Source organism: Cibotium barometz, chromosome 55, assembly GCF_041138505.1.
Source record: "Cibotium barometz isolate CiBa-2024 chromosome 55, ASM4113850v1, whole genome shotgun sequence".
NCBI classification, from domain to species: Eukaryota; Viridiplantae; Streptophyta; class Polypodiopsida; order Cyatheales; family Cibotiaceae; genus Cibotium; species Cibotium barometz.
Window position 1 is genome coordinate 3,869,264 of NC_141100.1, and position 72,089 is coordinate 3,941,352.

Consider the following 72,089-nt stretch of genomic DNA (forward strand, 5'->3'; position numbering starts at 1 on the left):
ACTTTCTCTTCATAGTATCTACTAGCTTAGACAAAGATCCACAAAGCAGCCCATTAATTTTTTCTACTAAACCATTACATTGGGGATAATAGGGAGTTGACATGGCATGCTTTATTTTTAATTTCTGCACCAAAGCTTCAATCAAGTCATTCCTGAAAGACCTCCCCCCATCCGTTAAAGATTTCTAATGGACACCCAAATCGGGCACATATGTATTCCCTGAGAAAAGATGCCACAGCCACTGCTTTATTATTGACCATTGCCTTTGCTTCTGCCCACCTTGTTACATAATCTGTGGCCACCAATATGTAATACTTCCCATGTGAGGAACGAGGAAGTGGGCCCACAAAATCTAATCCCCACCTTTCAAATGGACCATATGCTGGGATAGGGTTTAAGGGTCCGGGAACCAATTGCTTATGTCCATATGCCTGGCATACTTCACAGCTTCTGCACCACTCATGGACATCTTTGCTAAGTCGAGGCCAATAATACCCTGTGTTAAGGATCCTCCGAGTTGTGCTGGCTGAGGCAAAGTGACCTGAACATTCATGACATAATTCCATAATCCTTTTAGACTCCTCTAGGCTCACTACCCTCCTAAGAATCTTATCCTTACCTTGCTTGTAAAGAACATCCCCTAGAATTGTGTAAGGATGAGCTTTCCTGGTAAGCCTTTGCTTCTGTTGAGGATTCAATCCAGGAGGGAAGTATCCTGTATCTAAATAGTGTTGAACATCTTGGAGCTCAGGCCAACCTGTATCCATTAATGCAAGAGTAGCTACTTTGAAAGAAGCCAAGGTTTTAGTAGCCAATTCATCAGCCTTTTGATTATCCCTCCTGTTAACATGCACAAATTTACAAAACTCAAAAGCTTCTTTCAACTCCATTGCCCTTTTATATAATTCTTGGAGATTAGGACTCCTTGCCTTATACTCTCCTTTCATTTGTCGGATGACCAATTGTGAATCCCCTTTAACCTCTACCTCTTCAATTCCATCTTTTATGCAATCTTCTAATCCCCAAATTAATGCATTATACTCAGCCACATTATTTGATATAGCCTTTGGGAATTCCCTACCCTTGGCCCATACCTCTTTTCCTTCTGGATCGAATAAAACTATCCCCCCAGCCCCACATTCCCTGGAAGGGCTAAAGGCTCCATCAAAATGCATAGTGAAAGCAGTTGGTGGCGTTTCCAAATCTTCATATACCTCTTCCTTTGCTCTTGTTCCTTCTTCCTCTTCCTTCCTGGTAAGCAAATCTGCAAGAGAGGCCCTAGTGGTGTTTTCTGTAATAAAAGTGAAAGAGAATTCTTGAAGCTCACAAATCCACTTTGCAAACTTCCCTCCTGCAGGATTGGGCTTGCGGACCAAGAATTGAAAATAAGGTTGAGATGTGAGGAAGAAAAAAGGGCGAGGTAACAAGTATGACCTGAACTTCTTTACTGCAAAAACAAGAGACAAACCACCTTTCTCCATTTCACCATACCTCTCCTCGGCATCAGTGAGTTGTCGGCTTGCATAATACACTGGTTGCATATGCCCTTGCTCTCCCTTTTGCAAGAGAATAGCACCCACTGAATGTGATGAGACACTTGGGTTCACATAAAAGTCCTCCCCCCACCTAAGAGGCTGAACAATTGGACTTTGACTCATGCATTCCTTGAGCAAACAAAAAGATTGAATTTGATCAAGCCCCCATTGGAAAGAAACATTCTTCTTTGTTAACAGATTTATAGGATACATCTTTTCAGAGAACATGTCAACAAAGCGTTGATAATACTTTGTTTTACCCAAAATCCTCCTTACCTCCCTCACATTGGTAGGCGGTGGGAGGGCCACAATTGCCTGCACCTTCTCAGGATCCATCTCTATGCCTTCTTCTGAGATAACATGTCCCAAGAGAACCACCTTCCTTCGTGCCAAGCGGCATTTTCCAGGATTAAGACACCCTTTTGCATCATCAATACTTTGCAAGGCCAACCTCAACTTTTCCAAGTGATCCATGCGGCTTGAATAAATGCAAAAATCATCCAGAAAGACCCTTATAAACTTCCCCAAGTAAGGTGCAAATACCTGACTCACGAAGCGTTGAAAAGTTGCTGGTGCATTGGTCAAGCCAAATGGCATCACCCTATAGGCATACACTCCCCAAGGGGTGATGAATGAGGTTTTCCTTTGATCTTCTTCACAAATCCGGATTTGGAAGTATCCAGAGTATCCCCATCACACACTGAATACAACTCATGACCTGCAACTTGATCCAAAATCTCATCCTGAAAGGGTAGAGGATAATAATCCCTCTTTGTGCATGCATTCAAAGGGCGAAAGTCCACACACACACGCCATTTTCCACCCTTTTTGGGAGTGACTACAATTGGGGAAATCCACTCTGAATTCTCCACTGGAAAAATAAATCCAGCTTCAAGCAAATTAGTTACCTCCTTCTTAAGCACCTCTGCTTGCACTACTCCCAAACGCCTTAGCCGCTGTACCACTGGCTTACTCTGGGGCTTGAGATCAATCTTGTGCTCTACTAGGGTAACTTGGCGTACTTGTGAGTAGCTATTTGCAAAAAGGTTAGGAAATCCATCCAACATTTTTAAGTAATTCTCCCTTTCAGTACCTGCTATGGACTCATCAAGAAGAAGTTCATTATGTTGGTGAAGACTAGTGAGGTCCACATCTCCTTTCTTGCACATGGTTGACGAAGCTTCCCCTTCCAAGGCTCCATTGTCTTCAGCATCCCCTCGATCCCTTCCCAGGGAAAGACACCTCTCCTTCTGAGATGGAATCCTCAGAGCTACCACTTGTCTCTTCTTCATCGGATGACTCTGACTCTGAACTTTCGGAAGTTGAAGGTTCACCTCTTACCACCTTCTTGACGACTCTTGCTGTTGTAGTGGACCTTCTTATTCTCACCTTGTAGAATAAGATCACCTGTCTCCCACTTTTGAATTGCCTTCACTTGGCGAAGCCATGGCCTACCCAATATCAATGGGTAAGCCCTAGCATCAGGCTTTGTAGAAATGACCTGAAAAGTTGTAGGCACAGAAATACCACATACATCCACTCCCAAATTCCTGAAAATTCCTAAGGTTTTCACCCTAGTATTATCAGCAAGTTTGATGCGATAGAGAGAGTTGGTAGAAGACAACTTTAAATCAGCATCTTTCATTGTTTTTTCACTCATGACATTGATTGACGCACCTCCATCAATGTATGCATTAGAAATTGTTTGCCCCTCAATGATGACATCAATCACAGGCACATCATCTCCTACATCAATGTCCACTTTTTGAACCATAGGAGTCCCATTATCCCTCTTCTTCTTTTTCTTAGATTCCCTTGTGCTAGCCATCTTACCCCATTCCTTTCTAAGCTTTGGAGAGAGTGCCAAAAGCTGTCCAAATGTGATTTGTGCTGTTTTCTCCCTAAGATCCGTTAAGAGGTCATAACTAAGAGATCCTTGTCCAAGAGGAAAGTCAGATTGTCCAATTTTTCTCCTAGATGACTTCTTCTTCTTCTTATTTTTCTCCTCTTCTTCAGATTTATCTTCTTATTCTTCTTCTTCCTGGCTTCTAGTTTTATGACCCCTTTTTGCCATTAATGGCATCAATGTTTCCTCTTCTTCTGAGCATATTTCCTCTAAAAGTGCTAAACTTTTATCCTCACTTTTTCTCAACTTTGGACACTCAGTGCGATAGTGGCCCTTCTCTTGACATTCATAGCATGTGACACTACTTCTATCCCTAGGTTTATCCTCAGCTCGTGGAACCCTAGGTGGCCTTGCATTGACTAAGTGTAACTTCAAATCAGCAAATTCTGCCATAAGTTGTGCAATGTTATGATCCAAGGATGGAGCTTGTACCTGAGATGTTGAGGCTATCTCTACTCGTGGTGGGGTTGGCACACTTGTAGAAGATTGGAATGTGGACTCAATATGAAGAGTGGCCTCCTTCTTCAAAGCAATACGAAGGGCCTCTTTAAAACTAGTGGAATCTTTGCTAAGAACTTTTCCATGCAAGCGGGGATCCAAAGCCCTGATAAACTTACTCATCTTAAGGTGCTCCATTGCTAAAGAACTCTTTGAATCTTCCATAGAAGGTGAAGAAGAAGAAGCAACAACATGTAAAGCAGCTTGTTGATATTTGATGAATAAGGCTTCATACCTCACTGAAAAGGCAGAAACTGACTCTCCTTCCTTTTCGAAAATTTGATCCAATTGCAATAGTAAAGCATTTGGCGACTCCACTGTCCCAAATCTCTCCTTCATTGCTTTGGTCAACCTTTCCCAATCATTCTTGGACTCCTCTGGCAAAGCCTCATGCCAAGTTAAGGCTACACCCTCCAAGAAATCTGGGAGTATTTCTGCCCTCTCCTTCATAGACCAACCCGTCAAGCGGCATGCTCGGTTAAACTCTCGGAGATAACTCCCCGGGTCTTCTCCTTCTGATCCTTGGAACACCGGAATGTTGAACATCTTGCACCAAAAGATGAGTAGCAACAAGGGCAATTTACTTGTTTTTCAAAATAACTTTCCTTTAATCATGCGGGACCTTAAGGTTGAAATAGAATAATTCTAAGTAAAACCTGCCCGTCGTCTCCACCAAAAGATGTGACACGAAGTTGGGGTTTGGACTTCGGTCACTTCTTAGAATCAAAAATACATTTGGATGAAACCTCACAGCCTCCTCACCTCCCTTTCTCTCCCTAGGTTAAGATAAAGATATACACATCAAAGGTGAGATCATAATTCATGGAAGGAAAGATGAAAGGCTCCGAAGAAGTAAGAATTTCTGCCAGTCTTGCAGCTCCAAACAAGAGGGCGATTCTTTGTTGGAAGAAAATCTTCCGACTCAGGATTATGTGAACGGAAACATACGGGGAATATTGGTAAGGTTCATCCGTTCGAATTGGGCGATTTGGACGGAACATATTAAAGAAAATAAATATAGCAATCACTTACAAGAGGATAAGACACATGGGGTTTGCCTTTTGATAAGAGATTAGGAGGAATTAATCATGATTAAGAAGAAAGAATGGCCAAAAAGCTATAAAAACAGAGATACACAGAGAATTGCAGTTTTAAATCCATATAGGCTGTGTAATAGAGGATTATATAGATGCGTAGAGCTTGAAGAGAGCTTCGCGTCTATATAAAAACTTTCAAAAACGGGCAACCGAGCGAAAAGTTATGAGCATTTTACTGCAAGACTATAAAACTGTCAAAATTCTATAAAAACAGAGATACACAGAGAATTACAGTTTTAAATCCATATAGGCTATGCAAAAAAGGATTATATATGTGCGTAGAGCTTGAAGAGAGCTTCGCGCCCATATAAAAACTTTCAAAAACGGACAACCGAGCGAAAAGTTATGAGCATTTTACTACAAGACTATAAAACTGCCAAAATTTGCCTAAAAATTAGCAACTTTGGGAGAAATTCTGATCATCAATGAAGTAAGGGATTAATAAATTAGTTACATGAGTGGAAAGAGCATAGAAAGAGCTTCCTAGCCATATGATCAATTTAAGAAACCAACACCCGAGTGATGAGTAATTACCGGTTGAAATTTGGGTATTGGACCACCAAAACTGCACTTCTCTCTCTTTGCATGAAACCTCAATTTTCACATAGCCTCTTGCCTTTCATCTCCTTCATGATTCAAGCTAGAGGGTAAGGGTTAACATTGCTCAGCGGACAATCGTAAAGATTTACCTATGGTCCCCAAAGTCTTTCCACATGCTCATTACCGCTAAAACCATTGGTACCTCCAAAGGAGGGCGGCAATAAGGCAAGGGCTACCTTGAGAAGTCACAGGCCCGCCAAGATAATAACTCCTTATCCCACTTATCATGAATCATCAAAGAGGTCCAAAATTGGGTTAAGCATGAGGAGCTAATGCTAAATGAGACATTCACACGTAAAGAGAGTGTTTGAATAGGGGTTTGAAAGATAAGAGAATGGCAATGACACAAAATGCTCAATTGAGGAGGCTCATTCCCTGATTTGAAAGGGAGAGGAGGGCTCCTTTTATAGGTGGAGAATCACCCTCTCTTCCATTGTTACATATTACAACATAAAAATCTTCAACCCTTCAGTGACATAAGGGTAGATGTCACCATCAATTGTCCTCTTAGGCTGTCTTCTATTGATTATTAAATTGAAGACTTTTTGACTTTGAGAGTGTGATGAGATAATAGCCAAGCCTAAGTGGCATGTAGGTGGAGATCCCACTTACACATGGCGGAATTCTCCTCTTCCATGTAGGCATTCTAGAAGAATCTTTCCCAATTATGCACCTACACACACTCCTCCACATGCCTTCCACACTCCCCAACTTGTAGCCTTATGGTGAATACCATATTAATAATACAATAAAAATCCATGTGAGCATGAAGGCCCACTTTTATTTTCCACATCACTAGCCTATCTACCATACCAAAGTATTTATCAAGCATACTTGTGGCATTTACAATGTGTGCACCCTAAATCAAGTAAAACCATTATATTTGAAGATAGAATGTTGTTATCAAGGTAGCCGCCAAGCCGCCGCATCACCACGTCGTTATTCCATTGTGGGCGCCGCAATCTTATTGGACAAGCTTCCACCTTATTACCATTGCGAAACCATCAAAATATGCACAAAATTGACAATGAAAAATATCAATTTTTCACGTCAAAGCACCATACATCTTGGGTTGTTTTATCCCAAGGGGAGATCGTTGCCACCAGATTTACATGCTTTTTCGGACTCAGATTGGGCTAGTTGCTATGACACAAGAGTGTCCATAAGTGGTTTTTGTTTCATGCTCGGTAGCTCATGCATATCTTGGTTGAGCAAGAAGCAACCTACTATGGCCACTTCTAGTTGTGAAGCTGAGTACAGGGCAGCTTTCACAGCTACGGTTGAGTGTGTGTGGCTCAGACGGCTTATGGGGCTGACTTGGGTGTTGGACAGGAGTCTGCCACCTCTATCTTCACTGACAGTCAGAGCGCATTGGCAGTTGCGAGAAACCCAGTTTTTCATGCTCACACAAAGCACATTGAGGTTAATTATCACTATGTCAGGAAGAGACGCTCAGCAGGAGAGATCAGCTTAGCCTATGTGCCAACACAAGACAACCTCGCCGATCTTTTCACAAAGGCGCTTCCTCGTGAGAAGTTCGAAGCTTTCCGCAAAGCTTTGGGCTTGCTCCCCTTTGTAGACTGATCTACTTCGGGCATGGCACTCCCCTATACATGAGTGCTAGCTCTCGTTCACACCATCACTCCCAGGGGGGATTTGTTGCCATATATATAGGCAGTGATGTGTGTGAACACACTTAGGACCGCCGGGGCACTTTTTCCCTCTTTAGGAGGTTTTTTCCCCCGACTTGTATATACGCCCATCCTTCTAGGGCTAACTAATCTTCTGTACATTGACACAATCTAATACATTGTGTATTGTGTGCATTCTTGCTTCTTCTCCTCCAAGCTTTGTGTGCTTTCCTGCAACCCTAATTCCAACACAAAGTTTTTACTTGATCCAGATCGAGAGATGGACAAGTAGTTTACTGACCGTCCCTCTCATAGTCGTGGTCTAAACCAAAATCATTCGGTTTAGTTCTAGCTTTGATTCCAAGGATTTTCTTCAGATAAACATCTACTGAACTTCTAACCGTAAGGAAATTCCAACTTTGTGAATTTCATTCCTTCTTAGATTAAGAATTGGTTTCATATAAGAATATCGAATTTTAATGAAAATACTCTTCTTCCATTTAATCTAATTTTGGGTAAATACCAATTTAGTGATTTAACCACATAAAATATCTAAAGATATTCTTTCTACCACTTAATTTATCAACCCTAATTCTCTAGGTGGAATTTTGGTAAAAATTCCTCTTTTGTCACACAAAAAATTAATTCAATTCTTTCTCTACTTAAATACCATAAAAATTATTCTTTTAACTAAATACCAATATCCATTTTTTTGAATAAGCTTAAAATTCTCTTTTTCTCATTTAATGATTGGATTCCAATTGTCATGGGAATTCCTCTTTTATCATAAAATAAATTTATCTAAAAAAATTAAATTAAATAAAACTATCCATTAATTCAAATATGCCAATAATTCCACTTTTACCATTTAAATGATTGAATTCCAAATGTCATGGGAATTCCTCTTTTATCATTTAAATTTTCTCATGCATAAAAATAAATTTATCTAAAATTCTTCTTTAAAATTTAAATAAAAGTATTCATTAATTCAATTATGCCAAGAATTCCACTTTTACCATTTAAATGATTGAATTCCAAATGTCATGGGAATTCCTCTTTTATCATTTAAATTTTCTCATGCATAAAAATAAATTTATCTAAAATTTCTCTTTAAATAAAAATATTTATTATTTTAATATATCAAAATTTCTCTTTTTCTATTTAATTACATGGATCTCCATTATCATGGGAATTCCTTTTTTTGCATAAAACTAGAAATACCAAAAATTTCTCATTTCTCTAGTTAATTATTTATGCATAAATACTAAAAATTAGTTTTCCATGAATGTAATGAAAAATATTCTTTTAGCATAGGATGAGTAATCCTAGAATATGGTAGGAAGTCCTCTTTTCACATTATGCATAAAAACGAGTTATGTATTAATTTCTAAAAATTTTGCCATACCTCCACTGCTATTACTGATAATTTTTAATATTTTTGGAAAGAATAAGACTTCATAATACAATTATGATAGATTAACTATCATTGGACCTAAATCTAATTTATGGAATTAAATCATAAGTTTACTATAATTTTATTAGCATAAAAGCATAAAAAAGCCATTTTCTAACCTCTAGCTTAAAATTTACTATAATTTATTAGCATAAAAAAGTCATTTTCTAACCTCTAGCTTAAAATTAAATCATAAGTTTACTATAATTTTATTAGCATAAAAAAGCCATTTTCTAACCTCTAGCTTAACTAGCATAGAGTTTGATTTTTGAATTGAGAACTTATCAATGAGAAGCATCCATTTGAATAAGAATTAGTCATAGGAATGACCATTCTTTAAGGAGAGAGAGATATACATAAAAAAACATCCTAATTAAGCATAAATATGAACTTTTTGTGATTATTCATTAGAATTCTTATAGAGAGCTTAATTTGCATTGAAAAACAATTCATTTGAAAACTTCTCAAGCTTGAGAGGGGTTGAGAAGTGAAATCATTGAGAATATTAAAGAAAACCACGAAATTACATCTTACCTCTTGATTTTTCTTGCTTCTTTCTCTTAGAAGGAAGCCCCCAACCAATCAATTGGTTTAATGTGTTGAGAGGAAAGCTCCAAGGATTGTTGAAGAGAGAGAGAGAGAGAGAGAGAGAGAGAGAGAGAGAGAGAGAGAGAGAGAGAAGCTCCAATCTCTCCAAAAGTAGAGGATTTTTAAGGGATAATAGAAAATATGCTATGTAATACTGGCATGGTCTATTTCATAGATGAGAATACAAAAGAATGAGGGTCTATTTATAGGTGAGAGGCCACTAATTGAGTCCAACTAAGTTCTAGAATTTTCTAGCTTCAGTTTGGCTGAATTTGGACAAGATTTGGACCGGTTTAGCTCCCATTTTTATCCATGAGAGAGGAGATATAAAAATATCTTAATATTTTTGAATTAAAAACCCCCCCACACATGTGAAGGAGGAACCTACCTCAAAGGTCTCCCCTTCCTTACCAAGGTGTCAAAAATTCATCATTCCTCCAAAATATCTCATTTTTTTAGTAATATTTCATAATTTTTAACTAATAAACCTTGTACTCAGTCAACTCTTCATCTTATGTGAGCATTTACTCATTTTTGGGTATTTTCTTTTATTCATTATCTCATCCCAACACTTGGATTGATCTTATTAGCCCATAGGAACCTTGATCTTATTGGCCCATAGGAACCTTGATTGGACCGTAAATTCAGAAAATCTTGACCCTTAGACTAAGGTCTTTTAAATCATTTTTAATTGATTCCTAATGCACTTTGGAGAATTTATTTTAAACTTTTGTTTTAGGGAAATATATTTTTGATCTTTGGAGAATTTTTTATCTAAAAACATCTCAATATTGAATTACCTCTCTCTAGAATTTTTCTTCTCTAGACAAAAACAAGGAAAAATAATATTTTCTTATATTCAGAAATAGGGAATGATTATAGGGGATTGAAATAAAGCTTATTCATTATTCAGGTTGAGAAGGAATCTTACATCCTCTCCCACTTGAAAAACGCAAGATGTCCTCGTCTCGCCAAAGGGGGGGTAATCTTTCGCCAACTCTTCTTCTTTCTCCCAAGTGGCATCTTCTAGAGGGAAGAACTTCCACTTTACTAAAAATTCTCTCAGGACTCGGCTCCTGAGAATCTTCTCCGGAACGTCAAGGATTTTCTCAGGTTGGAGTACCATCTGGCCTTGAGTCGGAGATCATTTATTCATCATCAAAAGCACGTGACTTGGGATGGGTACATATTTTTAAGCAAACTGACATGGAATACATTATGTACCTTGAGATGGGGAGGCAGAAGAAGTTTATAAGCTAGATCGCCCACTTTCTTTATAATAGCATATGGTCCACAGTATCTGGGAGAGAGCTTCTTGTACTTCCCTAAGGATAAGGAACTTCTTTTTGGTCGTACTCGAATGAAGACCATATCTGATTCTTCAAACCCTCTCTCTGATCTGTTTTTATTTGCTTACTGGTTTTGCCTATCTTGGGTTGCATTTATATCTTGGGTTGCATTTATATCTTGGGCTGCATTTATATCTTTACGGATTGATTGCATTTGTTGGTCCCCATATCATCAAGCATTTGTTTGGACATCTCAACTCTGATCAATGGGTCCGACCAAGTCAACGGTGTAAGGCAATCTTGTCCATACAAAGCTTTGAAAGGACTCATCCCAATGCTTCGATTATAAGAAGCATTATAAGCAAATTCAACCAGATGCAAATGGCTTAACCACTTCTTGGGTTCCCTGTCGGGAAGCATGACCGAAGGATATCTTCTATTACCTGGTTCACTCTTTCAGTCTGGCCATTTGTTTCGGGGTGATAGGTTGTACTGAGATCAAAGAAAGTTCCTACTGCTTCGAAGAATGCAGTCCAAAATTTCGATGTGATTGTCACTTACTATCCTCCTGGGTAAGCCATGCAATCTGAAGGTCTCTTTAAGGAAAACTCGGGCAACATCCACTGCACTGTATGTTTCTTTCACTGGAATCAGATGGGCAACTTTGGTTAGCTTGTCAACTACCACAAAAATGGAGTTGTAACCTGATTGCACCGAAGGTAATCTAGTGACAAAGTCCATACTGATACACTCCCACTTCATCTGTGGAATGTCTAGAGGCTACAGTTTCCCTGGCATCTTGATTCTCTCTGCCTTGATTCTTTGACACATTAAGCATTTCCGCACATGATTAGACTGCAAGGCCTTGGTAGGGCATTTGTTCAGCACATAGTTTGCGCACATAGTTACCTCTAACCAAAAACCATGAGGTAAATCTTGGGCTTTCACCATACATCGTGCCATCTCGATGAGAGATGTTCTTTCTCTCAGCCACACCATTTTGTTGAGGTGTGTGTGGCACTCTACATTGATGCGTTATGCCCATATATGCATGAAATTCCTTGGACATATACTCCCCCCCTCGATTTGAATGAAGGGTGCCAACTTTACATTCACATGCATTTTCAGCTGTGGATACAAAGTGCCCAAAGCACATAAAAACCTCTGACTTCTGCTTTAATGGATATGCACAACTATATCTGGAGTAATCATCAATAAAAGTGACGAAGTCGAGATATCCCCCAATAGATGGTGTCCTCATAGGACCACATAAATCACTATGTATAAGCTGTAGTTTCTTAACAGCTCTCATTGATCCATCCTTTGGAAATGATGCCCAATGCATTTTACCAAGAATACACCCCTCATATACATGTCTAGCAGAGGTCTCAAGAGTTGGCAACTCAGACACCATATCATACCTTTGAAGGCATAACAAACTGCCATAATTCAGATGACCAAATCATGCATGCCATAATTATGCATCACTCATAGCACGAGTTGTAAGCAAGTATCATGCTGCGACTTCTCAAATACATCCATCTTGTATAGGCCAGAAGAAACAAGGTACTTGAGACAATGATAGAATAACCATCATTTCTATCCTGAACTGTACATCTATCATCCACAAATTTCACCCTTCAAACCTAACAAGGCTAAGGCTGAAGCTAACAGCAAGTTCTTCTTAATTCCTGGCACATATAAAACTTTAGAAAGAGTAAATGCACCCCCATTTGCAACAGCAGTGAGCACAACACCACCAACTCCTTTGATAGGATATGAGGAACCATTTACACATGTGACGGTTCTTGCACTTGGGATAGATTCCAGAGATGAGAACAAATTTTTTTATGAAGTAATGTGCTTACTAGCACCACTGTCAAAGTACCAAGCATCCGATTCTACGATTGACATGCATACATCATGAACAGAAGGGTTATAACTGTAATGTACAATCCATGCCCAATCATCTTGAGCAAAACTTGCAGATTCATTCTTCTCTGCACTTGGTGTGTAGATGCATCATCCACAACCATGCCTGATTCTTTCTTTTTCTCCTTCTCTAGCTTTTTTTTGCACTCATTTATGTAGTGCCCTGGTTTCCTGCAATAGTGACACTTGCTCTTCTTTTTAGGCTTATCACCTTCTTTCTCTGCATCCTTACCTAAGGATTCCGATTTGGATTATAGCCACCATGCAAAGAAGCTTTACCTTTGCCTTTCTGACTGGCAATAAAAGCTTGGTTCACCAACTCACATAATAGATCTGTTTTGCCTAGACTGCTCTTCTTACAAGAGTACTGAAACCAACTCATCAAATGTAAGGGCATTTGGATTTCCCTTAATCATGAGTCTAAGGGTAGAGACAAAACTCTGATAAGTATCCGACAATACATTGAGAACTGTGGGCACCGGTGTACTATCAGGATATATCTCATCCACACTAGCGAGAGCTACTTCTTAAAATCTTTGATCTTGGTCAAGAAACTATCCACTGAGTCTCCCTCATTCATGTGCTTAGACTCCAACTTTTTGCACAGATACGCAACACGTGCTTTATTGCGCACCTGGTATAATACAGCAAGTGCATCCCATGCTTGTTTTGAAGTCTTACATGACCAAATATGAGGAATAATGCTTCGCTTCACAAAGAGTGCAAGCAATGCATGTGCCTATGCATCTCTTCCATCCCATCTCGTTTGAGCAGTAGTGGGAGGTACTGGTGGTGCATGTGGAGGAGCCACATCTGTATCAGATTCTACTTCAGATGTACCTATAGCACCTAGTTGCACTGGTAGTTGTGAAACAGGATGAGTTTCACTACCATTGACCACATTCCAAAGGCCTTTAGCAACCAATACATGCCTCATCACATAGGACCACAATGGGTAGTTAGTCCCATCAACTTTGTCCTCAGTAGACAACATGTTAAATACATCACTACTACCAACCATGACTCTCTACCAAATGCAAAATCTTTCAACACACTGCAAGTACTCAATATTCACTGAATGCAACCCTGGATGGCTGCCAACTAACTAAATCACCTGCAAAGTGTATGAAAAATAAAATATAGTAGAGAATAGAGTGTTACTGGCAAAAGTATGATGGTCGATGTTGTTAAAGATATTGTAGATGCTACTGCACACCAAATCTTTGCCGTTGCATAGCCCAAACACCCAAAATCGAGTAGAACCAATCTAAAATGATGCCTCTCCAGAACGTTTGCAGAAACCTCGAGGTGCCAAATCGCGCTGCGGACCCCGAAAACTTTGTATACTTCGTATATATCACACTAAAGTATATACCTTCTTCTCCTAAGAGGGTATCTTAATCAGAGACAGAAAAACAGGCTCGTGAGGAGGGGGCAGACTATTAGATCAAATGTCAAGGAAGCTAGCTCTGATACCAATTGTTGGAATTAGGGTTAGGGTTGCAACAATGCACACACAAAATAGTAGGATCCTCCAAAATCTCTCCTGAATTTGCACTCAACTTGCCATTCTGACCCAATGGCACTGAGATAGGCTTACAGCCTGTCATACCATACTTGGACAACATGTCCAAGCCATACTGTCTCTGCAGTAATCCAATACCATGTGGTGACCTAATCACCTCAATGCCCAAGAAATATCTGAGCTCCCCCAGATCCTTCATCTCAAACTTCTGTCTAAGCAAGATCTTTACATCAAAGATCTCTGCATCATGGTCCCCCGTAATAATCAGGTCATCTACATAGATGACAACAAGCACAACCCCTCTATCACTGTGTCTCACATACAGTGAGAAATCTGCATTGGCTACATGAAAGCCAATAGTGACAAGATATTCAGAAATCTTGTCAGACCATGCTCTTGGTGCTTGTTTTAAGCCATACAAGGCTTTCTTCAACCTGCAAACATGCTCGGGGTGACTCACATCCTCATAACTGTTGAAACTATAGCAATGTGATAAGCTATGGTGGATCAAATACTAGAATCAACATCATTAACAAAGTGATTTAGCAACAAATAATTAAGATGTAATTAGTGAGTAATTAACAAATAGCTTAATGTAGGCATGGATAATCAATAACCAACAAATTCATTAGGCCAATGCCTCAATTTATAGAGTTTACATCCAAGCATCTAATCCCTTTGTTTGCTTTCCAAATTGGCATGCTTCACATATTTTCTACATACCTTCAACTTTAAACTTTGGCAGCCCTGTCACAATTCCTTTAGTCTGCATAGACTTCATTCTTTGCACATTCACATGTCCAATTCTTTTATGCCAAATATCTGTGTCTGCAACAATTCTTGAACTATTTGCAAACATCGCAGCACTCACTGCAGGCATGTTTACATTCAATGTAAACATTCTGCCCACTCTGTTGCCTTTTGCAACCAACCTGCACTTGTCTTTAAAGTCTTCAACATAACAACCATCAGGATTAAACCGAACCTGCAAACCCTACTCAATCATCTGGCCAACTGAAACCAGATTCTTTGTTATGTTCGGAACATGAAGTACATTTGCAAGAAGGTACTTCACTTTGCCATCCTGCATAGACAATGGCACATCTCCAACATGGGTAATTGGATGAGCAGTGTCATCCCCTGTTTCCACAAAACCTGGTCTTTCAAGGTTTTTCATCTCCTTGAACCACTCCCCATGACTTGTCATGTGGTTCGAAGCACCTGAATCAACATACCATACATCATCTTTATGTGTTGCGTCAACATTTTCAGACATGGCATTAACGACATGCTGCATAATAAACAACCTTTCAATATCCTCATTGTTTCTGCTCGAGGATACATAGTTGTTTTGCTGTAATTTTCCATTTTGCATGTCAGCCTGCTTCTTATAACAATCTGCCTGCACATGTCCAGGCTTACCGCAAAAATAAAAGTATCCACGTGTATCATTATGCTACCTTTGCCAATTTCCACGACCTCTACTCCCCCTGCCTCTGAATTGGCCTCTTCCACCTGCGTGTTGTTGTTGTTGTTGTGAATTCTAGGACTGTTGTTGCTGCTGCTACTAGCCATAATTCTGATTACCTATTCGGCCACCTCCTTGGCTTCGTCCACAGCCTCCTCTACCTCGTCCTCTTCCTGAACTTGTGTAGAAGGCCTGTTGGTCTGAACTGTTTTTGTTTTGTGAAGATTGTTGGTCTTCACCCAAGCTCTTCTCTTCTATAATCAACATAGACACCAAATCTGTGAAATTGGGAATGTTTTCCCGAGTCTCAATAGACGTCTTGAACGCCTTGTATTGTGGCCCGAGACCACGTAGACAGACTTTCACCTTATCATCACCATCTACTGAAACGCCAATAGATGCAAGGGATTCCACCACACCCTTGATCTTCAAAATGCATAGTCATTTGCAGACATACTCTTTTTCTCCACAGTATGAAGTTCATTCTTCAACTGTATCTTTCGTACCTTCGTATTCGTTTCATAGAGTTTTACCAAAGTGTCCCATGCCTCCTTGGGGGACTTGGCATCCTGTATGTGCCTAATCATGGTGTCCTGTATACTGATAGAGAGCCAATACATAACATTTCTGGCTCCTTGGTTCCAATCCTTGAACTCTTTCACATCTGCAACAGCAGACGGATTGATCTCCGATATCTCTGGTGCCTCTTCATGCTCACCTTCTATATAGTCCCAGTAACCCTTTCCCATCAGAAAATTTGTCAGCTTGAACCTCCAAGCATGGAAGTTGTTCTTATCAAGCTTCTCAACAACAATCTGGTTTATGCCATCATTTGACATCTTGCCAGACACACAAATTTACCAGAAACAACACTCTGGTTTGTCCTGCACAAATTGCTCCAAGCATGGAAGTTGTTCTTATCAAGCTTCTCAACAACAATCTGGTTTATGCCATCATTTGACATCTTGCCCGACACACAAATTTACCAGAAACAACACTCTGGTTTGTCCTGCACAAATTGCTGTATTTTCTGCAGTGGTACTGTACTACACTCAAATGTCACAACCAGTGACCTCAATGTGCATACATACACCCAATGGCAACTGTTGACCTCCTTGTAGCACACACAATGTTTGCAGAACCAATATGTCTTCCTGCAATTCTAAAAACAAAGTTCTGCAGAGAATCGATGACTTACCCGCAGTCCTCGAAATCGCCTGCTTTTTGAAAAACGGAGGTTGTAACATGCCTGAAACGCGTTTTTGGCCCAAAAATTTGTCCAATAGGACAATATAGTTGCCCTATAGCTTTACTCCCGCGAAGAAAGCTCCTCAATCAGAGATCGTTTGGCCGGTGCCTCCCGTAGAGCTCCCGACAAAGGTGTAGTCGTCAACACAAATAGGGAAGAGTAGATGAAGCTCTTACCCTCGTAGCGCTTCCTGTGCTTCTCTTGCTTGCAGCTCAGCCCTTAGCATGAACCAGGCTCTGATACCATGAATAGATGTAGGGGAGAAGAGAGCTTGAGCTCTTGCAAGCACACACACACTCACAAAACCCTAAAAGAGAACACACAAGGTGAGAGGCTAAAAATCTTCTTCTTCTTCACACAACACTCAACACACCATATACAAAGATAAGAGTACACACCATATGAAAAGGTGCTCAACCAAATATATACTAGGGTTCTCTATAGTGTGAACCCAACTAAATGAGCTGGCGCTATAACTATGCCAGTCTCTAGAATGATTGTCACACAGCCTGTCATCCCACTGGCCGCATATCACACATGATCTCACCAACCATGCCAGTGGTGTAAGTGTGGGGCCTATCCCCCAGGTAGTTCATCAGTGTCCACCACCTCACTAGATGAGCTCGATATCTCAACACAGAGATCCCCATGCTTTTCCTATGGCATTCACTAAGACGGTGAATTGAGTAGTAGTGGGCGACCTATGGACAGGAAGCCAGCTCCTCCATACACCACCAAGAGTATCTCCTCCCACTATCACCTTCGACCGCCGTCTCACCGTCGGTGCCCTCCGACATCTCCAACCCATCGGCTCCTCTGACTACCAGTGGCACTTACGACGTGCATAGCCAACTCCGAAGGTACTCATGGAAGCAACACCCCTCTCCCTTTCCCAAGGTAGGGCGAGATCCTCTTTGAGCACCATCTCCCTTTTCCCGACGAAAGATCTTCCCTCTACACAACATGATGAGGGGTTGGGACTTCGAGGAAGGACACCCAAGGAGGAGTTAAGGGGAGCACTCTCTCCGCAGTGTAGCACATTCAACAATACATCAACTCAACATCATCTAATCCCTATCTTAAACCCTTGTCAAATACCAAATAGTTCCTATAAATCCAAATTTCCCACAGATAAGTATATCTAACCAGGCTAAAACCCACATCAACTTCCCCCTCTGATCCAGTCAATTTCCCCATTAACTAGTCCCCCCAAGAGCCCCTTAGACTTATGTTAGCACACACCCAATTGTCTATCTTCCTCCACAGACCCCCTATGGGCAGGACATTCCCAAAAAGCATGTTTACCATCCTCTACTTCTGATCCACACCTAGGACAAACCCTCCAAGTAAAGTTTTTGTATACCAACTTGTAGCCAAGAGGGTGAGCCCACATACATACTTTTGACAAAAAGGTTTGAGCTTTCAAATGTATTCTCAGATCCCATAGCAATTATCTTGATTTAGATTATCAAGGGAAGATTCAAATTGCCAATGCAATAAATAGCATTACGATGCCAATGTTGAGTGCATAGTGCCCTCTCACTATATTTCAAAATCCTTAGGCATCTCAAAAAGTAAGAAGAAACTACATAGGGAGAAGCAAAAAAAAAAAACGACGATTTCAAAGCTAAAATAACGCAAGAACAATGTTATGTGCCGTGTAGTGCTTTGAAAAAGAATCCATTCTCTACACTTTCACTGAAACCATTGAAACTGATTTTCTAAATGAGGGAAGGACATGTTCCCGTATGCTTATAAATTTAAGGAGAGAATTGTATCATCTCTCCACCATACTTTGTGTGCGGTCTTTTTCTTCTTCTTTTTTCTCATAACACAAACATGCACTAAAGAAACTTTGTTGTGGTTAAATGATTAATTTAATCAACTACTGATGTTGATTAACATGTGTAAGGATTGTGCGAGAGGCTTCTTCTATATTCAATAATCGGAGCATTTGCCTTGTTCCTCACGATCATTCTTGAAATTCTAACATATGTATTTCTAATAGGATTCTTATTTTCATGTTGAACATATAGCATTCATTGTTTTTATCTTGAGTAATTGAAATTGATTTCCTCAATACCATTCTCATCTGCCTCGTTCCTCACGATCATTCTTAAAATTCTAACATATATTTCTAATAGGATTTTTATTTTCGTGTTGAACATATAGCATTCATTGTTTTTGTCTTGAGTGATCGAAATCAATTTCCTTAATACCATTCTATAAAATTATCTATGTTCCTTCATAGTAACACTAAGAATGAAGAATGAATTAACAACCTATTGGTTGCCCTATGAATATAGATTGATTAACAAAAGACTCTTGCCATTTTCAAACATAATACAAGTGATTTTATTAACAAGTCTAGCTAGGTCATGTGATTGCATCTCTCTAGTAGATACCATAAGGCTACTACCCAAGCATTCTAGTTTGTCTTGTAGTCATGCCCTTTGGATATACAATCATTTACTTTGTATTCACAACAAGTGTGAGAAGACTGATGTAAAATTGAGCTATTTATTATAGTTATTTGCCAATCAAACTTCTCAATCACGGATTTGCTTAATTAATTTTCTCCATCGAATCTTTTATTTTTTAATTTCAACTATAATTATTGTAATGTTTGAATGCATTTCATACTTAGAAGCATAAAGTTCTTAAGATCCACAAGACTTTGTTAAAAGCATAAAGTTCTTGAGATGGATGCACACGATTTTGTGGTAGTGACAAACAATTCTGTTTTTTTTAATGCCGATTCAATAGGGGATTCTCCCATGATGGGTAGGCAGGTTGTCATATCTATAAAGGCCCTAATTGTTTGAAATAAAAGTTCAATGTGGTGCATGCGGCGTCAAGACTCCGACTAGAGAGGACGAGCTAGCGTATTTCGAAAAACTCCATTTTTTTAAAAAGAAAATGAGAAGGGAATTACATGCCAACCATGAGTGGGCAGATCCGAACCATGTACCTCCCTTTTGTGAAACAAGGGTCTACCCTGTTGGGATAAACCCCAAGACGAAAAAGAAAAATTATATAAATAGTAAAAAAAGTTTAACCCTTCCTATGCTAGGAAAAAGGTATAAATAATGGCAATTCGAGTCCATAAAGCCAACCAAAGATTTCTGCGGCCCTCATTTGAAGGGCAAATTATTCTCACCAAAGAACTGTCTCCATTTTCTGAGTGTCTTGACTGCGTCTCGATAAGCTTCTCGCAGGAACTGTGTATTTCCTTCTGCATGCCGCTCATTGTCCACGCTGAGCGCGTCCAGACACAGTTTCGACTCTACTATCAGCTCCCTGCACCCAATCAATCAGGATCTCAAGGTTAGTTTTCATCCTCGTCCAATGTTTGTGTGCGTGTGTGTGAAGAGAGAGAGAGAGAGAGAGAGAGAGAGAGAGATCGATCATGTCGGGATGATGATGATGATGATGCATCAAAGTATATCACCATATCATGGTGATACATAGGGAAGCTCGTGTGTGAGAGAGAGAGAGAGAGAGAGAGAGAGAGAGAGAGAGAGATTCCCTCTGTATCATGGTGATACATAGGGAAGCTCGTGTGTGTGTGTGTGTGTGTGAGAGAGAGAGAGAGAGAGAGAGAGAGAGAGAGAAAGAGAGAGAGAGAGAGATTTTATTAATGATCATGTCCGGATGATGATGATGATGATGATGCATCAAAGTATATCACCATATCATGGTGATACATAGGGAAGCTCGTGTGTGTGTGTGTGTGTGTGTGTGAGAGAGAGAGAGAGAGAGAGAGAGAGAGATTTTATTAACGTCCACGAAAGACCCCCCCAAGGGTCTATGAGAGTATGAGACCAAAAGTTTGTTACGTGTTCTATGATTCAAATCAAAATGTGGAAAAGAGAACCTAAGTTGAAGGAATGTGTACTACGCTGACCCATATGGAGTCAGGTGTATCCAAAACAAGAAAGGGAATCATAAGTCATCCTCCTCATAGATAGAGTACATAGCTAGCCTCCACACTGCCTGTGTTGGTGCAGCTCTATGTTACTAGAGTATGTCCCTAATATGGATCTCATTGGAGGAGGGTCAGGGTCTCAGCAGGCGGGAGATAGATAGATAGGTAGATTTTATTAAAGACAATGGAGGCCAATAATTCAATACACGCAGAGTAATATCAAAAACAAAACAAAGCTACAAGTCGGCTTTTGACGCTTCACAATCTGTAGATACATCAATTAAGGGCCAAGAGGATTTTAATCTTTTGGGGTACGAAGTTCTTGGATGATGGGTCTGCCACCGCAAAAACTGTCCAAAGAGAGAGAGAGAGAGAGAGAGAGAGAGAGAGAGAGAGAGAGAGAGGAAAAGGATGAATGAATGAACCTCATTGTATCCTCTTGATCTAGCAACGTTTCTAGGCTAGATTCTTCCACTTCTGCCATCATTCTCCTGACTTTTACTGTGTTTGTTTCAATTGATTGACGTAACTTGTAAATATCATACAGCCTTGGCATTACCAGACCCAGGTACAACATCCTGTATCTGAAGGAGTTCAAATTGAGTGTGATACATATATATATATATATGTATGTATTTTTTCATTAAGAAAAACCATGTCTCTAAGTGAATCAATCAGGCTCTCTTACCGTCTTGATGACCATGTCTTTGATACAAGACAAGCCTGTTCAAACTTACTGTCCCAAACATCATCTCTTGACAGAAGTCTCTGCTTGGCAGCCTGCACTTTTCGCACACATGACTGTAGTAGGCACGCTGCTGCTACTTCTTTCGTTAATGTTGCTTCTTGCTCATTACCTTCATTTATATCCTCCTCCTGAAACAGCAGAAGAAAATGTCAAAATAATGCTCCATTGTGCCACCTTAAAATCACATTATTAGAGAGGAGAACCACCTCTGACATCTCAGGTGCAGTCTTTTCATCAATTCCTTCAGGAGGCTTGCCCTGTGCCTCTAACTTTTCCATTAGATTATTCTCAACTTGCTTCATAGACCCACATCTATCTATCTCAAAGATGAAACTGGCATTGTGTTCAGACCAAGGAACGTTTTTCTTTCCCTTCACATGAATAGCAACCAAAGGCTCCTGTGTGCTATTCAATATACTGACTAGATTCTTACGAGCATCATCAAGGGTGTCAGCATTGACAACTGGTAAAACACTTGCATGCATGGGTGCCTGAGACATCCCTTTGTTAACTTCTTGCATCCATGACCATACCCTGCCTAGTTGTGGGTTGTCCATGTGATAGCTGCATACCATAAGAAGGGATTGTATTCGCAAACTTCCCGCAAACCACTGGTCACCCGTTTCCAAAGGCCAGATCTTTTGGTGCCAGATATTCATGGCCAGTTCACAAAGATTGTGTAATGACCCACCGATTCGATTATCATTGTGTATAATACTTTTGCAAAGGTTTTTCTGCTTAGTAAAGAATGTATGAATCACAGCTGCAGGTAATGTTATGCCATGGAACCTTTTTCTCACTGCAATTGATACAGCTGCTATGACCTCTAGTAGCCATAGAATTATCCATGGCTGTTCACATGTCATTTCACAACCCCCTGTCACCAAAAATCCAATGTACCTTAAACCTACCTGTACCAACTTTTCTGCATCTCCTTCTCTTGCGTGCTTGATAATGTTAAAGAGATTAGAGTGCATTGACCAAGCAACGGGCCCTTTGTTGCTGGGTATCAACCATACAGGGAGATGACATCTGCTAGCATATATTGGTTGTGTGAATCTTTTACAGTAGCAAGGGATATAATTCAATTCCAGCTGCACAATAATATAAAAGGTTTGAAGCAGTCGTGTAATATTGTTAGGGTTATATTCCTTGCTTAACCATACACATGATGCCAAATCTGTCAATCCTGCCTTTGGCATGTCTGAGGATTTGTAAATCTGTGACACTGTTGATGAGTTTGTGGAAAATGGTGAGATGATGTGCAAATTCTTTTGAAGCGTTTCCAACCAGTATCTGGAGAGACGCATTGCTGATTTAACAGGTGACACATCCTTGTTCTTGTTGTCAAGAGAGTTGCTCATCTCTCTGGCCAACTTGACCTGATCAAGTTCAACGCATCAAATCCAATTTAAGTGTTATGGTTAGATTTCCAAGAGGACACGAAGGTGCAATCAAAATACAAACCTGTAAGTGGGCAAAGCTGCTTTGCTTCACTAGCCGAAGTAGATAATCCCTGAGACTTGCAGGTGTTGTAGAATGGACTAAATGGCAGGCTTCTCCTCTCCTACAAACTCCTAGATTGGCATATGCTGGGCAAGGCTTTTTAAGCATGTTTCCCTGTTGTGTAAGCTGAGCCCCAAAGTGTAGAATTTCTTGAACCCACTTTCCTAGGACAATTCGCATAGCTTTTTTTGAGAATGATTTCAAGGAGCGCCACACCCGTGTGGCAGATTCTAAAGGTGTCTCCTCAGCTATCACTTCTGTTTTTGTCTCGGCGTGCCATAGCTGTAGGAGCTGGACTATTTGCATGTTGATGGTATCCTCTTCTATCAGATAAAAGCTTTCATCTAGATGCTGCTTGATCCTGAAAAACCTTTCACAGCACTTCAGATATTGCTGGTTCTCTGTTTGATTTAACAAACCACTGTTGAGAATTCTGTAAATGTGCACGAGCTTGCTCTGTAAGTCTGCCCAGAAGTCCCATGTAGTGGCAAATTTGTTCTCTATAAAAGCATAACAAAGAATGAATAAAACACGCAACTGTGCATCAAGCCAGGCTTCACCACCAGCAATGCTGTAAGTCTCAAGATAATTTTGAAGCTCTATCATATTTCCTGTTAGCTGGGCATATTGTTCTTGAACTTCCATTATTGGACGGTTTATTTGTTCAGAATATTCAAAAGCCAAACCCTTGGGCTCATTGTAAGCTGAGTTGCAGAGACCTTCGAGTTTGCAATATGTCTGTATGGCTTCTATGATAAAACCTTGGGCGGCTTGGAACATGGCCTCCATTGCCTGATCATCTTCAGCTATTTGGCTCTTGTTCAGTTTGTTTTCATCATTTTTCTTTGGTTCAGCGATTCTAAATGTCAATATTTCTGGTTTTATGCTGGCAATTTGCATTCGGAGAGCTCCCAACAAACACTCCAAAGACCTCTCAATGAGGACCTTGGGCTCTGGTTGCACTGCCACTTGTGTCTTCTCCATGCCCAATGTTTGAGCAGCTTTAAGGTAAAGGTCTGCAGCCTTCTGTTTTTGCCCGTGTTGTGAATACATTGCTGCATCGGTAACATATGACTCACTTCTAGATTCTTCCTTTTTTTCACAGAAAAGCTGGATAAGACTTACGTGTCCATAGTCTATCAGGAGCTTCTCTTTCTGTTGCAAATAAGAAACATCACATCCTTACCAACTTCCTTAATTAGAGTGAGAACCAATTCCCAACTTTGGCTTAAAAGAACTATCAGGTATTGCGTACCTGACTGGAGGGGAGAAGTGATAGAGCCCTTTCTATGCGCTGATTCATGTCTGGATCCCCATTTGGACAATGATGAGCTTGCTTAAGTAAAGGGATGCAGTACATTTTCACGACTTTGCTGGATAGAGTTGGGTCAACTTTGTGCAGGTATTCAGTATCTTGCATCTTGTTGATTGCAGCCTCAAGATGGTGACCTTCCTTATAGATTCTAATGGCTTCTGTGAACTTCTGGATTTCCTCCATACATTCTGCAGCTCGGTAGTACTCCTTACCCCTGGACATAAAAGGCAAAGAGAATTTATAAGGGGCAGTTGAGCCTCAAGCCCTATGCATGTTAGTCTGAAACAGTGTTCATCCCTTTTCCAAAAGGTCTAGCTCACTTGAGGAATGCTTTTGCTGCACCATCATAATCGTTCATGCCACGTAAGATTTCACCTGCCTCGGTGTAGTATTCTCCAGACATAAGTGTTTGTGCAGCTGCTTTGAGTTTGCCCAGTGCTTTGAACAGTCCTGCATGGTGTTGCAGCCAGAAGTTAGCATTCAAAGTTTTAGTATCAGACATGATGAACTTGAATGATGAATGCGGCAAATCAAACCTGCAGATTGATAATACAATCTTTTGGCTCTTTGCAGATCACCTCTGTCGACACTGGCTTGTGCCTCTTGCCTCTGAATGTTTGCTTCACATAAACTGACACTCTCATCATCATTGGCCTTCTTAAAGCAAAGTTGGGCCTCCTTGTAAAGTCTATATTCAAAAAATGTTGAGCCTTTTTGTCTCCATTCCTCTGGAGTGCTTCTCTGGGCAAGTCTCATAGGTTTGTTTTTGACCTGCATGTTGATCCAGAGTCCAGTCAGATACGCACATGAAAACATGAACAAAAATGCTCTTTTACACATGAGGGAGTCTAGGTTGGCACAATTCAGGTGCACGGTGAAATGAAGTTTACGGTATAATGCCATTATGAAGTGATTGTTAAAGAACAATGAGAGATGCTTGCACTAGAGTACGAAGACAGGCCCAGGTTGTTGAGGTCAAGGGGCTGCTACAAATGACAATTCATCAATGTGATGAATTGCTCCTCTCTCAAATACCCTTTTGTTGTTGTGTGCGCTGTGTGCTCTTTTACAAAACAAGGTTTTGTGTGGCATGGATTAGTAAACCTTCCTCTTCCAACTCTTGGCATGTATTTATCACCAAGTAAAACATTAGTGTGATGGGTCAGCTCTTGCCATCTTTCTCACTAGTTTTTTCAATGACGATAATTTATACTCATCAAGGAGAGTGGGAAAAAACAGGGTAGCTGAAACTGGTTACTGAGCTCAATACTGACCCCATATGTGGGGCATTAAGGTATTTTTTTCAAAAGAATACCACAGCAGATTACCTGTATCAAATTATGGAACCTCCAGTATTCCAGCATTGGCAACCGCATGTCAATATTTGAGTCGAATATCCATAGTTGTTTCCGAGCTCTTGTAATTGCAGTGTACAGGTGTTTCAATTCACTGCACAAGATAGCATGTTTTCCCTCATGGAATGATGGTGCCAACTTTTTACACTCTTGCGTGGAGGGTAAAAAGACACGCCACTTCAATTGTGCTGGAGAATCATTGAAGAAATTGAAAAGGAGCACATCGTTAAACTCCATGCCCTTTGCCTCGTATATGGTCAAAACCACTCCTGTCTTGAATGTTTTCTGCACAGCCTGCAAGAAGTTTTATCCTACTCAGTTTCAGGAGGATAGCATGCCCTACAAAACCTTAAACGGCATAAACGTAGAAAGATAACATGATTAGTAAAGGCAATAAACTGCATGATTCTCTACCTGTTTTGCTTCTTGGCTGCGAACAAGGATGACTTGATCTGCCCCAAATTCAATAGAATTGTCTTGTAAACTATCGGCACCAAAGAGATCACAGTTTAAAGATGCATGTGTGCTACCCTGCAAGGAAAAAAACAATCATGAAACTTTTCAAGGCTTGTGTCAGAAATTCTTAGAAACTGTGCTTGAAAAATATGCCAAGACTTGAGTATTCAAAAAAGATTGAAAACCAGAAAAAAAATACCTTCAGAAATAAAGGTGGCGGGCCATCAAGCAGTGCACTGTCAGGTTTTAGTGAGTCGATGGATCCCTGCATACAAAGGACGATTGTTGTACATAAATGTTGTCATCCATGGCATGGTGCTAATCATAGATAAGGTAAGGTATGATTAGTGCATTTTGCTAAGGTATTTTAAGATAATCGATTGGTCATGCTACTTTTTGTTACCTTACTTTCTTTTTTTTTGGTCTACTAGACCCTTATACTCTCTAAAATTATACGTCTCAATCTCTTAGGGGATCTATGGCATGGTGCTAATCATAGCTAAGGTAAGGTATGAGAGCTTGGAGGTGAGATTGTAGAGACACTAATATCCTGTATATGGTTCACATCGGCTATGGTAATATGTCCCATACCTGACTATCATTTCTAGTTCTATAAAGTAAGCATTGGTTTCAACTGTGACAGGATGTTTGCAAGAAGTTTTACATGAGATTATCCTGTATATGGTTCACATTGGCTATGGTAATATGTCGCATACCTGATTATGTTGGACTTTTAGTTTAGCAAGATATTTCAGAAGTGGTTTAGATCGTGTTAGGATGATAGCAACAAGGTTGCTTGTGAAAGATTATAATTTCCCTTCAGGTCTCAAATTTGCCAAACTACCATTCTACCTCCTGCCGGGTCCCAACCTAATTATTTCAAAATCATCAAGTTCACCTTATAACCTTGTCTCCAATTATTTTAGGATCCTTGGTTTTTAAACCTTATCTTGAAATTATTGGTGCACCCTGTACCCTTCTCTTCCATTTTTTGCATCCCCAGTATAGAGCCTGCGTACTAGCAATTAATGATCACTCGATGGCGCTCTAAACTTCAACCTGCTTCTGCAGGGTGGCTTTACAATTTTTTAAATTGAACCATGGAATTGATTGGCAAATGAAGTAACATGTGAATGTTGTGCCTGGATTACAGAAACATAAAACAAAAGACCTTGGCTTAACTCTTTTTAAGTGTATCACCATAAAAACAACTAACTTGCCTTAAAGTATGTTTCAATTAGCTCAATGACGGATGCTGCCAGGCTGAGGATGCCACCATGTGATCGGTAATTGTCACTGAGCTGCATTCTTGCTGGTGCTCGGTGCATTTTGTATTGTCTGGTAAGACACTTTTTATGAATCTGTCTTTGATGTGTACGAAACATCATGGCACTTACCTGCATGATGCGACCTTTGGGTTATATTTCAGTGCATAGAGTTTCTATCAACATCTGCTCGTCTAGGAAGTAATGGCTTGACAGAGATAAGAATTGTGCCTACACAAGTTCATGTGCATTTTTTTGGAACAAAAAAATCAAATACCTGAGTCTATAATTGGATTTAAGTCAATTATATTTACCTCTTCAAATCGAAAAGCAGAACCACGGGCTATTGTTTGTGCTGTGTCTCCGGCTAAAAAAAAACCTAGGGAAAAGGCAATAGTAAACTCCACTATGTATCAACGCTTAGGAAATATGCCATTGCATTTGCTTAAAAGAATAGCATTGTGTTGAGATACTAAATACTTGATGGAAGCTACTAGTCCTACTTGGGGTAAGAGTTAATGTGCCTAATTTGTTTTGCTTGATGTTTCCACACTCTTACCATCACACATCAACATACCTTTGGGATTTTTGCAGATGACCTGAAGCAATTTTATCTGAGAGATTGTCAGATCCTGGAAACCATATATACATAGTGAACATACTTATTTCTTATGTATTTTTGCTAACAATGGAAAGATTATGCAGAACAGTTTCTAAATTTAAAAACTTTACCTCACTTGCATATCACACTTCAGGCACAATTTTAAGACAATCAAAATTTGTAGGTGAGGGGGTCATAAGTGTTTTGGTCACATGAGTTTTGAGGATTGCACCATGAGCTGAGATCGCGTAATGCTCTTGGGTATGCTGACTCCGTGACACAGGACTAAACTCATGATTTCATAATGACAAAATGAAAGGACTTAGGAATGACTTCCTTTTCTTCTTCTCCCTTCCCCCTCTTTTTTTTCTTGTGATTTCAAAATTTCCCATGATTTTCTTATTCGTTTTTTTCTCTATGAAATAAACAGAGAAGAAATGATTTTTTTTCTCATCTTCACTATGTTCTCTTTTGGGTTAATGAAATCAAGTATTAAATGATTTTGTGCTTAATTTCAGCTCTCATCATGGCACTGAGGCCCATTGTCACTAGCACCAGGAGAGGAAAAAGGCCCTTCTCTTGGACATGGTGTGATGAGGTTGAGATTGTGTCATGATATGCTAGTGGAGGGTCAAAGAGATGGGAGTGCAAGCTTTGTGGCTACAATAAAGAGAGGAGCCTCTAATCGTATGTGAGCTCATTTTCTTCACGAACCAAGGCATGAGACACGATTTTGCAATGTCATCCAAAAAGCAAGACAAGACGAGCTTGCAACGATAGCTAAGGAGCCTGAGCCCCAACCTTGTGGAAGAAGAAATGTAGCAGTGGACCTCTCTTTTTTTACTTCAGATGGTGGCTCTCAATCGATGGCATTTCAACAAAGTGGACAAGCTACCTCTTTTGCAGCTATTGGAGCTTCAGCTACTTCTTTTACTTTTCCATCATCAACTCCTTGCTCCTCACAAAGGACTTTGCATACCACATAGGATCCTAGGAGGAAAGAAGCGGTCGATGCAGCTGTGACGCGGTTCTTTTACCACGACCACATTCCATTTTATGCTGCTCGATCTCCGTACTTCCAAGAGATGGTAAAAGCCATTGTAAACTTTAGGTCATCCTATACTTCACCTTCATCGGAGACCTTGAGAACCATATTGTTGGCGGAGGAGGAGGCAATTGACGCAGCTTCAGAGACTGTGAAGTTGGGGTAGGAGAAGAATGGGATCACTCTCATTTTAGATGGATGGAGTGACTTTTTCTCGTTTAGTGCATGGGACAGTGCCTTACTCAAGAGGTGGGGTATCCATAGGGACGAGTGCCGATGTACTTGTGGAAGAGTGGTCAGAGGTAATTGAGCAAGTTGGGCCTCAAAATGTATTACACTTTGTTGTAGATAGAGAACCCACAAACAAGGCAACCGCAGAGAGATTAGAGCAGAGGTATCCACAGCTGATCTTTCCTTCTTGCATCACGCATGGATTGAACAATCTTTTCTCCTTGCATCATGCATGGGTTGTAGATGGAGAACCCACAAACAAGGCACCCGGAGAGAGATTAGAGCAAAGATATCCACAACTGATCTTTTCTCCTTGCATGGGTTGAACAATCTTCTAGAAGACATCAGCAAGTTATCATGGGAAGTCGCTATCATTGAGAAGGCCAGAGACAATGTGATGTTCATTCACAAACATCACTTCATTCTTTTTGAGTTCTGAAAGAGATCCAAAAAGGATCTCTTGAAGTACTCAGATACACGCTTTGCTTATAATTTCGTTATGCATGAGTGGCTCTTCACATGTTCGTGTGCATTGAAACAGCTTGTTGTCAGAATGGAATCAATGTCCGTTATCTCGAAATGCACAAGGTAGAGCATGTGCCAGTGATTGCTTGTGTGATGCATTTTGGGATAAGAGATAGGCTGAGGTGGATGAAGCTCTTTGGTGGGAGGATTATTTTGCCAGTATTCCTAAGCTTCAGTGGTTGGCAGTATGCATTTTGAGCGAGGGATGCTCTTCCTCTTCTCTTGAGTAGTTGTGGAGCAATCTTGGCCACATTGCATCAAAGAAAAGGAATCGTCTTGGCACCAAAAAAGCCAATGATCTTATTTTCGTGAGTGCAAACTTGTTCCTTGGTCAGGACTCAGCCCCATAGGGGTGACCTTTGGTCTTACATGACTTCTACTAATGAAATGATGAGAATGCTGAATGATTGCTGAATATGATGACTTATGCTTTTATGCTTATTTGGAGTGTTGGTCGGCCAACATGATTGCTGTCGGCCAGCTCTTGGACAAGAAAATAATTGCTTTTCTTCTATATATGCCGCACTGACCTCATGCCTTGCCCAGGCTGCTGTGTGACTTTTTATGCCTGGCCGATTGGCTGTTTCAATGCTCCAGATGACAACCGACTGCATGGTTGGCTACCGACTGGGCATCCATGCCCTCCGTGATGATATTACTGCTGGTGATGCTGATGATGAGGAGGATAATGACGTGCACATGGCATCCCCTCTTGCTAAACTTGATGACGGGGTGGACACTCTACATCCTTCCTCCTTTTACTTCTAACTTTAAACTGCTACTTCTGACTCTGACTTTGAATTTAATATTTTTAGTCTGAAAACCTTCCACTTCTGATCTCCACTTCCAAGTCTTGCTGAAGAGCTGAGCATCAGTTCCATTGCTTTAGCCTTTCCCCATGCTTGCTATCCCCTTACCCTTAAACACAACAGCGGCCTCTTCACTTGTTCCTTTTCAGGTCCTATTTAAGAAGGCCTTGACTATCAATGCAAAATGCTTAGCTTTCTGCTGTACTTGTCTTTAATTTCTGTATTATTATGTCTTCAATCATGCTTAATTAGCTCAATAGACTAGGCATAGCCACCTTGCTTTGTCAAAGGTAGACACACTGACATTGCCTTTGATTTAAAACCTCCCACGAGAGAGTGCACCTTCTCGTTTTGACCTGGGGCTCTATAGGCTGGGGTATGGAGACAGTTGACAGTTTGCTTTGAGGATGACGGTTCAAATATAGCCCTTGCTACCACGGTTGGCCGACCTAAAGTGGGCAGTAGGTCATAGGTGGGGGCTATGGACAAGGACCATTGAGAGTGAACATACTGCGGCAGGTGGGAAGGGCTACCACGGTTGGCAGACCTAAAGTGGGCAGTAGGTCATAGGTGGGGGCTATGGACAAGGACCATTGAGAGTGAACATACTCCGGCAGTAGGTCATAGGTGGGGGCTATGGACAAGGACCATTGAGAGTTAAAATACTCCTGTAGACACGGTGAGTACGATTTGAGTGAATCTTGTTTACTCCTTTCCGAGGTAGTGGGGGAAGTTCCGGTGTCCCAAGACACCATAACTATGCCATGCTTTCAAGTTTATAATGCAGTAATTTGGATTAGCACCAGTCTTTAAAAATTCTGCATTAACTTGACATCGGCCTTCAAAAATTTAGCAATAACAAACTTGGTATGTAGCATCAGCAAGCTTGCCTGCACTTCATCACAGTAAATCTCTTGGATAGGAACTCCCCCATAACCTTTTCTGATGAGCATATGGTACATAAAATGCACTTGATCCATCAGATCAACATGAGACATGTGGCGCTTCATCCTTTCATACTGCTTAAAAACACTGTACAGCCGCTCTCTGTCATTCTGGAAAGTTGGAAAGCATCGAAAACTACAGTTTAAGTACTGCTCCGCTGATAGATAACCTTCATTGGTGTCCAATGCAATGTCACTTCCCTGTAAATGGAAAAACAAACATCTCATTTTAGAGACACCATTCAAACCAGGTCAAAACCATGTGATAGTAAATCATTACTCGAGAACAAAGCAACCTACCCTCGGCGTTTCATGCAACCTAGTTTGCACTAAACATTTATGAATAAATACATTTAACTGAGAAGGAATGCTTGTCCCAGGGAGGAGGTACAAATCATGACTGCATTACTGACATCCTTCACAGCGAGTCAGATTGCTAACCTTGATCAGTGATACAATCTCAGACCATACTAGCACTGGATCAAAAAGGTTAGTTGTGCTTTTGTCAAATCTAGGCCAGTACCGTCTTTCAAAAAGTTCATAAGTAACTTCACAGCTGCCCAAACATCTCTGCATCTCATCAAGTTCAGATGACAAGCTTCCAAGGCCATTTTCTCCATCTTCTCCATTGCTTTCTTCATCTGACATATCAGAGAAGTCAACTAAGGTTTCAACCCCATTGCTCGATAAGCCCTCAGTGTGTTTACTACTCTCTGGTCCTTCCTCCTTTATCTTGGAACCTGTGTTGTCATGTATGGTGTACTCTCCTTTGCCTAATTCCTCCAGACAGCAGCTACGTGGTTGATGTTTCTGTTGCGCTTTTATGCTTTCAATTATTGTACCTTTCAGCATTCGCAGTAGTTTCCCATAGGTGACAAACAAAGGAAAGTGGTTGCTACTAAGCAATCCGAAATCATCTGGAATGTGTGAGAACAGGCTATCCTCATCCTCTTCCTCCAGCATGCTGTCCTTCATTTCCTGCAAGAAGCAGGACGCAGAAGTTTGTACCTGCTTGCTCAATTACTGTAGATGTTAATTCAAAACTCAGTATGAGCTTTTGTCCAAGGTCTCACTAGAAATGTGTCATGATAAAAGCGCACACTCAATGCCTTGTATTTTTTGTATATATTGTGAGTCAGGCATCCAACCAAAAACCTGCAAAAGTGAATGTGTATTGCACATCCTTTTGACTTGAAAGGTCACCTGAAAGCTCACCTGAAAGCTCATCACTTGTGCATGATTTATAGCAGATTTAATCGAGTCTTTATCTGCAAGGCTTGTCTCCATTGCTACCTGAAATCAAGGTTATGAATTGGATCAGTGGTCATAGGCTCTGCTGTGGCTTCCTAGTACACATTCTCAATCTACACATCTTACCTTTAGCCTTAGAAAATATCTTCGTATTCTCTCGCAGAGGATTGGACTCACTGTTACAAAAATCTGATTAATACTACTCAGCCCTTGCTGAATATCAGAGAAATATGGCTCCCAGTAATTGAGAGAGGGATCGATAGTAGAATTCAGTCCCTGTTACAGCCAGAAAATGTAGAGCCTACAAGATTTTTATCACAATTTTCCTGTTTTTTTTTTGTGTGAAAAGTTGTGGTCGTAACAGAGACTATTGCCTAGTTAAGGATTTGTAACACCATGTAACAGCATGTATGCAGTGGGCCACCTTGTAGACATTATGAAGGCGGAGTACCAAACATGTTGTCTTCCCAGTTCCGCTACGTCCCAACAAAAGCACACTTCCTTGTTGTTCTATCACCTGCACATGGGCAACAATATCAGGTGCAGAGTAGTACACTGCGCCTTCGGTGCAAGAAATTCCAGCAGTGTTTGATCTCACATCATATTACACTAGGGTAAAAACAGTCACATATGTAATTCACACGTGTGCCCCAATGCAAGGGAAATTACATAGCTTCCTACACAACTAGAGGTGCAGTTCTGAAGCTACCACCACATCATTAGAGAGACCAGGAATGCACCTCATATTCTTCTTTTGATAGCAAAAATGGGACGTCTCCTCTAACTCCAAATTGGATGCACCGAACCAACGTGGTTGAAAGTGGTACAAATTTCAATGTAGTCAATATATTTTGTGTGTCTACAGCATTGTAGTCTGACTTAGACCTCAGCATGGGTCCTGAAAAACCCCTGGCTGAGTTTGGAAAGATGATTGGAAGAACTTTCCCACATGACTCTGCATGCCTCAATCGACAAGCTTCTGTACGATCATGCTGATAGGTCTTATGTACCACAGTGATGTTGTTGATATTGTCTATGACTCCAGCTGCCAGAAATTTTTGTGCAAACCAAGAACACGATTTAGATAATGGAATCAGGACAGATTGGGAAAAGCTTTGAAAGCTCTGAATGTAGGTTTCTACGTACCAGTGTCCGTCACATCCCATACCTGAGTCACAGCAATTATTGAATCAGAACATTTTCATCACGCACAACCTTGAAGGGAAAAGTAGCAGCGGTCTCTCACCTTGACTATCTGTGAATACGATCTGAGTGGATGTAGATAAGCAACATCTACCTGCCAAACTAAGTGGAAATAATCCTGTCACAGCAATCAAGGGAAAAGGTCATATTTACTTGTAACTATGAAACGGTGAATTGAAATATCTAAACCAAGAAACTCAAGCCTATCTGCAGTGAACTCATTTGCTTGCAACCATTGGATACTTCTCAAACTTACCGTGATGGGACATTGATACATTTCAATGGAGCTCCCTGTGCAGTTCAACTGTACAGACTTGGACTGATTCCATTTTCCCTTTTGAAGAAACTTCACTTCATCTAAGAATGCAGGCAACAAGAAGTTACTATGCTGCAGTACCCGAAGTCCAGTTTCGGATAGAAGGATCTGCATCAGAAGAAATAGCACATGAGGAGCGCTACGAAGCATATGTGCTGCTGGTTTGGTGTGTACACTTGCAAGATATGCGAGTTTGATAGAGAATCTTAAGGAAACTTGGTGAAGTCTCAATGGTGATTGAGGAGATCTGTTACATGGGTCAGCTGACTTACTAGCCATGAGCTGCCTACGCTCTTGGCCTCTCTACCGCCCTCGTCGTCAAGCCTAGCGTTATCCCTTTTGTTTTCTGCAAAACAGTTAGGTGTCCTTAAAAGCATGTTGCATGAATCAATATGTTTGCATAATTCTCATTGGATGGATGGATGGATAGAACTCATGGAGACGGGATGCTACTATCCCTATGTGTGATTGATCTGCGAGAGCTAGTATCTGATTATTCTGCATGTTTTGATTGATTGTGCTGCTTGGAGAATGTATCCTTAATGCCAAGTAAAGGGGACGAGATGCAATCGACTATAGGCTGTGCTGTGAAATGCTGTCATGTGATTAATGTAGGTTCTATGCCATTGTTGTAGTCCATTGAGATGCTTGGAAAGGATCTCCATGGCACCATTGGGCCAAAACTTGGCACACTAATGCATGGCTACCAGTCACTAAAACAATAGGAACAGTGTTTGACGCATGGAAAGAGCTCGAAATGGGCAGTTGAGATGGTGCTTAATTACCGTACCCATGTTGTTTCTCTAATCTTTGCAGACTAGTGATCAAAGTCCACGAAAATGCTGCACAGAAGGAAAGGTGATGAGATTAACAAGAGATTAGTGGGTGATGGCCTTATTTACTTGTGCAAAAGTGGCAGCATAGACGAAGGTGATGAGATTAACAGGAGATCAGCAATATAATCCAATCACTAAACGTGGAGCGCTCTCGATAGTGATGGCCTCATTTACTAGACGAAAGTGATGAGACTAACAAGAGATCGGTGAAAATCCATGCACTAAGCGTGGAGCAGTCTCTATAATGATGGCCTCATGGGCGTGGAACTCACGAATACACACTTAGATACCCTCCCCAAACCCATCCCAAAGCTCTTTCTTTCTCTCCTTAACCTTCTACCTCAGGTTCTGGATTTTACTTAGCCTAGAACTTGTTCAACTTTAGGAATAACATTTTCAAAATAATGGGAGAAGGGAAAAAAAAATTCTTCAAAAATTTCATGATTTAGTTATATTCTAGAGAAAATATAAAGACAATGCTTGCTCAAAATGATAATTTCCTCATCAACTATGTGCAAAAAGGATTCATGTTAGGTTCAGTAAATTGGTCGCTGTCGTGCCTAGCTCTTGGGTCTTCCGAGGTCATGCCTTAAGGAAGTAGCGAAACCGTCCTCACGCGACCGAGACGACGAAGCTAATGACAAAAGCGTTTCTTTGCTTGAGTCTCAGAGACGAGCATGTTCATCTCTGACCCCGGCTCGAAAAACAAAAACAAAAAAGTTAGGTTCAGTAAAAAGAGTTTCCAACATTGTTCCACCCACCTTTTCTCCCCAAACCTATGCCAAAGCTCTTTTTTTCTCTCTTGAACTTGCCACATGTAAGGCATAGGAATAGTGTAAATGAAGAACATATATAGATTACGCGAATAGATCAATTTAGATTTTAGGTCACGATTTCTATATTCCCATCAAGCTTTCAAGACTCGACAAATCATATGTTAAGTCTGCCAAGAAGAGAGGAAAAACAAATGAAGTGTTCACTACATGTCATGGAGCAAGACCAGGAGAACGAGCACGAGTGCATGTGCATGTGCCTTGGGGGGGAGTAATAACCTTAAGCTAGTGCAAGAAACACAACACATACATTCATAAAAACCAATCATAGAGATATTGTAAGTGTTTGTGAAGTCCTCTTGCCACCACTTGTCTTACTGTTACAACCCCTTGCACCTAGGTTCACACCTATGGACCAAGTGTAAATGGAGAAACTGTAGGACATTGGGAACTTAGATTGAAGAATGATATACATGTGCATGTGTTTCAACAAACCACTAGCACGTGTCGTGATATAAACAACTAGACCAAGAGAGGACCACAACAATGTCATTATTGCCAAGGACCACATAGTGTAGTAGAGTCCCCTCAAAACTTAGGAGCCACATCACCAAATCTCGCTATTACACCTTTGTGCAATGGGTGGCAAACTTCAACACAAGACGGGACTCAAACTATAGGCCTCAATCTCTTGAGTGTCCAAAAAGGTAGGATTACACCTATACCGCAAGTTAAGTTAAGATTTGTGGCTAAGGAAGCAAGACACTTCAATCTAGTTGAAAGGGTAAGAATCATAGATCCAAGCATATTGGAAAGGGCGAAGACAAGGTCATCATAGGAAATGGTTAGAGGAAGGGGTCCACCTTAGTATCTATGGCTTGAATGGCTTAAGGTTGGCCAAAGACCTTTGGGAATGAGAGCTATAACCTATCAACCAGAAGATCATGATGAAGAGGTAAAACCATGCCCAGAGGATTGGGTCAATATCTAGGTCTCGTTGAAGAAATGTTGTTTATAGGATGCATAAAACTTAGTTCAAGAATGCCAAGAAAAGAAAATCGAGAACAAGTAAGGGGAATCAGACACTATCCTAATGTGTTGCCAATTGACCGAGTAGTTGAGAATGTTGAAGAGGAATTAGATGGATTCTTTGATGAACCACGTCCATACTTACCAAAAATCATTAGTAGAAATAATTTAGACGATCCTTTACTAGAAGGAATCTTACAAATCTCTTATAACACAATTTGTCTCAAGCGAAACACTGTACCCACTTAGAGATCTCACATCGCTCCTATCTATTGAGGTTTGAGTTAGCAGAGGAGTTAGATACCACTTGTAGAACCACATCAATCAATGTGTGTCAAACATGTTGTAACTATCAAAGACCAACATATGGAGTTAGCATATGCATGGTTACATGAGGTTGAGGACTCAAAGGATGCATCAGTACGTACACTTAGAAATTGGTTGAGTTTTTTGATTCTACAAAAACCTCAAGTGACTTAGAGGAAGCCTCTCAATCATGGATGAAGAAAAGCCATCTTTACCAAAGAACCCAAATGGATTTCAAAATTGTAAACCTAAATGATCCATAGCACCAAGTGTACTTTTCAGTGAAACTGACTTGCATTGGCTACACTGTGGAAGATATTAATGCACACAAACCTTTTTACTTGCAATCGAAAGTGCATTTGAACAGTGTCTATTTGCATTTATAAATTGATGTCGATGATGAGGAAATGAGATTAGGCCATGTAAGCAATTGTTCTACACAATCTATCCGACACAGACACAATAAAGAGAAGATATACAGTAGGTACCATAATGATACACACTATTCAATCGTTACGTCTTCATTGAAAGATCCAGGAGAAGCGCTAAACGAGGGCTTGAAGGAGAACAAATGTTTCTTATGATGCATCATTTCAACTGAATTAATTTCGTAAAAACCAAAAGAGGACCTAAAACTAGTATACATTATAAAATATTTAAAACTCAAAGAGGAGAAAGATCTCTTGGACTTAATACAAGAGTTTTAAGACTGCATTATACTGATGTGAAGGGAATTTCACTAGAGAGAAACATACCACCCCTATCATGGAAGAAGCATCAAGTTCAGTGAAGCATCATCCTTATTCTATGAACACAAAGTATTCACAAGTTAATTGATGCATATAAAACATATTGAGTGGGTGTCACCCATCGTATCAAAAACGAATTGAAAAATTTGAGTGTGTGTGGACTTGAAGGCATAGACGTAGCATGTGCTAGAAGGGTCATAGGATAGGAAGCTTATAGCTTCTTGGATGGTTTCTTAGGGTATAATAAGCTATTAATTAAACCACTGATCATCATAAGCTAGACTTTGCTACAGAAGGTGTATGCCTACAAGGTGATGCCATTGATCTACTTTTCAAAAATCAATGAGTATATTCTAGAACTAGTTGAAAATTCCTTGAGGTATGTTCTAGTCAAGAGCTTCCCTTTGCCTTGCCAAAGCATGTGTCATTGGGTTTCGCCTTTGAGCCGTAAATGCAACTTCCTATTGTGGGTGCACTAGCTTGTCCGTCTCGTGTCCTCATGCCGTTTACACACCAAAATGCTCCTTACCAAAGGGGTGAAGGGAGATATCTCAATGCCTAGATGGAGGCAAGAAGACATGGTCCTTTGTGATGATTCTCTCTCACAAAAGGCGAGGGAAGAAAAAGAAGCTAATGTGAGATAAAAACCTATCTAGCACCATCAAGTAAGCAAGATTCAATAGCATGCAAGTAAGCAAGATTCAATAGCATGCAAGTAAGCAAGAAGAGGAAAGACGGAGAGGTCACAAGAAAACTATTGCAAGGGAATAATTGTGTATTGCTTATTTTAAATAGACTTATATACGAATGACTAGTTTTTCACACTAGGTCGATCAAACTTAAAAATGGTCCAGCCTCTATTATGAGTCTTAAGCAACTATGTACACGAAGTTCGTAGACTTTCTCTATTTGACATTAAGCATGGTAAGATTGCTTTATATATTCCAGTGTCGTCTTACAAAAGTTAAGTGTCCATTTGTGCGGGTAAGATGGCAAAGCACCTTACACGGTAGGTCGGGTGGGTGAAACCATGTTAACCAATGGAGTGGTTAAGAAGGTACATTCATTGATGAACTTTATATGTATTCTCTTTGGAAGGGGAGCTTATAATGTCCATAACAAGTCTTGGAAGAATGTTTCTTGTATTAGATTTGACTCAATCCATTTAAATATCAATTTTGTTTAGAACATGGAGTAATCTTGGTACAAATTATCTAAAAAAATGGTATTTCCATTGATGACAGCAAGATTAGATTGATTTTTGAATTACCACTGCTACTAATTATACAGAAGTGCAACACCTCGTGAGTCATGTGGGCTATTATTGAAGATTGATCATCTTGCATGCTAACCGCACATGGCCCTAGAGGAATGTCAACAAGCTTATAATAAGCTCAAACATGTGTTGGTGAATAAACTAATGTTGTGTACACCAAGATAGAATATAGTTTTTGATGTTTATGTGGATGCATAAAACTTTGCAATTGGATGAGTACAATCATATCCTGGTGAGCACAAGATGGTTTTTTTTGTGAGCTTTGTTAGTCATGATGTTGAGATCGTAAAAATAGAGGAGTTAGTTGAGGTTTGTATCTATCATTAAGAAATTTTCATAATGCATTTTGAATAACAGTGTTTAGTCAACATACCTTGCACAATTGGAAGGATTATGTGGCGATTATAGATTCTTTGGAACTTGATTTCATTGTGGGTGTTTGAAATGGATCACATCATGTACATGTAGATTGACCAACGGGAACCACATGTGGGAATGGATGATGATATTCCACATTCTCCATTGTTTCAACTTGATTTGGTATTAGAATAGGGTGAAGAAGTTTCTCACTACCTAGAAAATGGACTTCTTAAGACAAAAGCAATCCGAAATGACTTGTCATAAAAGTTTCTCCTTACTAATGGGAAAACTTATAGGAGAGGAAATGGTGTTATACTCTGAAGGTGTGTACAAAAGAGTTTCTTCAAATTTATAAGAGAGGGAAGGATGATATTCTCTAAAGGTGCGAACAAGAGGATGATTTTCTTTAAACTATTTCACGACGTGAAACACAGACTGCTACTTCATGACGTGAAATATAGTTTGCTATCTCACGGAGACCTGCTAGTTCACGGATTAAGGATTGTTAGACAAGAGTTAAGAAAGGGCCATTTTTGCACTATAGGAGTCTCCACGACTCAAATTAATGCAATTCTAAATTGAAATTCTGAAGCATGAAACACAAGTAGTTCATGGTGTGAAACATAGTTCATGATGTGAGACACAGATTGACATTTCATAACGTAAACCGTAGTTTGCTATTTCACGAAGATTTGCCAATTCATGACAAGAAGAGTCAGTTTGATAGAAAACCAACCGTAACGGTTGGAGTAGTGATTTAGCCTATTGAATCATTCTCTCATGCACTTGAGGTTAGGGAAACTCATTGGAGACGACCTTGCCCCCGATGATAGTGTATTAAATCACCTAAGTTCTTCCTACCAAAGAAGTGTTAGTTCAAGCCCCTCAGCAACAAGCACTCAATTGAGTGTTGCAGCTTAGAGAAATCTGACCACCATAGAAACCAGTAGTGAAGAATCCATGGAAGAAGGGTTAAGATTCTCTGGCTTTGGAGAAGAAAAACCATCTTTCCCTGTGAAGTCCAATGGAATATTTGATATGGCCAGGGGATTTTTTGGTCTCCGACACGGCACCACAGAAGATGAAGCGCAATCTGTGGGTATGGGCCCGTCAACAAGCACGGGACATAGTCTAAGACTAGACTTACCAACCCAAACAGCCCTAAATTATAGCCCTAGGAATGCTAACATAGTGAGGATTAGTGGAATGACTCCTAAGGCTAGGAGGGACAAGGAAAATGCTGCCCAGATGGGTCAAATCTTCTTTCACACATTGGAAGAAGTGGACATTGACATGAAACTGGCTGAAGGTGAGTTCCAATTGCGGCTGTTAGGCTTAGAAAGGCAAGAGCTCGATACGCAAAAGAACAATGGTGGAACAGAGGGAAATTGATAATTTTAATATGTTTCGACCACGTGGCACGGAACCAGAAACATCTAGAAATGCCACTAATATAACATGTGGATGGGAATGACAAAAGGAGGAATACCAGCCTTGGAACCCATAAACGAGGAACCCAATGTTGAGGAAGTCCTCGAAACACAAGAAGTGGACAGTCTACTTAGGGCATTTGCAGGAGGAGAGTATTGGCTCTACACGAGAGAGGATATACATGAAATGATCAATGATCCCACATTCTTGTAGAGCATGGAACTTCTAATTCAACACAGGCTGAGGTCGCTAATGATAAGCTAGGTGACGAGGATGTGCTCGGACCGAGCCATAGACCCGAATTGAATAGAAGGACCTATGCAGGAAGAGGACAAGCTCCAAGTACGGGGGTAGCTCCTCTAAGGCCAATTGTGGATCCCAATGCAAATCTAAATGCGATCACAAGGGCAGATCTGTTGAATATGGTTGCAGAATGGGAAGAGGCATGGTTAGGGAACTAGGCACTGCCCTTGAATCCAGACCATCTCAAATGATGCCACACATCATTTTGAAGCTTGTGCAAAAGTTCTCAAGAGATGGGGACTTGATCCAGCACATAGAGATCTTTGAGTTAACTTGTGAAACATATGGGCTGGTGAGCGATGTAACCATGACGCATGTTTTTTCTTTGACCCTAGAAGGGAAGGCCAACCAATGGTATCGAATCTTAAAGCCTAAGGATAAAGTCAAATTCACTCGGCTTAAGAATGTGTTCATATCGAGCTTTTCTTGAAGTGGTGATAGATGGAGTCCTGCAGAGCACAACTCTACAACATCAAGCAAAAAGAAAATGAGTCCATGTGGGATTATGTTTCTCGGCTCAAGCACCTAAACTTAAGATGAAAATTTAGGGAAAGGAAGATTGAGGAAGCTAAGGCCCTTGTTGAGGAGTGTCAATGCAACCATGAAGCCAAATTGAGGGCTAACAAGGCCAGGGATACAATGTACCCATGAAATGAGTGGTTAAAAGAAAGGAAGTTGGATGCGTCTATTCCAAATCCAGAAGGGTCCAAGGAAGGAACTTATAGTGACCTGATGGCAAGAATGTTTGAGGAGGAAGATCAAGATTTGTCGATCCATTCCCCTAGGATTGAATATGAGACAAACACATGGAAGGAGCCCTCACTTGTCAGAGAATCTAGAGACATAGACAGTCTCTTAGTAATACTGTCTACAACTATCAAAATGCCATTGGGACCGTTGCTACGCAACATGACGGCATTGTGGGAAGATGCCAAGGACTGGGTTGAAGGAAGAATGAACCTAATGTCCACTACAGCAGAGAGAAACCTAGTGCATGAGGAAGGGGGAGCACCTAGATTCATCAAAATACATGTCAACCAATTGGGGTATTATGAGAGTGATGATACAAACGCTACAATTCCAATCCACCATAATGGGTAGCAAGCACTTGCTATCCTAGATGGCGGTGCAGGTGTAAGCATTATCACCAAGCGATGTTGGGAGAACTGGGGAGAACTAGAGTTAGAAAGAGCGGACCTAAAACTTAAAATGGCAGATGGAACATCCTCAAGACCAATGGGGTTATTGAAAAACGTTAGGCTTAAGGTCTTTTCGTTTTGTTACCATCACACATTTGTTGTAATGGAATTTTTGCACCAGTCAGATTCATATGATATTATCTTGGGCAGACCCTTCATCAAGGAAGCCAAGGTGGTGCGCATGATTGGGCATTATACCAAGTGTACATTCGAAAGGATTCGCAAATTCTGAAGATCAATCCATGGAAGGCACACCCCATGGAAGGGCAGTTGTTTGGGAATGATTCCATCACAACTAAATGAATCACATCCGTACAAGTCTACCAACCAGTTAAAGAACACTCATGGGAAGGGGAAGAGAACGAGATGTACGTATCACTTCCACCTCCAGACTTTACTGAAAATTGGATGCATGTACTTGTCACCATAGATGTGTTGCCACCCAGAGGAACAAAGTATGTTGAATAGGGAACGATTCCCGCAACCTCAGTGCGCATGGTGAATGTGCAACTCATGGAAGAGGAGGAAATAGAGGATGAAGCCTCAAGCACAGAAGTGCATGGACCACATGATCGCAACAGCACCCAATGCCTTAAGAAGTGGCAGAAACAAAAGAATGAATGAGTTCTTGGAAGTAAAGCAGGATAGCCGAACAATTGAAGAGTACCATCAAGCTTTTGCCCTTCTCCTCAAATATTCCCCGTAATTGGATGAAGAGCAGCTGATGGCCAGATTCATTCGAGGAATGAACGAGCCATTGGACACCTTAGTGAAGAATGCCAAACCTGTCTCAATGGCCAAAGCTGTAAGAATGGCAAAGGACTTTGCCAAAGCCTTTGTTGTTAAGGTCCCACCGCAACCTGCACCCTCTAACTTTAAAAGATTTCAAACTCCGGGAAGTACTTCAAACTTTCCTCCCCCCAAAGAGGCAGCAAGGCCCAAATCAGAATCAGGATACTGGGAGATTCAGAAGTGAAGGAAGACCCTTCCCACACAGAACACTTTCTCAGGAGCCCCACCTCTTTCAAGGATTCAGAGGGATGAGCTCAGAAGAGAGAACCGGTGTTTTGGATGTCAGGGTTTTGGTCACCAGCTGAAAGACTGCTCGACTCCTGCCATGTCAAGGGGACAGGGAAGTCAAGGACCGAGAGTGCAGAGACCAGCCCCTTTCTATCAGTCCATCTTGTCAAAATCAGGGCAATCCCAGGAGAACTCCAGCTCAGCCATGTGCCTCTATCCAGAGTAGCTTCAGAACTCCTTCCTAGAACTGGGGCAACCAAAGAGAAAGAGTTCCGACTTAGACTGCAGCAGCCAAGGCAGTCACAATAGCAGAAGTAGTGGAAGAGGAAAGAGGACATATTTATGCAGCAATTGAAAACCAAGGGGCCAAATCACCAATTCACTGTCATTCATACTCTAGCAGTTGAGTATCAGGGTAAGCCTTTTAAGTTTTTGATTGATTCAGGCAGTACTCATTCTTTCATTTTCCCAGGATGCTTGCATAAGCTAGTCTTAGAGAACAGAAATCAGGGAAACCTATGCAAGTTGAATTGCCCAGTGGTGGGAAGATTCTTTTCACTCACCTTGAGAGAGACAGATCGTATTCAGTTCAATCTAGATGGGAATTTAACTGACTGTCAGTTCAGAGTTATACCATTGGGAGTTTTCGACGGGATCCTTGGAATGGATTGGCTCCACAAAAATCAAGCTGACATTCACTGTCATAATGGAACCATTTCCTTCTGTGACCTTCACGGAAATAAATTTCAAGGAACCGGAATTTCAGGATCCCCAAGTCTGCAGTTAGTAAAGGCTTCTAAGTTACTAAAAGGACTTAGAAAGAAGCAGCTCATTTATGTTGTCAAAATGAATCCAGTAGACACAAAGTTAAAAGCTAAAGAACCTGAATGGTTAAGTGATTATGATGATTTATTCCCAGCAGAATTAACAGAGATGCCTCCAATTCAGGAAGTAGATCATGTGATAGAATTGACCCCCAGAGCTCAGCCACCACCAGTAGCCCTGCGCACGTACAAAATGCCAATTCCTGAAGCCATCGAACTCAAGGAACAGCTTAGACAGCTGTTAGAACAAGGGTTTGTAAGACCTAGTGTTTCACCTCTGGGTGCGCCAGTTCTCTTTCAGAAAAAGAAAGATGGAACGCTAAGACTCTGTGTGGACTACAGAGGTCTCAATCAACTGACAGTAAAGAATAAGTATCCTATCCCCAGAATTGATGAGCTTCTGGATAGGCTAAGTGGAGCCCAAATCTTCACAAAGATAGATCTCAAATCAGGGTATTATCAGATCAGGATTAATGAGCAAGATATCCCAAAGACAACCATCAATACATGGTATGGGCATTATGAATTCACTGTCATACCGTTTGGATTGACAAATGCCCCAGCTACATTCAATCGTTTAATGCAGGACATTCTCAGAGAATACTTGGATGATTTTGTTCTTGTTTTCTTTGATGATATTTTGATTTACTCAAAGAATGCAGCTGACCATGAAGCTCATGCCAGAAAAGTTCTTGAGATTCTAAGGAAGCACCAACTCTTTGCAAAAAAGAGCAAATGCACTTTCTCTGCTGACCATGTTGAATACTTGGGCTTTCTGGTATCCAAAGATGGAATTTCTCCAGATTTCGCAAAAGCCCAAGCAGTCATAGATTGGCCCGAACCAAAAACAGTGAAAGAAGTCAGGGGATTCTTGGGATTGACTGGCTGGTATAGAATTTTTATACCAAAGTATGTTCTCATAGCTTCCCCCTGACTAATCTTCTCAAGAAGAATATTCCGTTTCAATGGTCTGCCAAGTGCTAGAGTGCTTTTGATAAGCTGAAGACTGCCTTGGTAACCAATCCCGTTCTGAAGCTGTCGGATTTCTCTCTACCCTTTGAGGTAGTAACTGACGCCAGTGTTTTTGCCCTAGGAGGTGCACTTATGCAGGAAGGTCATGCAGTGGCCTATGAATCCCAAAAACTCAGAACGCATGAGAGGAATTATGCTGTCCATGACCTGGAACTACTTTCAGTAGTATATGCCCTGAAGTTGTGGAGACATTACACCTACTGGGTCAAAGATTCACTTTGATGACAGATCATCAGAGCTTAAAGTGGATCTTCACTCAAAAGGATCTCAACATGCGCCAAAGAAGGTGGATGCAGACCCTGCAGGAATTTGATTTTGAAATCAAGTACCACTCGCCCAGGCAAAGAAAATGTGGTAGCATATGCCCTCAGCAGAAAAGCCTCCTTGCTTGCAATTACTGTAGTGTCAAATCCTTTGATTATTGAAGCAAGAGAGAAGATCATGCAGGATAGATTCTTTGGCCTTATTGCTACCCTACTTATGCAGGAAAGAAAAACTCCACAAGAGTTGAATCGAGTTCAAGGGTACAGCTGGATGATGGAATTATGTATTATAATCGCAGGCTATGCATTCCCAATGATGAGGGAGCTAAGGGTCAAATTTTGAGTGAGGCCCATGACAGCCTTATTTTGCAGGACATCCAGGTTTCATTAAAACCTACATGTCTGTGAGAAGAAAAGCTTCTTTTGGCCTGGTCTAAAAAAGGATGTGCTTAATCATGTATGTCAATGTCTGACCGAACAGAAAGTTAAAGCTGAGAGAGTAAAAATGCCTAGGAAGTTACATCCATTAGACATCCCCCAGATGAAGTGGGAATGCATTAGTATGGATTTTATTACTGGATTACCTTCAGTGCAATCAGGTTACAACTCCATCTTCATGGTAGTTGATAGATTAACCAAAGCTGCCCATCTGATTCCAATAAAAGAAACCTACACTGCAGTGGATGTGGCCAGAGTGTTCATGAAGGAAATCTTCAGATTGCATGGCCTACCCCAGAAGAATAGTAAGTGATCGAGACCCCAAATTCACGTCAAGATTCTGGACTGCATTTTTCGAAGCAGTAGGAACCTTCTTGGATCTCAGCACAACTTACCACCCCGAGACCGCCGACCGTCAAACAGAAAGGGTAAACCAAGTAATCGAAGATATACTTCGATCATGCTGTGGTGGCAGGGAACCCAAGAAGTGGCTAAGTTATCTGCACCTAGTCGAGTTCACCTACAATGCTTCTTATCACTGAAGTATTGGGATGAGCCCTTTCAAAGCTCTGTATGGACAAGATTGCTTAACTCCATTAACTTGGTCCGACCCATTGATTAGGGTGGTCGAGATGTACAGATAGATGCTTGACGACATGGAGCAGCAGATGCAGTCAATTCGCAAAGATATAAAAGCTTCCCAGGATAGACAGAAGCAGTATGCAGATAAGAAGAGGTCAGATAGAAAATTCAAAGAAGCAGATATGGTCTTCATTCGAGTACGCCCCAAAAGAAGTTCTCTATCTCTTGTGAAGTACAAGAAGTTATTCCCCAGATATTGTGGGCCATATCTGATTACAAAGAAAGTAGGTGACTTAGCCTACGAGCTTCTTCTGCCTCCTCATCTCAAAGTACATAATGTATTTCATGTCAGCCTTCTTAAAAAGTATATACCAAGCCCGAATCATGTGCTTGATGATGAAATCTTAACTTCTTCAACCCAAGGGGAGATGGAACTCCAACTTGAAGAAATCCTTGATGTTCGAGAAAAGGTTCTCAAGAATAGAATTCTGAGAGAAATATTGGTTAAATTGAAGTTCTATCCTTTTGAAGATGCCACCTGGGAGAAAGAAGCCGACCTGTTTTGCGGGATTACCCCTAGTTTACGAGATGAGAAAATCTCGCGTTTTTCAAGTGGGAGAGAATGTAAGATTCCTCCCCAGCCCCTCAAGATGTCCAGTATCTTCCCCCTGTAATCAATTTCCTCTTCAAAATAATAAAAGATCTTGTTTCTACCTATGGCTTAGAGAGAGAAAATATTCTAGAGAGAGATTATTCAGATTTTAGATATTTTTGGATGGAAAAATATCTCTTCTTATTAAAATAAATTCCCTCGAAACAGAAGTTCAAAAAGATTTTCAGAAGGTGCATTAGAAATAAATTATAATCTGTTCAAAAGGCCTTATCCTAAGGGTCCAGATTTTTTAAAAATTTTAAATTAAGGTTCTGAGGGGCCAATCAGATTCATCCAAATGTATGGAGGAGATAAATTGAAGAAATAAAGAAAATCCCTCCCAAAAATGAGTAAATACTCACATAAGATGAAGAGTGGACTAAGGACCAAAGGAAATACTAAAAAAATAAATTTTTGACACCTCAAGAGTGGGTTTCCCCCTCATGAAGGAGGCGTCTATTTCACATGTGTGATGGAGTTTTAAATTCTCAAATATTGAGATATTTTATCTCTCCTCTCTCCTAATTTAAGTCTAGTTCCAAAAAGTAAGCTAAACTGACCCAAAAATGGTCAAAATTTGACCAAACTGATCTGAAAAATTTTAGAATCAGTTTGCTTGGTTAGAAGCTCACTTTTTTCTATAAATAGAAGCCTCCCCCTTTGTAGAAGCTTAATAGTGTTTTATGCACTGTTACTCTACTCCACCCCAGAGCCAAAAACAGTGAATTTATTGATAATTCATTAGTTTTTGACCTTTCCCTCTTCAAAAGAATTGGTGGCCACTCTTGTTGCAAACAAGAGTAGATCCCTCAAACCATCAAGCCAAAGGAAAGCTCAGAGAAATTCAAGTAAGCTAGAAATCCTACTTTTTCTTTATTCCTTTTAATGATTTTCTAATTTTTATTTTCTTTAAAATGAAAAAATGATGTTATGCCTTGTTGGAAAGGCTTTCCCCCTCTCTTCATTCTTAAATTCAGCCTTTCTTTATCCTAGATAAGTAATCAAATTGTTAGAATTAAACTTTTCATATTGTTTCTCTTTTAGAAGTGGATTATAAAAGTGTTACTTTCATCAAAATTGATTTTTATGCATAAAAGATTTTTTTTTATTATAAAAGTGTTACTTTCATCAAAATTGATTTTTATGCATAAAAGAATTTTTATTATTATAAAAGTGTTACTCTCATCAAAATTGATTTTTATGCATAAAAGGACCTTCTTTTATATAAACATGTTATTTCCATAGAAGTTGGATTTTATACATAAATAGATGCATACAAAATTTTTATATCAAAATAAGAGTTCTCTTTAATCCTATGTCTAAACCCATGAATATTGGTAAATGAATAAGTAAATACTCTGTGAGAGAAAATTCTATCGTTTCATATTCTCTAGGATGGTAATGAGAAAACTCAGAAAAACTATCGAAGTCAAAATTTCAGATAAATGGTTAATTTATTCCTCATAGGAATTCATGATTAGTTTTAAATTCAGTTAAGCAAAATACTCAATAAATGAAGTTAAGTAAAGTAGTAATTGAAATATTACCCTTCGAGAAAGATAGTTCAAGAGAACCTTTCCAGACTCAAACCCTGAATCAGAATATGACCAAGACATAACTCCTTCGTCAGTTTCAAGAAGAGACGATGTGACCAGTTCAGAAAAATTCACTCAAATCACCCACCGAATCTGAAATCAAGTTAAGACCCTTGATTCAGATATGAGGATCAAGGTTACAGAATTCAAGAAATTCTGTTGGGATTTTAGACCCGTGATCTAGAAGTATTGGGATACGGATTTAAGATATACCATTGTATTCAAAAGAAAATCAAAACTGAAAACTTGCATTAGAAACCCTATTTTCTTAAAGGACTGTCTTACACCAGAATGCTGGAGGGAGCATTGGTATATGTGTTTTTCTAAGGGAAGCTCGGTCGCAACAGCTGGCGGGGAGTGTTCAAAGGACGGCTCACGTGGCAAAAATTTGCCCAGGTCTTGACCAGCATGGGTATGGTGAAAAATGGTGTGCTTCTGGTACGATGGGCGAGGGCCGATGAAGCGGTCCCTAAGTGAAGTGCCAGGACACCTAAGGAGGATCCTGGAGGGTTCTGACCAGGCGATGCACGGGCTCGCGGTGCTTAGGACACCCATGCGTATGTCGTGGAAGATATATATATGTATGATGACGAGAAAATTATTGTAATCTGTTACTGGATCTCGTTGGTGACTTGCTGGTCTCAACGGAGAGTCAAGAGTGATACTGTTTTATGAGAAACAAGGATTGAATGGAAATTTTGAGTTATGACATCTGTAACCAATAATTGTTTATCAATGGATTGTTTTTAAAAGTTAAAGTTTAAAGAGGAATGTGTACGTATCTGTATTCTAAAGCAAAAGTTAAGAAAGGCATTCAATTATGGGTGGGTGAGTACTTGTCTCGTTCTACTAATTCCAGTGGTTGGGCAGTGGCTAACCCATGGGCCGGATTCAATCAGAAAAAAAGCATTGATTCCTTCAAGATAAGTCTATAATAGTTTTCCTTCTATCTGGTTTAATCAGATGAAGGTTAGTTCAGTATCTTGACCTCGTTAGCAAAATTCGTTAAGAAATTCAAAATGGTGGAATCGTCCCCGTTTTTCGGGCATGGAAAATTTCCCCGGTTTTGGTTTTCAGAATGACCACAAGCTTAGTCTCGTGCCTAGACATTCGAGGGCGAGGCCCCGAGTGGGAAACCCTGCCCCGCGCATGAGGGAGCTGCTTCCGCTACTAGCTACCGGGAATCCGGTGTGCGGAGGGGGCAATGGGATCTCACAAAGTATAGAGGGTGTGGATACTCATACTCATTGCATATCTTAGCTTGTAATAACTATTATGTCCATATATAGTGCTACAGGTGGTGTGGTAGGCGCATATACAATGTAGGAGATTGTATGGCATATACATGGTTCTCACCACTCTCAACATGGCTAACTGATCGCCCACTAATAACGAACCCATACTATTAGATAGGGGGCTCTTGCCCTCGGACCCCCCACTAGGGGGGCCATTGGGACCCCCTAGGGCTTTGCCCTGGGACCCAACTAACACTTGAACCCTTGACCATCTCTTAACCATCAATGGTCATAATAACAAACCCATTGTCATTTAAGCCAAGGTTTCCACCAAAGACACGTGCACCAATGGCTTCTCCTCACAATGGGGCTCTTTACAAATGTGCACCAAACATTGATGTGAGATATAGAGGTGCGCATTGAGTGTATACTAAGACCCTCCCTCAATGTTTGCCCAAAGATAGATTATGTTCTTGGCCTGACACCAAGTTAATGAAGATGCTAAGTGAGTTGGTCCTTCCGAGCCTTGATGAATATGTTGGTGCAGTTCTAGTCCATAGAACAGTACTTAAGCTCCACTATCTCATCCTTAATCAGCTCTCACCACATAATGATATTGAAACTCAATGTGCTTCAATTGAGCATGAAACATAGGGTCCTTGGCAATATCCATGCAACACTAGTTGTCACATTGCAAGGATAATCTGAACTCCCATGTCCACTAAAGTCTTCCTCAGCCATACTTCACAAGAAACAAAACAAGTTGCCTTGTATATGCAACTTTTGTAGGACCCTTAGTCTTTCTTCCTTTCTAATGTGCATGCTCTCCCCCTTGCTCTACTCATGTTTTACCTTCAAACATTGCTATTTCAAATCTTCCTCCTCAATGTGATGGGGGTCTAGCACCTAACATGTTATACTAGACCTACACTCCTAGTCATATGCTAGAGTGATCTGCTCAACTTGCCCTATGGGCTATAATGTGGCTTTGACTTGACTCTTTACACACGAGAGGATGGGGTTACAACTAAGGCATGCCTCTCATGCTCAAAAAACGTCTTTTGGCTTTTCTTCTATCTTAGCAAGCACCACATTTTATCTTTATCCTAAATCATGATATTTGCTATTTGGCACGTTTCTTGTGCCAATAATCCTAGCAATGTGACCTACCTTTTGATAGTTGGTAGGTTATCTTTTTCCTTGTGGTCCTTCTTGGTTCTTTGTCCTAGTCCACTTGAAAAGAATGCATTCTCCTCACTTGATGTAGCTTGGTCCACCTTCCCTCGAATCCATTTCTCTTTTCTATGAGACTGCCAACAATCCTTTGCCATGTGACCTACCTTTCCATATTAGTGGTGGTCATCTTTGTCATTGTGGTCCTTCTCTGGTTCTCAATCTTGGTTCTCTTGAGAAGAAACTCTTGTAATGGGTGGAACTGGGAGGTTCGTGAGGGTACCCACCAAGGAGATATGATCCTCTAGTGTTATGTTTTTCGACAATATGGCTATGGCATTCTCTAGTGTTATGCTTTTCAACAATATGGCTATGCCATCCTCTTCTTCTATAGGTTCTCCAATGTAACCAATTGTTGCATTATACTCTTCATTTTGTTAAGGTGTACTAAAAGAGAGAGTCACTATCTTTCAACAATATGGCTATTGCATCGTCTTCTTCTATGGGTGCCCCAATATAATCAATTGTTGTGTTACACTCTTCACTTTGTTAAGGTGTATTAAAAGAGAGTCACTGTCTTTGATATCTAAGCCAAAGAATTGTATATTTAAGCTTGTCTTATTTTTCCCCAAATAGTTTCTCTAGCTCATCCCAAGCACCCTTAGATGTATCTTGTGACACAATGTGATGGATAAATCCATTTGTAAGTCCTAATGTAATGATGGCTAACCCCTTTTCATCTGACTTCACCAAATGTTCTTTTTATCATGTTCATCCTCTAGGCACTTCTCTCTCGCACTAACAATCTCCCAAAGTGATTCCTTGATTATAAAAACTCGTCTTTGACTTGTCAAGTATGAAACCCTTCACCATAAACTTTTCAAACACAAATGAGGTTGTCATTGTATGCAAATGATGTGAATGGGAAAGTCTTTACACTTGAGAATGTATCAAGGCTAGTATCTATTTGTAGTACAATAGATACTTAATAATTTGATTAGTGCTAAGGATTAATCATGAACCTTTTAAAAATAAATCTCATTATCGAGGTCTATGTCATCATGCCATACATGTATGCCTTATGAACTTAACCCGTGCCAACAAAGACCTCATTATAGGTATATCCCACATTGCTTTGTGAAAAAACATTAACCTAAAATAAGGTTCAATAGCAATCGTGTGTTGTGTGGGTTGCTTGTTTAACTAATTCTTTGGAATCGAGGTATACTTAGAACAAGGTCCTAGCAATCTTAATGTAACAAAGAGAGGGCACACCACAGGAATTTGAATGAGGTCCTAGTGTGCATGCATGTAGAGAATCTTTTATGGACATGTAGGTTCCATTGGACCTCGTTTAAGGTCTTGCCATCCATGACATAACCTTAAGCCTACTATGGGGCAATGCCATGCATGACATTCCTTGGTTTTGAATTCACAAAATGTACTCCTTTGGTGTCCATGCAGCAGTATGGGTTTCTTGTTTAACTAATTTTTTGGAATCGTGTGCTATATGGGTTTCTTGTTTAACTAATTATTTGGAATTGAGATATATTTAAAACAAGGTCCTAGGCAACCTTAATGTAACAAAGAGAGAGCACACCATAGGACGTCAAATGAGGTCTTGGCATGCATGAATGTAGAGCATCTTTTATGGACATGTAGATTCCATTGGACCTCATTTAAGGTCCTACCACACATGCCATAACCTTAGGCCTACTATGGGCCGATGTTATGCATGACCTTCCTTGGCTTTGAACTTGCAAAATGCACTCCTTTGGTGTCTATATACGGGTGATATGGTGGCCTTGGAAAGGGATACTTGTGTGAATGCTTTGAACTTGCAAAATGCACTCCTTTGGTGTCTATATACGGGTGATATGGTGGCCTTGGAAAGGGATACTTGTGTGAATGCTTATGTATACATGAATTAAACATCAAGGTTGGGTGGCTTTAAAAGCAACCACCCCATATTAGCAATAATGCAGGGCCATGGCACAATAGACTTAGAAAGTACAAAGCAAGTCATTTGCAAATGCCAAGTGCTACCTGTTAGGGGAAGTTTTGGTGGCATCATCGTCATTATTTTTTAATAACAAAAAAGAATAGAACTTAAGAGCCAGTTTTTCCCCTTTTTGTGACAAGAGTTGCCATATCAATGTGGAGATGACTTGCACGCGAGGGAGGGTTGCATCAGAGTGCTTCCTAATGGATTCCTCTCTTATATTTTTATTTTTGAATGAAATACATAGTATGATACTTGCCCATGGAGATATACTGCTTAGCAAACATGCTCATCTATCATCAATGAGCCCTCCCTAGCCTCAAGTAATATTTTGGAGGTAATGTACCTTAGCATTGCTAACATGATCATGCTATGGTTGAATAAGGTCTTAAACAAAGAAGCATTGGGTGAAGAGGCCTTTATGGGAATATGGTGTTGTAGGATACTAAAGAAATCAAGAAAAAGAAATAAGAGTTTAAAAAAAGTGAAATAAAGTAGAGGAAAGTTCCATAAGTAGTGAATATATATTTTATGCAACTCAGTCTCTTTAAGTGATGAAGAGTTCCTACGTAAATTTTGCCAAGATCGAATCATTTCAATGGCTCAAAAAAGTTTGTTATTACTTGCAAAAAGTTTATTGAAATTTTACTTTAAAAAAATTGATTCCTTATCTCATACATGTTCTAGTTGCTTAAGTTCTAAAATTTTCTAAGAAGTTATTCAATTTATTTGTAACCTAAGCCTGCCTTATTTTTTCAGAGGGGAAATTCTGCAAAACTTCTAAAAAGCCAAGATTCATAGCTTTAGCTCTCAAATGAATGTTTCTAAGTGGTTTTTTTAAAGCAATGTTACAACCTACTATCTAGGGGATTTAGAATTATCTACTTAGGGGCTGATGAATTGATTGACGTAAGCTAGACCTTGAAGGATTTTTCTTAACTTGTTAAAGTTTTTTTTTCTTTATTTTTTTTGCAAGGAAATATTTATATATATATGTGTGTGTGTGTGTGTGTGTGTGTGTGTGTGTGTGTGTGCGTGTGTGTATATATATATATATAATTTTAAAAAAGAAACATTTATAGTCACACACATCAGGTCTGTGTTATTCAAGGGGTTATACAGCTCACAAAAGGTATCCACAACTTGTAGAAAAGCATCCACATTTTTCTAAGTATACTCGATAATACTACTATTATCATCAACAAAAAACTCCATGAGCATCTGCCTAGTGGTGTGTGTTGAAATATACAAGTGAATAGGGTGTGTGCGGGAACAAGCCCTTGGCTAGAGGCTGTAAAAGAGAATGTGTAAATGTGAGAGAACCTGTGAAAAGGTGAGAAGAATCTACTGGGAGAGAATAAAGGGTAGCATGAGGAGATTTAGGAGGTGTGGAGATATTCTGGAAGAGGTGGAGAGAATCAAGCAAAAGAGGTGGAGTGAATCAAGGAGAAATCAATGGGATTAGATGCTTGGATGTAAACTCTATAAATTGAGGCATTGGCCTAATGAGAACTTGCTAGTTTTTGATTATCCATGCCTACATTAAGCTATCAGTTAATTACTCACTAATCACATGTTAATTATCATCTAATCTCTTTGTTAATGATGTTGATTCTAGCATTTGATCCACCATAGCTCATCACATTGCTATAATTTTAACATGGTATCAGAGCCTAGCCTAGAATCCATCAATTCGTGAGTCCATTATCTTGCTAATCACTTGGCTAATTAGGATTAGTAGAAAATTAATATTTTCACCTCTTTTTCAACTAACCTCTGCACCCCCAGCCAGTGGAGGAGCTCCCTCTCCTTGTAGGCTCAACATTAGCTCAAATGCTTCTAGCCCAACATAGCTAACTCAATTGTGCTCTAGCCCATCAAGTCAGTGCAGCAAACCGTCGATTATAGCTCACGATTTTCGCAGATTTGCAGGCGTCATTTTTTCTAAGGAAAATTGACATCTTGTCTTCTCCAGTTGCAGTGGGTCTTATTCCTCTTAGCCTCGGGGGTTTTCAAGCATGCTCTACAAGCTGGTGAAGTCAGAATTTGATTTGATCAAGTATACAGTGAGATCCAAGCTCTTCATCAAATCTGCAAGTGACTTTGGTAAAACAGAGATTAAGCATTCAATGTTTAGTCAAATCTTGTGTTTCTTGGCTTAATCCTCTACTAGACTGATTGCTATTGATGGCCTTGAAAGGATTTGAGCTCATTTGGACTCTAAGGCCTCAGATTTGGGCTCCCCGCATACTCTGTTTTTTGCATACAAAATAGAGGATTAATTTGCTAATCAATGATTAATCAGTGCTAATCACTATATTTTGGTACAATTGAGGGTTCAAATTAACCATTAGGTATCTGATATACAGATCCTTATAACTTCAGATTGCAATTCGGAGATGGTTTGATACTCCAACCATTCCGTACAAATTGGTTACCCTTGATTTAATGTAATTTCTGGTGATTTTATGCTGATAAATTTGTTGTAATCATCTCTTAAACACCAGATTGAGTTGTAAAAGGGTACACACTGCCCTTGAATCTTGAAATTAGATCAAGAGGTAAGACCCCCTTCACATCATCATGAGTACAGCACAAGAAATAGCCAAATTTAATGGGGAGCAGTTTTACATATGGCAGACAAAAACCATGTATCTGCTCATGAGGAAAAATCTGTGGGGGCTAGTTAAGGGAAGAGATGAATGCCCAGAGGTGAGAGGGAAAAATGAGTGGAAGAGCAGGAATGAAAAAGCATTGGGACTTATTGCACTGAGTTTAAATGATGAAATCATTCATCACATCACAGGGATACAATGGGCAAAAGATGCATGGGATGAAAATAAATTATTTGGCACACAAGCTAAAAATTCAAAGATAAATCTGTTAATGCATATTCTACAAATTGGATATAAAGGAAAGTGAACCTTTAATCACACACTTGAACAGATATAAAAGCATTAAGCAACAACTGGCAGCTATTGGCAAAAAGGTAGAAGATGATGAGGCACTAGCAGTGCTTCTGAAGAGTGTGGATAAAGGTGAATATGAAAACATTGTAGCAACACTAAAGAATGTACCTGAATTGAAGCTACACGAGATAGGAGGAGCTCTACTAGAGCAAGAGAGCAGAGGCAAAGAGAAGAAATGGCTCGACTCAACAGCAGGAGAAGAAAAAGCATTCTTCACCCAAGGAGGATTCTCTCGAGGACGAGGACGAGGAAGAGGCAGAGTAGGAGGAAGGACCTTCACTTGCCACAACTGTGGAAAGCCAGGACACATGGCAAGAGACTGCTAGAGTACACCCAGTGGAGAAGGAACGACATCGGCAAACTTCATGGAGGCTCCTAAGGAAGTGGAGTCGGATCATCTTTTCTGAGAGAGAGAGAGAGAGAGAGAGAGAGAGAGAGAGAGAGAGAGAGAGAGAGAGAGAGAGAGAGAGAGACCCCACAATCCAATGTAACCTGCCCCAATAGAGTAAAACCACCTCTGAGCCACCGATGATGTAGGCCATGTGGTAGATGTATGTGTGAGCACTTTAGTCAAGGTCACGGGCACTTGTAGTAGCCTTGGACACATAGAGAGAAAGAGTGTCAAGGACTATGAGCTTAGGGACTTGAGGCACTGGTCGCGGACTATCAAGTAAGAGGGAAACTTGGTATAGGGTCCAAGTGTGCTAGGAGTATTCACTTGAGGGGAGGTGTTGAAATATACAAGTGAATAGGGTGTGTGCGGGAACAAGCCCTTGGCTAGAGGCTGTAAAAGAGAATGTGTAAATGTGAGAGAACCTGTGAAAAGGTGAGAAGAATCTCCTGGGAGAGAATAAAGGGTAGCATGAGGAGATTTAGGAGGTGTGGAGATATTCTGGGAGAGGTGGAGAGAATCAAGCAAAAGAGGTGGAGTGAATCAAGGAGAAATCAGTGGGATTAGATGCTTGGATGTAAACTCTATAAATTGAGGCATTGGCCTAATGAGAACTTGCTGGTTTTTGATTATCCATGCCTACATTAAGCTATCAGTTAATTACTCACTAATCACGTGTTAATTATCATCTAATCTCTTTGTTAATGATGTTGATTCTAGCATTTGATCCACCATAGCTCATCACATTGCTATAATTTTAACAGTGTGTCTAGGAGGCATGGTCCTTTAATGAATCCCCATTCTTGATAGTATCACATGTTTTCTAGGAGGGATTTAGTCACCATAGGAAATTAGTGGGGAAAGTGGGTAGTCTTGATTGATATGTGTAGCATAAAGGAGCTATCTATTGTTCCATTTACCAATATAACTGACCACCATAAGGGTTTGAACCAGATTATAGAATTTGGTTCCAAACCCCATCTTTTTAATGCTAGCCCCATAGCAAAACGTCCCTCCTCACTCTACTGTAAGCTTTATTAATATCCAAGTTTAATAGTAGGGTCTGTTTTGGGCCAATACATGGTCAACACCACATTGTACATTCAGGATGGCCTCATGGATTTTTCTTCCTTGTACAAATCCAAATTGGTAGAGGCTAACTACCCTTGGGAGGATGTAATTAATCATGAGTGCCAATGCTTTTTTGCATAAATATTATACAAGATTGTAATCATAGTAAGGGGTCTCCCCAATCTCGTAAGTGGATTTTATTAGCCACACCTCTTGGGGATAACACCATATTGGATAATCTGGGAAAATTCCCATTCCCATTCAAAAAATGGGATCATGGTAAACTTGATTAAAATTTTGTCAAAACCCCCTCATGTGACATCGTTAGAAAGACCTTGAAGACTAGAATCTAAATCTACAACCTCCGAAAAATTTGGAGTTGATATACTTGAGATATATCCAAAACAATATAAAATCTTTTATCCCCAAAATATGAGATTTTCCCCAAATTGTCTAACATTGACTTGGATGATCTTAATAGATTCCTTGTTCACATTAGTAGCAATTGAGAGGCCCCCACTGGGAAGGGAAGTGTTAAGAATATCACATAGGTTGTATGCTAAAAAATGCCAATAAAATTCAATTAGCAGCCTATCAAGTCTACATAATTTAACTCATCTACCAAGAAGGCTCACCCAACTAGTTATATATGCTCTCAAGGGACTTGTCTGGTGATTCTTGAGAGGAATTCTTCCATCCATGTCTAAGACCCCTCCTACACAGGGGGTGACCCCACTGATGTGGCAGAGAGGTGATGTGGACAAAGCATGATGCTAAGTTGCTAGGGGTCTCCAAGGTGCGATCTTTATTGTTAATGACCCTAGTGATAGTCTCTCTTGCCTGTTTCTCTTTGAGACAACACGAAAAAAGAACTTGGAGGGGTAATTGCCTTCCTTGAGCCATCTTATCTTGGATATGATTTGGGCTTCCTCTACATTGTGGCATTCCTCTTCTATTAGGTGCTCTTCTAGGGAAGATATCAACCTTGATATCATAACATCCATAGGGGCTAAGCTTGTAGATGTGTACAAGCTTTGCCTCAGCTATTGTAATCTTCCTTTGCATTCTCTTCTTCTCCACGCCTTTACTTATCCATTCTTTTTAAAATTGATAGTATATTTGATGCAATGATCAGTCTCATGAAAGATCCCTGTCCCTATCGCGCAACGAATTCAGGGGTGCTAGCAACGGAAGTAGCACTTCTTGCACGGGGAAGGGTCCCTCACTTGGGGCCTTGCCCATGGATATCCGCACAAGAGACTAATCCCTCGGTTCTTCCAAAATCAAACCTGGAAAAACTTCCCTCGCCCGAAAAGCACAGGCGATTCTACGAGGATATTTTTATTCTAACGTAATCAAAAGCCTTAACTTACTGAACTGATCTGACTGAACCCGTAAGTCCCATAGTCAGATCAAGGAAAATATTGCACTTGGATCATAGAGACCAATGCATTTTTCCTCATTGAGAGCCACAGCTGTTGATTCTTTTCCATAGAACAATTTTTATCCGGGATTTACTTCATCTATCGTACCATAACAGAATTGAGTCTCATTTTAGGGATCCATCAGTCCAGCCTAACCCCATCCAATCTCGTGGGTTAGCCAACCACCCAACCACTGTAGTGATGGGATCCATTTAAGAATTTGGTTAGGTTTTGTCCCGGGTACCAGGGAAAAGAGTTCCCAAGCCCCCTAGCTGGATATTCATGCAACTTAAAACTAGTCACCCCACTTACACACCCAATATGAAATTACCTTTTTCACATAATCAATTGTCTTTAAAACAATCATTTAATGAAACCATAGTGTCACTGATCATAATCCTCCAAATCTCTAGTTCAATCCTAATTTCCAATCATTCCTTAATCGGTGTATCATTGGCAACCAGAACGCTCACCACCTGTCCCACTCAGGGGCCTTTTCGATGGTTCCTAGCTCATAGTACTCGGTAATATATTCACATATCAAAATGGAATCTCCGTTAACAAGTTCAACCAATGGATCCATATAAAAGAGCCATGGACTCATCCGTTGAGGACCAGCAAGGTCAATCAACCAGATCCATGCCCGAATTCAGAAAACAACTCTTACTCCTTGTTCCAATATCTTCCTCGACGAACGCGTGGGTATCGTCCACGACCCAGAGCCCGAGCACCATATGGTCAGCACCCTCTAGGATCCTTCGTCGCAGGTGACCTAGCGCTTCACTCATAGGCTGCTTCCTTGGTCCTTCATCCACCATACCGGAAGCTTACCATTTTAATCGAACTGAGGCTAGTCAAGACCTCGGTCGACCTTGCTACGCGAGACGTCCTCCATTGACTCTCCGTCAGCTGTTGCAACTTTAACAGTTAGGTCTCCACCACGACCTCATTCACAAGACGGTCAAAATGCTTCCCCAACATTCTTGACATAAAACAATCATTTAAAAACAAGTCATAAATACAGTTTCTATAACAAACTCTCGTCTTTTCATATTGTTCCACATCAATCCTCATTTATTTCATATGTATTCCCATTATCATCACATCATTTTCCATCTCATCACATCTTTTCTCATTTATCCGCCATCAGATCTCATCCACTCGCATCTTCCCATATCCACATCTCATCACATCACATTCATTCACATCTCATCCATTCAGACCACATCACATTCACTCGCTCACATCACATCACATCTATTCACCTCACATCTCATTCATTCACATCTATCCCGATTCACATCCCATCACATCACATTCATTCATATCCATCACATTCACATTCATTCATATCCATTCATTCACATTCATTCATTCACATTCATTCATATCCATCACATTCATTCTCATCACCATTATATCACATTACTTCTATCCACATCATATCTCATTCATACATATCTCATCTCATTCATCCACATCCATCTAATCGTTCACATGTACGACTACTCACATCTATCCATACATTCATATCTATCACTTCACATGTACGACTACTCACATCTATCCATACATTCATATCTATCACTTTACATCCACATATATTCATGTCACATCATATCTCTTTACATCACATCACATTCTTTCACATACACATCTATATCCATTCTTTCACATACATCCACATCCATTCTTTCACATACTCATTCACATCCATTCTTCACATACACATTCACATCCATTCTTCACATACACATTCATATCCATTATCATCACATACATTCACTCACATCCTATATCATTCATTTACATCCTGATTCACATGACATCACATCTCATCCATTCATTCACATTTATCTGATTCACATCACATCTATTCACCTCACTTATCACCACCTCTATTCACTTCACATCCATCCATCCATTCATTCACATCTATCTAATTTACATCATATCTCATCACATCTATCTGATTCACATCACATCTATTCACCTCACATTCTCATCACCTCTATTCACATCACATCCATCCATTCATTTCCATCTATTTGATTCACATCACATCTATTCACCTCACATTCTCATCACCTCTATTCACATCACATCCATCCATCCATTCATTCACATCTATCAGATTCTCATCACATCTCATCACATCTATTCACCTCACATTCTCATCACCTCTATTCACATCACATCTATTCACCTCACATTCTCATCACCTCTATTCACACACATCCATCCATCCATTCATTCACATCTATCAGATTCACATTACATCTCATCACATCTATTCACCTCACATTCTCATCACCTCTATTCACATCACATCCATCCATCCATTCATTCACATCTATCTGATTCACATCACATCTCATCACATCTATTCACCTCACATTCTCATCACCTCTATTCACCTCACATTCTCATCACCTCTATTCACATCACATCTAATCATAGAATTTAAACATAGATTTTAAGAGAATTTGAATTTTGATATAAAAATTCTTTATGCATCTATTTATGCATAAAAATCAACTTTTAATGAGAATAACACTTTTGAAATAAAAATAATTCCTTTATGCATCTTTCTATGCATAAAATTGAATCTTGTTTAAACAGGAGAGAGGAGAGATGAAAATATCTCATTATTTTTTAGTTTAAAACTCCTCCACACATGTGAAATAGGCGCCTCCTTCATGAGGGGAGATCCCCACACTGAGGTGTCAAAAATGCATCATTTCTTCTAAATATCTTTTCTTTTTTAACTAATAAACCTTGTCCTTAGTCAACTCTTCATCTTATGTGAGCATTTACTCATTTTTGGGGGTTTTTCTTTTATTCTTCAATTCATCTCCTCCCTACATTTGGATTAATCTTATTGGTCCATAGGAACCTTAATTGGAGCATAAATCAAAATTTTTTAAAAATCTGGACCCTTAGGCTAAGGTCCTTTTTACCTATTTTCAATTTGGAAAGTTCTTTTTGAATTTCTGTTTCAAGGGAAACCATTTTAGACACTAGGAGGATTTTTATATCCAAAAATATCTTAATTTTGAATTACCTTTCTCTAGACATTTTCTCTCTCTAGGCTAAAACAGGGTAAAACAGGATCATCCACCAAGTGTGGCTTCCTAGGGGCCTGCATAAACTCGCTCATAAGTCCAACAACATAACTCAAGTCTGGCCTAGTAATGGTCATGTAGATCAAGTACCCACTATGCACATGTATGTAGTGGGATCCTCCAAAAGCTCACTTGTATTTGCGGAAAGCTTTGGGTTCTTCTCCAATGGCACTCAAATAGGCTTACAGCCTGTCATACCATACTCGGACAACATGTGCAAGCCATATTGCCTCTACAATAACAAAATTCCATGGGGTGATCTCACCACCTCTATGCCCAAAACATATTGTAGCTCACCCAAATCCTTCATCTCAAACTTTTGCTTCAAAAGCCTCCTGACATCATGTATGTCTATTGAAAGAACGGTAGAGGAGGAGGAGACACACACAGAGGAGCAAACCCTAATGTATATTGCAAACCCTAACCATAGAGGGAAGCCATATCCACTCTCACACAAAGCATAATGCACTAATCCATAATCCACACAACACACAATGAGTTGTGTCCACACTCTACTAACCCTAGCTAATGTCCACACACTATGACCAGCTGGACACGCGGTCATTTATGTCTCACACATGTTCCTACCTAATCTGCCAGCACATAGCATAGCTGGCTCACACTGACATATCGAGCTTGAATCTCAACAGCCTCTCTCAAGCTCATGATGTACTGCCGATGAAGATGTAGATGAGCTTGGGATATCAAGACTCTCAACACTCCCCCTCAAGCTCATCCCATGTACTCCCAACATAGTCCGGAAGTACTCGAACTTCTCCCTGCTAAGTGGCTTCGTGAAGATGTCTGCCACCTGCTCATCAGTCTTCACATAGTGAAGATCAACTGTACCATCCAGCACCTTTTCTCTGACAAAGTGATAATGGACCTCTATGTGTTTGGTCCTCGCATGAAACACTGGATTCTTTGCCAACTGTATACTGCTCATGTTGTCACAATGAATGACAACTTTGCCATCAAGAGGCTCACATAAATCTGCCAAGAGACTCTTTAACCATATAGCCTCACAAGTAGCAATGGCTGCACCTCTGTACTCAGCCTCTGTACTGGATAAAGCAACTGTAGGTTGCTTCTTGCTACTCCAACTCACCACAGCACTTCCAAGTGTAAAAGCATATCCACTAGTAGACCTCCTGTCATATGCGCTACCTGCCCAATCAGCATCTGTGTAGCCATGTATGTCCAAGCTTTTACCACTCTCATAAAATAGACCATAATGTGCTGTGGTCTTCACATATCTCATGATGCGTCTCACTGCATCCAAATGTGGTTTCCTGGGGCTCTGCATAAACTGGCTGACTAGCCCCACCGCATAACTCAAATCCGGGCGTGTGATAGTCATGTATATGAGACTACCAACCATCTTCCTGTACATAGAAGGATCATCCAATTCCTCGCCATAATCAGCCCGCAACTTCACATTTTGCTCCAATGGTGTACTCATAGGCTTACACCCTGTCATGCCATACTTTGCCAACATATCCAATGCATATTGGCGCTGTACTAACCAAGTACCTGCATGATCTTTCACCACTTCAATGCCAAGGAAGTATCTCAACTCACCAAGATCTTTCATGTCAAATTGCCCACTCAAAGCTTTCTTGACATGCATCACATCTGCACTATGATCACCTGTAATAATCAAGTCATCCACATAGATGACTAGTAAAACAATACCATGCTGTGTCTTCTTCACATAGAGTGAAGAATCTGCTGTAGAAATCTGAAAACCAAGTGAGATAAGATATCTGCTCATCTTATCACTCCAAGCACGTGGTGCTTGCTTCAGACCATATAATGCCTTTTTCAACCTGCATACGTGAGTGGGATATCTAGGGTGTACATACCCTTCTGGCTGTGCCATGTATACTTCCTCTTGTAGATCTCCATTCAGAAATGCATTCTTAACATCCATCTGATGCATTTCCCAGCCATTAGCTGCAGCCATAGCAATGACTGCTCTCATTGTGCCCATCTTAGCCACTGGGCTAAACGTCTCATCATAATCCAATCCTTGGGTCTGTGCATAACCCTTTGCTACCAATCTTGCTTTATGTCTCTCAATAGAACCATCAAATTTGCACTTCACTTTGTAAACCCATTTACATCCAATAACATTCTTGTCCTTTGGTAATGCAACCAAGTCCCATGTATCATTATGGACCAATGCGTCCATCTCCACATCCATTGCTTTTTCCCATACATGCTCTCCAATAGCCTCTGTATAGCATGTAGGTTCCACATGCTTCACCATAGATGTCATGTATGCATAGTGCATAGCAAAATCTCTATATGTCAACCTGTCAACAGGATATCTGACTCTCTGGGATCTCCGCAATGCCTGCGGGTCACTCTGTACACCTGTAACTCTAGCATGTGGTGGCACATATCTGTCCTGTCTAGCACCAGGTGTGCGTAAAACAGGTATGCCAAGCTCCTCATCCAAACTTTCAGAATTGGATGACTCATATCCTGTGATTCCAATTCCTTCGACTTTCTTCTTGCCTTTATCCATAGCACTACTCCCAGTGCTTACGCTCTCATGCCTCAAACGTCCTGACCATGGACGTACACTGCTACTCTCAGCTTCTGCTGGCCCAGACATAGTAGTAGAACTAGAACTTGCTTGTGATGGCAAGTTCACATGTACATCAGCCTCAAGTGACTCAATAACACCCTCATCTTTTGCTTTATACCAACTAGCAAGCTCATCAAACACCACATCACGTGAGATGACCACTTGTCTAGTTTGTGGATTATAACACTTGTAGGCCTTTCGATCCTGTGCATATCCAACAAATATACATTTCTCTGCCTTAGGATCCAACTTCCTTCTTCTTTCATCAGGCACATGCACATAAGCTATGCATCCAAAAACTTTAAGATGTCCAATGTCTGGCCTGTAACCTGTAAGCCGCATCTCTGGCGTGCTTCCATGAATGGCTGCTGTAGGTGTTTTGTTCAATATATAAACTGCAGTAGCACATGCTTCTGCCCAATAGTAATCTGGCATGCTCTTTTCATTGAGCATTGCCCTTGCCACTTCACATATAACTCTATTCTTTCTCTCAGCCACACCATTCTGCTGAGGTGTATACCTGCAGGTCAACTGTCTTCTTATTCCATGCTTCCTCAAGAAATGCTCAAAAGCTTTTGAAGTGTATTCACCACCTCCATCTGTCCTCAGACATTTAATCCAACAGCCATACTGCTTTTCTGCAAAAGCTTTGAAATCCATAAATTTTTCCAACACTTCACTCTTCTCTTTGAGAAAGTATATCCATGTTATCCTGCTAAAATCATCTATGAATGTAACATAGTATAAACTGCCTTTGATAGATGGGTTTTGTGCAGGACCCCATACATCACTGTGTACTATCTCAAGTGGCCTGTTACTCATATTTCCTTCTCTAGGAAATCTCAACCTTGCCTGCTTCCCAAACTGACAGGCTTCACAAACATGCATATGTCCATCATATTTGAACCTAGGCAATCCATTGACAATGCCTCTTGTTTGCATGTTCTTTAATCTTTGTATATTTACATGGCCAATTCTCTTGTGCCACATATCAATGTCCTGTACCACATTCCTGCTCTTTGAGAACATGGCTGATTTTAGCTCAGGAATTCCAGCATCCAGCTTAAACAGTCTTCCTTCTTTCTTGCCTTTAGCAATCACTCTACATCCATGTTTAAAATCTTCAACGAAGCATCCATGCTCATTGAAGCGAACCTGTAATCCCTGTTCCACCATTTGACCAACTGAGGCCAAGCTTTTAGTGATCGAAGGCACATACAGCACATCTGACATAGACTTTGTCTGACCATTGTGCATGACCAATGGTACACTTCCAACATGTGTAATGACATGCTGGGTATCATCACCTGTTTCCACATAGCCTTTTACATCCATAGGCTTCATGTGCTCAAACCATTCACCATGACATGTCATATGGTTTGATGCTCCTGAGTCCATATACCATGTATCATCATTCTCAGCATTTGTTGTCATAGAACCCACAACATGCTTCATGGCAAACAAATGATTTGCAGTTCCATCATTGCTACTTGATGCATAGTTACCACCATGTTGTGCATAGTTTCCACCATAATGACCACCACGTTGTGCTCTTCCCCCTCTCAAATCATTCTGTTTGCGAAAGCAATCTCTCGCCATATGACCATATTTGCCACAATAATGGCATTCCACATCTTACATAGAATTTTGTTGGCCTTGCCAACGTCCTCTTCCACGGGGGGTACCTCTGCCTCGCTGAGGTGCATATCCACGTCCACCTCGAGCACCATATGAAGGCTGAAAATTCTGTTGTGGAGGTCTATCCTGCCATCCACGACCATTACCACCACGTCCACGTGATGCGAATCTCCCCCTGCCTCTAAAGCCTCTCTGCGAGTAGAAAGCCTGATTTCTGCCATCATCATGGCTAGTAGATGCATCCAGAAATGAATCACTGAGCTTGATTTCCTCAACCAATAAGAGTGAAACCAACTCATCGAAGTCGGGTAGACCTGTACTCCTCACTGAGATAGATGTATCAAAAGATTTGTATTCCTTGCCAAGACCACGCAAGGTAATATCCACCAAATCATCATCAGGCATGGGGGCATTTATTGTGGCCAATGCATCTGCAAACTTCTTGATTTCTTGCACATAATCATGTATGCTCCTTTTATTCCTTTTCACATTGTGTATCTGCTGTCGCAATTGAGACTTGCGAGCACTCGTATCTGTGTCAAACATCTTGACCAAAGTATCCCATGCATCTTTGGGATTCTCAGCATCCTGAATGTGTATGAGCATAGCATCAGAAATGCATATAGACAAATAATGCAGCACTTTGAATGCTCTCTCTGACCATTGCTTATGAGCAATAAGCTGCTGCTGTGTAGGTTGCCGAGGTAGCTCAGGCTCTGGCTCAGCACCTGTAATGAGATTCCAAAATCCTTTTCCTTTCAAGAAACTCTTTATCCTGTACTTCCATGCCTGGAAGTTCTTCCTATCCAGCTTTTCACCAACAATTTGAACTGGATTGTCCGACATGTTGCTCAATGCATACACCTTCCGCACACTTCAAATCTGTAAATGAGCCTTCCTCAGCTCAACCACACTCCAATTAATGTTCCAGATACTCCAAGGTAGCCAACAAACTCCAATTTTGATGTAGAAAATCAACTTGTAATCATCCAAGATGAACTGACTCACTCAGTGCGGGATACCCTGAATTGACACGCCATCCAAGGCTCCAAATCGCAATGTAATGGTGCAATCAAGTCTAGGAAACTTGCATTGACACCTAATGAACCTCAATGTTGAGTATCAACTCCATCTGACATGTGTAATTATCAATTTTTGAAAACCCCTTTCTCTGTTTTGGGAAAAACCAAAAAAACCAGAAAAACCAGTAGGAAATTTGCTCTAATTCCTTCAATATTTGTCCAAATTGAGCAACCAGGCATTCATTAGCTTAGCATTAGTGTCCATCAACTCCATGTAAGAGGAATTTGTCCAATTGTAAAAGACCAAAGATTAATTGCTCAATTAAAATGCTCTGTTTCTCTTCAACCAGTGGACAGCCTGTTTTAATCAGCTCATTCCCAGCTCAATTAAGCATCATTGACCAAAAAAATCACATAGCCCTCTTCTCCAAAGTGTAAAGCATCCAATTGCTAAAGAGATTGTGGAAGGAACCAAGCACATAAGTGAAATTTGACCTCCTCGCTTGAAAAATACCAGAAAACTGCCCTGTTTTCTCTGTCTGGCTGCGCCGCCTGCTGTAGAGCTCTTTGGGAGTGGTTGTAATGCTCAATGATGAGGTAATCAAGTCCCCAACACTCCTAGGTATGTGTGCAATCCACCAATGCTTTGATTTTTACCAAATACATGCTCCAAATGATTCAATTTTGGGCTTCTTTTTCACTGTTTTGTGAGAGCTCAAAAACCAGAGTTTTCCACTCAATTAAATGCATTCAAATTGCTCCAAATTTTGTTCAAGGCTTGTACATGGGTTGCCAATACATCCCTCATTGTCAGATACATGTTTGCTTTGCCAGATTTACATGTATTTCCACCATACATCAATGTTCCCAAGCTTTAATGGAAAGCTTCAAAAAACCAAAATTTTGCCTTGCTTTGATTTGCTCTAAAATGCTTTGCTTTTGCCTGTATCACCTGCAATCCGCTCAAGGATGTTTAGAGGACCTTACCCGGTAGGCCAAGCTCTCGAATCTGATAAGATTCGGTGTGCTCCAAGCTTCACAGCTCCAATGGACAGCTTCACAGCTTCTTTTCACAGCTTCTTCTCCCTCTTCACTCACTCACTCATAAACCCTAATAAACAGCACAAGGCTCTGATACCAAGTTGAAAGAACGGTAGAGGAGGAGGAGACACACACACAGGAGCAAACCCTAATGTATATTACAAACCCTAACCATAGAGGGAAGCCATATCCACTCTCACACAAAGCATAATGCACTAATCCATAATCCACACAACACACAATGAGTTGTGTCCACACTCTACTAACCCTAGCTAATGTCCACACACTATGACCAGCTGGACACGCGGTCATTTATGTCTCACACATGTTCCTACCTAATCTGCCAGCACATAGCATAGCTGGCTCACACTGACATATCGAGCTTGAATCTCAACAATGTCAACATCACTATCACGAGTGATAAACAAGCCATCCACATAGATTGACTAATAGCATCATCCCTCTATCTGTCTTTTTCACATAAAGTTAAACATATGCATTGGATATCTGAAATCCAATGGTAACAAGATACTCCTCGATCTTGTTTGACCATGCTCTGGGTGCCTGCTTCAAGCCATACAAGGCTTTGCGTAACCTGCACACAAAATCTGAGTGTGCATCACTCTCATACCTAGTGGTTGCATCATGTAAACTTCTTCTTTTGCAAATCAACATACAAGAAGGAATTCTTTACATCCATTTGATGTAAAGACCAACCCTTTGCTAGCCATAGCAATGGCACCTCTGATGGGTGCCATTCTTACAACCAAGCTGAATGTCTCTTCATAGTTAATGCCATAAGTCTGCGCGTAGCCTTTAGCCACCAATCTTGCCTTATACCTGCTCAGTGAACCATCCAATGTTGCCATCTCCTCATTCATGGCAACATCCAATGTTGCCATCTCCTCAGTGAACCATCCAATGTTGCCATCTCCTCATTCATGGCACCTTCCAATTTCTTATTTCCAAGTGCATGCTCAAAACAAGTGGGCTCTAATTACTATATTGCTTTAACCATGTAAGCATAATGATGAGTTATATATCCATCATATCTCAACCTGTCAACAAGGTGCCTAACCCTCATAGACCAACGTATGCCTGGATCAATGCCATGTGTCCTCAAAACAACCCTCATTCTCCTTACACCATGAGTAACTACCGTAGATAGAATGCCAAGCTCCTCATCAAGGCTCTGCTCATAGCCGCTAAAGTCACCATCCACATATGAGTGACCTACTGATAGATTAGGCACCAAGGGTTGATCTACCTTTTCCTTCCCTTTGCGTGATACATGTGTACCTACATCTATCCTCAACTTGCCTGACCATAAGCTAACATTGGATCCATTGCTAGAGGACTCTGCAGGTCCACTAAGCACATGTGATTTGCTGCTCTACATGTGGTGCAACATCAGTACTTCTTACATCTGCATCTTATGTTGCCTTCACTACTGGTGCATATAGCAGCTACTAATCTTGTCTCAAAGATAGCCTCTCTTCTTACTTGCATCTCACGAGTGTACCTCTTTGCTCCATAGCATAACCAATAAAGATGCATTTCTTTGCCTTTGGATCCAACTTAGTTCTCACTTCATCAGGAATATGCACATATACAGTACACCCAAACACTTTCAAGTGAGAAACATCCGGTCTTATGCCGTAAACTTCTATTCAGGCGTCATACCATGAACAACTGTGCAGTGGGTGTCATGTTTATAATGTACACAGTAGTTGCTACTGCTTCTACCTAAAAATCATGTAGCATATTCTTTTCAGCCATCAAGGCACATGCCACTTCTGCAATGTGCCTGTTTTTTCTTTCTCCAACACCATTATGTTACAGAGTGTACCTCCATGTAAACCGTTTCTTGATTCCCTGCTTCCTCTCAGGAAATCACTGAACTCATTGGAGAAATATTCTACCCCACCATCTGATCTCGAGCATTTTATTTGCATGCCTTTTTTCTTCTCGACCAAGGCTTTAATCTCTAAAAGTGAGCAAACACCTAGGCTTTTCTCCTTCATGAAGTAAATCCACACTTTCCTAGTGTGGTCATCAATGAATGTAACATAATACCCATAACCTGCAATTGTTATAGTCTTGGTCAGGGTCCCCATACATCTGAATGTATAACATCTAATATCCTTGCACTGACATGCTTTTTATGTGGGAAAGCATGTTTGGCTTGCTTTTGCCAAGCTGGCATGCTTCACATACTTTGTGCATACCATCAATCTTAAACTTTAGCAAACCTGAAATAATATTTTGGGCATGCATAGACTTCGATCACTGTACATTTACATGACCAATGCGCTTGTGCCATATGTCCATATTTGCACTGACACCTCTTCCATGCACAAACATGGTTGCCTTTACTTTAGACATGTTCACATCCAAAGTAAACATCCTACCATTTCTTTTACCCTTTGCAACCAAGCGACACTGATTTTTGAAGTCTTTCACAAAACATCCTTAAGGATTAAACCTCACTTTGCAGACCCTACTCAACAATCTATCCAACAAAAACCAGGTTCTTTGTAATATTTGGAACATGAAGTACATCTTCCAATTACTTCATCTTGCCATCCTACTTAGACAATGGCACTTTACCCACATGTGCAATGGGATGCGCAGTATCATCACTTGTTTCTACATAACCTAGTTTTTTCATTTTTTGCATGTCTCTAAACCACTCAGCATGATTGGTGATGTAGTTAGAGGCACCAAAATCCACATACCATGTATCTTGAGATCCTTACACATCTCCTGTTATGTAACCGAGGATGTGCTGTATCACAAACAACTACTCACTTCTGCTATCCCCTCCATGTTTACTAGATGATGTATAGTTACCTTGCTGCAACTTTCCACTTTTAATGTCATTCTATTTTTTATAGCAATCCTCTGCCATGTGCCCTGATTTGCCACAGTAATAGTACTCTATGCTATTTGCATTCTTATTTCTTTACCAACCACCTCGTCCTCTTTGGCTCCCCTTGACTCTAGACTGGCCTCTTCCACCTATGTATGATTGCTGCTGTGAATCGTTGGACTGTTGTCCAGAATTCTGATTTCCTTGTCAACCACCACCTTGGCCTCGACCACGACCTCTACCTCTACATGAAGAAGAAAAGTAAAAATCCTGTTTAGATGTGTTTTTGCTTTGTGAAAAAGAGTCCTCACCTAGTGACTTTTCTTCTATTATCAGCATAGGCACTTCTTTGTCTTACTTCTGTTCAACATTCAATCTTGTGTTAAGTGTAGTCCTGAATAGATGTGGATCATTGTTCGGATTCAGGACAGACTTAGGAACTAGCATGCTTTGTAGTCATGATCAATCTCCCTACGCCTAGGCAGACACACAAGTAGCTCACAACGTCCTCACGTTGGCTTATTGCATTGGGAACAGCTACATTAGTCGTTGCTCCTCCAGAGCTGACTAGGCAGTCCCAAAGCCACGCAAGT

The 72,089-nt window shown here is 40.4% G+C and overlaps 3 long non-coding RNA genes across 4 annotated transcripts; 2 read left to right on the forward strand and 1 right to left on the reverse strand.

The window, feature by feature from the left end:
- Window positions 1-19,898: 19,898 nt before the first annotated feature.
- Window positions 19,899-30,284, forward strand: LOC147607265 (uncharacterized). Its single transcript, XR_015264700.1, has 2 exons — window positions 19,899-20,098; window positions 28,464-30,284. It is a non-coding gene; the product is annotated as an uncharacterized LOC147607265 (long non-coding RNA).
- Window positions 20,121-24,991, forward strand: LOC147607266 (uncharacterized). Of its 2 annotated transcripts, XR_015264702.1 has the most exons (3): window positions 20,132-23,961; window positions 24,059-24,631; window positions 24,842-24,991. It is a non-coding gene; the product is annotated as an uncharacterized LOC147607266 (long non-coding RNA). The 2 variants fall into 2 exon arrangements; XR_015264701.1 differs by having other exon boundaries at window positions 20,121-23,961; window positions 24,059-24,991.
- Window positions 30,285-32,066: 1,782 nt separating the features above from the next.
- On the reverse strand, window positions 32,067-33,915 carry LOC147607267 (uncharacterized). The gene is made up of 3 exons (XR_015264703.1): window positions 33,175-33,915; window positions 32,877-33,026; window positions 32,067-32,792 (listed from the first exon to the last, which is right to left on the reverse strand). It is a non-coding gene; the product is annotated as an uncharacterized LOC147607267 (long non-coding RNA).
- Between the last annotated feature and the right edge of the window lie 38,174 nt (window positions 33,916-72,089).